Source organism: Odocoileus virginianus, chromosome 34 (genome assembly GCF_023699985.2).
Source record: "Odocoileus virginianus isolate 20LAN1187 ecotype Illinois chromosome 34, Ovbor_1.2, whole genome shotgun sequence".
Taxonomy (NCBI): domain Eukaryota; kingdom Metazoa; phylum Chordata; class Mammalia; order Artiodactyla; family Cervidae; genus Odocoileus; species Odocoileus virginianus.
This window is the reverse complement of record NC_069707.1, coordinates 8355737-8427825: the sequence shown is the minus strand read 5'-3', so window position 1 is coordinate 8427825 and position 72089 is coordinate 8355737. Positions and strand designations below refer to the sequence as shown.

At 42.7% G+C, this 72089-nt stretch overlaps 1 protein-coding gene across 4 annotated transcripts; it reads right to left on the bottom strand.

Annotated features, from left to right (window-relative positions):
* Nucleotides 1–25494: 25494 nt before the first annotated feature.
* RSPH3 (radial spoke head 3) lies at nt 25495–62205 on the bottom strand. 4 transcript variants are annotated; one of them, XR_011485585.1, is made up of 9 exons: nt 61330–62205; nt 59090–59177; nt 57127–57268; nt 54880–55025; nt 53627–53830; nt 51505–51667; nt 50725–50811; nt 49830–50201; nt 25495–33061 (listed from the first exon to the last, which is right to left on the bottom strand). XR_011485585.1 is itself a non-coding variant. In XM_070461342.1 (8 exons), the coding sequence occupies exons 1-8, from the start codon at nt 61824–61826 to the stop codon at nt 49888–49890; spliced, it is 1641 nt and encodes a 546-aa protein (XP_070317443.1). In that variant the 5' UTR covers nt 61827–62205; the 3' UTR covers nt 25544–49887. The 4 variants fall into 4 exon arrangements, 1 of the variants encoding a protein (XP_070317443.1); XR_011485587.1 differs by having other exon boundaries at nt 25495–27360; XR_011485586.1 differs by having other exon boundaries at nt 25495–25665.
* Nucleotides 62206–72089: the final 9884 nt, after the last annotated feature.

The window sequence follows — 72089 nt, the reverse complement described above, 5'->3', positions numbered from 1 at the left end:
CACACCGTGCTATTAACTAGACTGGAACCTCTGCTGATTCTATCACCCGGACAAACACAAACAACAACTGAGGGAAAACAGCCCAAATACAAAATAGCTAGAAATGCTGCTATTTCATTTGTATTTGTAGTCAAATGCTGGTATTATATTTCATTTCAAATGTAACAAAAATCTTTTAAAATACCTATGTGAGGTGAGAAGAAGATCAGGAAATTCCCAGGGGTCACAAATGGAAAGGGAGCTGGAAATGGGAGTTGTAGGCAGATGCTGAAGCTGCTACCATGTGGATGATATTTGCCAATCTGGTAACCTAAATGCTTGGATGGCCCCTTAAGCTCAGTAAACAATGTCCTGGTGGCTCCTGCAAGAAGGGAGAGGAGACAAAGAACTCCACTTACACAGTTCCAAGACCTTCAAAGGGCTCCCTCCTCCTGGAAGGGAATGGATAAAAGAAAAACATCTGACTTTCAGCAAAGAGAAATAACAAGGAAATTTGTCTTTGCCCATGCTCTGAGTGAGGGAGAAAAAAAATAGCTTCTAAGAATTTGTCGCCACACATTTCCACTTGTATGGGCTTGGAGTTTGAGGTATGAATCAACACTGAGTCTTTTACCGTGGGAAACTGAAAACAATGGAAATGTCTATCATCAGGAGAATGGATACAGAAATTGTTATCCATTGAAGAGCAATGAAAATGAGTGAGCTGGAGCTATGGTGGTTAACATGGAGAGATCTCACAGTGTTGAGTGGCAAACGTGAGTTGCAGAAGTGGGCATTCAGTAAACCAGTGCCAGTGTTAGACGGGGGCAACTGGGGCCTCTGTCCTGGGTCCTCCTGTCTAGGAGTCCCTGCACCCTGGAGGGACTGCCCCTTCCCCACTCTTCAGGAGCTGAAGCCAGCTCTCTGGGCAGGGCATTCTGAGCTTGGTTGGAGACCTGCCCTCCCTCCCAACCTCTAGTGCGGCATGTAAGGTTGACCAGAAGCCCTGAGGTGCCTAGACGGTGCCTTTCTGGGACTGTGGGCAGACTGCTTCTACTGGCTGTGAACTTCACAGAGCAAGACTGGGCTGCCAGCTGAGGGCCGATACACTATTTGGGGAAACTCAAGGGCCCCGCAAAGAATATTTGCCCAGGACCCCGCACATCTTGGGCAAGAATCTGCCTGCTAATGCAGGAGACATGAGTTCGATCCTTGGGTCAGGAAGATCCCCCAGATAAGGAAACCCACTCCAGTATTCTTGCCTGGGAAATCCCATGGACAGAGGAGCCTGGTGGGCTACAGCCCACGGGGTCACAAAGAGTTGGATACGACTTAGTGACTGAACAACAGGTGATTAATAATATATACATGATCTGTAGAAGAACATGGAAATGAAGACACTCAATTCCAAATAGGAGGTGCTTCTTGAAGAGAGAGAGGAAAATTAAGGTTATGCTGGAAACTGTTTGAAATGTTTTATTTCTTAAATTTGGTGGTGGGGAATAAAATGTATTGATTGTATGACTTTTTATGTCTTTCCATAGGTTTGAAATATTTCATTAAAAAAGGGGGACTTTCCTGGCAGCCCAGTGGTTAAGACTCCATCTTCCAAGGCAGTGGGTATGGGTTCTATCCCTGGTCAGGGAACTAAGATCCCACAAGACAAGTAGTGTGGCTAAGCAAAGAAAGAAAGAAATGGGAAGAAAGAAAAGAAACCATCTGCTTTCTTTGATAGGGGCTGGTGGACGGGTAGGTGGGCTTCAGCGACACTCTGGGAGAGGCTCTGCATCCTTTGCCTTTCCCCCTGAGAAGATTCTGGTCCTCAGCACTTTTCCTCTCCGGTTTAGTGGTTTAGGGTGTAAACGGATTCTTGTGTGACTCACTCATGCTTCTGCTAGTCCCTTCACCAACAAATACTTGTTAAACACTTAAATCTTGCAAATGGAAAGAAAATTCCACAGTCAAGTGTAAAAGTCATCCAGAATCCTGAATCTTGGATGGATAAGACCCCTGTGAAAAATAGTTCTGTATTGAAATTTTAATAGAGTAAATTTAATCATGTGTATGCTGAGTTGCTCAGTTGTGTCCTACTCTTTGCGACCTCATGGACCGTAGCCCACCAGGCTCCTTTGTTCATGGAATTTTCCAAGAAGATTACTGGGGCGGGTAGCCATTTCCTCCTCTAGGGGATCTTCCCGACCCAGGGATCGAATGCGCGTCTCCTGCATCTCCTGCATTGGCAGGCAGATTCTTTACCACTGAGCTACCTGGGAAGCCCAGATTTAATCATAGGAAATTTTTATTGCTTTGATTTGAATCTTAAATATTTGAACCTAGGAGTTTTCACTTGGTGATCGTTTCCAGTCTCCAGTGATACTGATATGTGGACAGGAAAGAAATCTCTAAAGATAAATAAACCGCACTGGGAAATGGGCCCCTCGCTAAGTTCCCTTCTGGAAGTGACGCCTCCCTGTACTGCAAACATTTTCTCCTCAGTGTGGTTTCAGTTCCAAGCCAAACCAGTTCTGCAGCATGTTCTGTACCTCTCTGGAGACTGATCTGAATCAGCCTGCCAGGGCTTTAAAACCCCATTTGCTTCTTTCATTTCTTAAAAGCCTCTTTTGAAAGCCTTTGAGTGAATCATCAAATTAACATCTAAAAAGACTTAGCAGCAATTGAGTCCAGGAAGGCTGGGGGCTTCTAAACAAACACACCATAGCTGACCTGAGCTGCTGGGCTTGGGAAAGGGCTTTGCAGGTGGATAAAGGGCGGCTGCGGGGAGGTGGAAGTACCCAGGCAGGGGGTAGCAGGACCCCGGGCTTGAGCCCCTGTCTACCGCCTTCGCGTCCCCCATCCCCTACTCTCCCCCACAGTCTCAGGACACCTGATTAGACAGCAGGCCTCCCTCCCTCTCTTTTGTATTTAAGCCTTTCTCTTGCTCTGCTCTAAGCAGATCTCAGCGAAGCTTTAACAAAAGAATGAACGGAGCCTGTTTTAGCTACTTTCACTTCTCTAAATTTTTGGTGGCATCACTTAGGTGTAAAATATTCTTGAATTTACATTTTCGACTCTGTTTCACATTTGTTCCATATACAGCGTTAGTCTTTTCTTTATGATGAAAGGGAAGAGATTGAGCTCAGAATTCACACTCAAAATGTTTAATTGATCAGAACTTAGTTTAGATTTAAAGAACACAGCTGTGAGGTTTGTGGCTTTTTTGCTTTTGCCCTAGATTTGTCTTTATCTCTTTGACCTCCTATATCTTCCCAGCTCTATGGGCCTCTTTGAGAAGAGGGCTATGAGAACGGAAGAAAGTCATTTATCATTATCCTGACCTCTGATTATTGAGTTTCTTGTGTATTTAACCCTCAGGAAAAAGCTGAGCATACTTCTACCCTTAGAAATTCAGGTGGGAGGGAAAAGAGTAAATCATGTTTCTCCTTCCCTGACCTTGTTACGTGTCTTGGTCTCTAATGATCACGCCAAAAATTACAGCTTGCAATTTAGAAGTGGAAGCGTTGGAGAGAGACGAGCCAGTTTCTCGTGGAAGCTCTAGCAGGTAGATGGCAATCTCTGTGCATTTGGTCAAGAATGGCTGCTTTCTAAAGACAAACACACTTCCGGTCAAGGGGCTTGGAGACTGGACTTGGAAATATGAAAGATGTTTCAAAGGCAAAATGTACTGCTTCCGTGGTGTGCTGAATGTCTTCAGTGGACAGATGGGAGTCTGAGAAGCAAAGCGGAGTCCTGGTTCCTGCGGTTCCTGGCACGCTTCTTCCACATTGTCTGGTAAAAGGAACAGCTCTGGTTCCGGGCATTCACTCTGAGTGACGTACAAAGGCACTGGGGTGAGCTCCCTTGCTGGGTGTATACCTGGTGGCCTGGGTACCCAGGAGAGCACGTCTGTTCCTTTCTCACGTTATCCTTAAGACTCAGCTAATTAGAAAACTCACTCCCTAGACTTTCCAGGGGAGCTTCCCTGGTGGCTCAGAGGTAAAGAATCTGCCTCCCAATGCAGAAGATGCAGGTTCGATCCCTGGATCAGGAAGATCCCCTGGAGGAGGGCATGGCAACACACCCCAGTATTCTTGCCTGGAGAATCCCATGAACAGAGGAGCCTGGCGGGCTACAGTCCATGGGGTCACCAAGAGTCAGACAAACAACAACAACAGACCTTCCAGGACTGTGTGGCTCTGGTTAAGGGAATGAGACGGATGTTTGGAGATTACCCAACAACAGTTTAAGTAAGTGTAGTTGGCCACTCAGCCGTGTCTGACTCTTTGCAGTCCTCTGAAATGCCTCTGTCCATGGGATTCTCCAGGCAAGAATGCCAGAGTGGGTTGCCATGCCCTCCTCCAGGGGATCTTCCCCACCCAGGGATGGGACTCGCATCTCTTATGTCTCCTGCACTGGCAGGCGGGTTCTTGACCACCAGTGCCACCTGGGGAGCCAACAGTCAACTTGAACGAATCCCGCTCTTTGCTGTAATGGGGGATGCAGCCCCCTATCTCCATGGGCACGTGGTGACACAGCACCTCTGAGGGACCTGCACTCAGCGGACAGCGGCGGGGCTGACTCCTGCCTGCTTAGAAGCTAGCTCTCTTTTCTCCACTGCTGGGAGAGAGGGTTAATGCTGATGATCATTTAGCATGCCCAGCTGTTTCGGGGATTCCCCCCACAGACATTTTAGTCATAGCTCCTTGAATTGCAGGAGGAAGGCCAACATTTTGTAGACACTGCCGGCCAGCGGCTGTCCTTCTGGGCTTTCAGGGAGCCAGCTGTCCTTGGGGAGGGGGAGGAGAGGTAGGATGAGGTCTCTCCCAGAGGAAACTCCGGTCAGGCTCTTCTGAGTGCATTTTCAATGAGGCCCAGTCTCTGGGGAGACTAATGTCAGCCTCGGGCTTCCCAGGTGGTGCTAGCGGTTAAGAACCTGCCTGCCAGTGCAGGAAACATAAGGGACTTGGCTTCGATCCCTGGGTTGGGAAGATCCCCTGGAGGAGGGAGGACATGGTAATCCACTCCAGTATTCTTGCCTGGAGAATCCCACGGACAGAGGATCCCAGTGGGCTACAGTCGCTAGGGTTGCAAAGAGTCAGACACAACTGAAGCGACTTCGCACACACATATGCAGGTCAGTCTCGCCAGAACCCCACCATCAATATTTCCTCGCCCTCGAAATCTGACCGAATTCCTTATCCCTCCAGCCCCCAGGGGACTGATATCTGATCAGCCTGACCTGTCTGCAGCAAGAATCAGGATGTTTCAGCCAGAAATTCTCTTGCACTCTTGATGTTTCCTCTTTGTAATTTTCCGTGTATTTCCACTCATCTTACTCCTTGGCTATGCTGCTGCTAAGTCGCTTCAGTCGTGTCCGACTCTGTGCGACCCCATAGACGGCAGCCCACCAGGCTCCTCCGTCCCTGGGATTCTCCAGGCAAGAACACTGGAGTGGGTTGCCATTTCCTTCTCCAATGCGTGAAAGTGAAGTCACTCAGTCGTGTCTGACTCTTCGCGACCCCATGGACTGCAGCCTACGAGGCTCCTCCATCCATGGGATTTACCAGGCGAGAGTACTGGAGTGGGGTGCCATTGCCTTCTCCACTCCTTGGCTATAAATGGCCACGTTTCTTTGTATCTGGAGTGGAGCCCACTGTCTCCCCTCCTACAAACCCCATTGCAGTGGGCCCTGAGCCAGTGACCACAGTCCTGAATAAAGTCTGCCTCACCACCCTAACAAGTAGCAGGATTGTTTCTTTAACTGTAGATGAATTAGTCACTGTGTGCCAAGTGAGATTGGAAAGTTGCTAGTGTTCATGGGGACTTGCCTGGAGGTCCAGTGGTCAAGACCTCACCTTCCTATGCAGAGGGTGAGGGTTCGATTCCTGGGTGGAGAGCTAAGATCCATACATACCTCGGGGCCCAAAAACCAAAACATAAATCAGAAGCAATATTGTAACAATTTCAATAAAGACCTTAAAAAAATGGTCCACATTAAAAAAAAAAATCATAAAAAATGTAAGTTGCTGATGGCTATCTTCTCCTGTGTTTTGCCATCAGAGAAGTTATTTTTGTATGTATATGATAGGATGTTTTGTCTTGTTCTTTGGGAAGTCTGAAAGAATTCCTCTTCTTATGCTTAGAAATATAGCCAAACATTTAATGTCCTGAGGTCTAGGTCAAGGAACGCCAGATTTGATTCTCACAAGTAGGTAACATAAGTTTGTGAAGCAGCCTGATGGCAGCAATAGGGAACAGTGAGACTGGGGCAAAGCAGAGAACACAAGTCTCATGAAAAGCCTCTTAGTCAGCTCCGATCGGTTATGGCATGTGGGCATGTAGGTCTGACACTCCAGGGCACTTGATTTTTCAATAAAAGAAAGGAAGCTGGGTTTTGACTTGAAAATTTCCCATTTGTGTGTGTGTGTTGGCAAGTAACAAAAGCAAACAGTGTGTGGGGCAAAACAACTCTGAGTTTTGCCTTCAGGCATCTGGTTGGTAATATCTGGGCTGGGGTCTGATTGCCCCTCTGGGTGGGGGAGCGCAGTTACGAGGCTGAAGTTAGGCCTGCACCTCCTCTGCCACCAGTGAAGGGGAGGAGGCTGCTCTGTAGACAGGAAGAGGGCAGTGTCTCACCCTGGACAGGGGGTGGATGGCTTGAGTTTAGGCCTCTGGGGGTTTCCACCCGGGCAGGGGGGCGGGGGTGAGGAGAACTGTGCCTTACGTACCCACAATGTCTTGGGTGGGTCACCTGACTTATGTGCTCCCAAGAGCAGCCTACCCGAGCTGGAAGTCTTGGCTTGGCTCTTCATGCTGATGCTCAGCCAGAGAGAAGTGGACATCTACCTTCATGAGGACCCTGAGGGTCAAGGGTGGGAGCCCCAGATCCCCAGGTCCTTCCTCGGGCCTCTGCTCCTGCTTGAGCCCAGGGCCACACAGAGAGCGGAATTCGCAAAGCACCTGCAGGCTGGACTTTTTGCAGGTTGGTGGCAAGACATATTTAATTGGTTTAGAAAACACAGATGCAAATACATGCTGGGTATCTACATTTGTTTGTTTTGTGGGTTTTTTTTTTTTTTACTTTCTTTTTAAACAATTGGATGTGTGGTTGATTTACAGTTTTCAGCTGTCCAGCAAAGTGATTCGGTTATACACATATGTTACTTTTTCAGATTCTTCTCCATGATAGGCTATTACACGATATTGAAGGTAGTCCCCTGTTCTGTAGAGTAGGTCCATGTTGTTTATTTATTTTATGTATAGTAGTGTGTATCTGCTAACCCCCTACTTCTGATTTATCTCTTCCTTGTTTTTTCCTTTGGGAAACATAAGTCTGTTTCCTACGTCTCTATTTCTATTTTGTAAATAAATTTAATTGTATCACTTTTTTATAGTCCACATATGAGTGACATCATTTGATATTTGTCTTTCTTGGTCTGATTTACTCCACTTAGTATGATCATCTCTAGGTCCATCCATGTTGCTACATGCTGGGTAACTTAAAAAAATTTTTTTTTAATTTATTTGTCTGGCTGCATCAGGTCTTAGTTGTGGCACTCAGGATCTTCATTGCATCCCGTAGGATCCTTCTTTCGTGGCAGCACTTGGAGTCTCTAGTTGTGGCGTGCAGGCTCAGTTGCTCCATGGCAAGTGGGACCTTAGTTCCCTAACCAGGTTTCAAACCTTGCATTGCAAGCTGGATGCCTTTTTTTAAAAGAATATATTTATTTCTATTGAAGGATAATTGCTTTACAATATGTGTGTTGGTTTCTGCCATACATCCACATGAATCAGCCATAGGTATACATATGTCCTCTCCCTCCTGTAGCTCCCTCCCACTTCCCAGCCCCATCCCACCTCTTCAGGTTGTCACAGAGCCGCAGTTTGAATTCCCTGAGTCATGCGGCAAATTCCCACTGGCTATCTGCTTTACATGTGCTTCCCTGCCCCTCTCCTTCCCCCACTGTGTCCACAAGTCTGATCTCTGTATGCATCTCCACTGCTGCCCTGCACATAGGTTCATCAGCACCATCTTTCTAGATTCCACATGTATGTGTTAATATATGATACGTGTTTTTCTCTTTCTGACTTACTTCACTCTGTATAATAGGCTCTAGGTTCATCCGCCCCGTTAGAACTGATTCAGATGTGTTCCTTTTTATGGCTGAGTAACATTCCATCAACACAAGAGAAGACTGTACACATGGCCATCACTAGACAGACAACACCCAAATCAGATTGATCATATTCTTTGCAGCCAAAGATGGAGAAGCTCTATACAGTCAGCAAAAACAAGACCGGGAGCTGACTGTGGCTCAGATCATGAACTCCTTAGTGCCAAATTCAGACTTAAATTGAAGAAAGTAGGGAAAACCATTAGACTATTCAGGTATGACCTAAATCAAATCCCGTACAATTATACAGTGGAAGTGAGAAATAGATATAAGGGGCTAGATCTGATAGACAGAGTGCCTGATGAACTATGGATGGAGGTTCGTGACATTGTACAGGAGACAGGGATCAAGACCATCCCCAAGGGAAAAAAAAATGTAAAAAAGCAAAATGGCTGTCTGAGGAAGCCTTACAAATAACTGTGAAAAGAAGAGAATCGAAAAGCAAAGGAGAAAAGGAAGGATATACCCATTTGAATGCAGAATTCCAAAGAATAGCAAGGAGACATAAGAAAGCCTTCCTCAGTGATCAATGCAAAGAAATAGAGGAAAACAACAGAATGGGAAAGACTAGAGATCTCTTCAAGAAAATTAGAGATACCAAGGGAACATTTCATGCAAAGATGGGCACACTAAAGGACAGAAATGGTATGGACCTAAGAGAAGCAGAAGATATTCAGAAGGGGTGACAAGAATACATAGAAGAACTGTACAAAAAAGATCTTCATGACCCAGATAATCACAATGGTGAGATCACTCACCTAGAGCCAGACATCCGGGAATGTGAAGTCAAGTGGGCCTTAGGAAGCATCACTATGAACAAAGCTAGTGGAGGTGATGGAATTCCAGTTGAGCTATTTCAAATCCTGAAAGATGATGCTGGGAAAGTGCTGCACTCAATATGCCAGCAAATTTGGAAAACTCAGCAGTGGCTACAGGACTGGAAAAGGTCAGTTTTCATTCCAATCCCTAAGAAAGGCAATGCCAAAGAATGCTCAAGCTACTGCACAATTGCACTCATTTCACACGTTAGTAAAGTAATGCTCAAAATTCTCCAAGCCAGGCTTCAGCAATACGTGAACCATGAACTTCCAGGTGTTCAAGCTGGTTTTAGAAAAGGCAGAGGAACCAGAGATCAAATTGCCAACATCCGCTGGATCATTGAAAAAGCAAGAGATTTCCAGAAAAAAACATCTATTTCTGCTTTACTGACTACGTCAAAGCCTTTGATTGTGTGGATCACAATAAACTGTGAAAAATTCTCAAAAAGATGGGAATACCAGACTACTTGACCTGCCTCCTGAGAAATCTGTAGGCAGGTTAGGAAGCAACAGTTAGAACTGGACATGGAGCAACAGACTGGTTCCAAATAGGGAAAGGAGTATGTCAGGTTGTATACTGTCAACCTGTTTATTTAACTTCTATGCAGAGTACATCATGAGAAATGCTGAGCTGGATGAAGCACAAGCTGGAATCAAGATTGCTGGGAGAAATACCAATAACCTCAGATATGCAGAGGACACCACTTTTATGGCAGAATGTGAAGAACTACAGAGCCTCTTGATCAAAGTGAAAGAGGAGCGTGAAGAAGGTGGCTTAAAGCTCAACATTCAGAAAACTAAGATCATGGCATCTGGTCCCATCACTTCATGGCAAACAGATGGGGAAAAAGTGGAAACAGCGACTGACTTTATTTTTGGGGGCTCCAAAATCACTGCAGATGGTGATTGCAGCCATGAAATTAAAAGACGCCTACTCCTTGGAAGGAAAGTTATGACCAACCTAGACAGCTTATTAAAAAGCTGAGACACTACTTTGCCAACAGAGGTCCGTCTGGTCAAGGCTATGGTTTTTCCAGTAGTCATGTATGGATGTGAGAGTTGGACTATAAAGAAAGCTGAGCACCAAAGAACTGATGCTTTTGAACCGTGATGCTGGAGAAGACTCTTGAGAGTCCCTTGGACTGCAAGGATATCCAATCAGTCTATCCTAAAGGAAATCAACCATGAATATTCATTGAAAGGACTGATGCTGAAGCTGAAGCTCCAACACTTTGGCCACCTGATGCAGAGCCAACTCATTGGAAAAGACCCTGATGCTGGGAAAGATTAAAGGCAGGAGGAGAAGGGGATGATAGAGGATGAGATGGCTGAGATCACCAACTCAATGGACATCAGTTTGAGCAAACTCCAGGAGATGGTGAAGGACAGGGAAGCCTGGCATGCTTCATTCCAGGGGGTGGCAAAGAGTTGGACACAAATGAATGACTGAACAACAACTGTCTTCCACAGTGGCTGTATCAATTTATATTCCCACCAATAGTACAAGAGGGTTCCCTTTTCTCCACATACTCTCCAGCATTTATTGTTTGTAGATTTTTTTGATGATGGCCATTCTGACCATTGTGAGGTGATTTCGTTGTTTTGATTGCAAGGTGGATTCTTAACTACTAGATGACCTCGGAAATCCCTACGCTGGGTAGCTTTATATGCCAGTGAAAGTGAAAGTCGCTCAGTTGTGTCTGACTCTTTGTGACCCCATGGACTATACAGTCCTTGGAATTCTCCAGGCAAGAATACTGGAGTGGGTAGCCTTTCACTTCTCCAGGGGATCTTCCCAATCCAGGGATTGAACCCAAGTCTCCTGCATTGCAGGCGAATTCTTTACCAACTGAACTATCAGGGAAGACCTTATAGGCCAATAAATGTGGGTTAATATCGCTTGTTTGGGACCCAGTTTGGAAGCCCAAAAATCTGGGTTTTATTATTCAGAGATTTTCTCCTCCTCCTAAACTACCTGTAGCTATAAATTCTAGGGATTTGAGTTCCATATCACTTTCTCACTTGAGGCAGAATTTAGAAAATTGCACCGGTGTTCAACTTGCCTGTACAAGCACGTTGCTCACTTGCTTGTGAGCCACTATATGAACCACTAGGTTTTTATTGCTCTGGTATTTATTTTAATACTTCCTCTTCCCTTGACTGAGTCCCTCCTTAGGAAATGGGATGTTTAAAATGGAATTAGGGATGTTTTCAAGCCACCTCTTTTTGTTATTTGGAATTGAGAACTTGGGGAGCAAAGGTTGTTTTGATCAAAGCTTTTTATTCTTCTTCTGCACGTTTGGAACCTTTCATGACAGAAATGAATTTGCTGTAACATGTGTTAAGTGGTGGTGTTATGTAGGAAAGGCCAAACACACGGTTCTCAAAAGAGGCTGTTTAAGTGAAGAATAAATGAGGCCCAGAACACTGTGTCCGTTGGTGAAATGAAACACACGTTTCCCATCAGTAGGCAAAGCCCTTGTTTTCAAAGGCTGAGTGGATGGTGCTTGAATGACAATTCCAGCTGTTTGAATTTTGGGTCCTGGAAAGATTTACTAGAAGGAAACTTGTGGGGCGTTACCTCTTAGCGGTTGGGATTGCTTTCCTTGGAGGTAGCAATTAACCCTGGAAGAGGGCATGGCAACCCACTCCAGTATTCTTGCCTGGAGAATCCCCAAGGACAGGGAAGCAAAGGGGTCGGACATGACTAAGCACAGCACAGAGTTAAATAAGGCCAAGAATGCCCTACTTTTCTGGAATTCTGTGTTTCAGGGGTTACCTTGATGTCTTTATGTTTGCACATGCATTTTAGCAATCAGAGGCACCAGGGATGTAATATTACATTAAACTGTGCCCTCGGCACTTCCGCTTGGCCTTCCTTTCTTGATCACCTCATCGCAGCCTTGACCTTTCAGCTCAATTTTTAACTTACTTGACATGAAATGTCGTCAGTAAGTCTAATGGAAAATTCCACCACAGCAGGAAGAGCCACATCCAGCGTGGGATGGGTAGCTATTAATTGAGGCTGGCACGTGCCCTCTGAGCACCTTTCTTCAATACCACTGATGACAGATCGAGGCTGGCACCGAATGTAGACCCGAGGAGGTTGCTGTTCTAGGCGTTCTCAGTCACCTTCAGGAACAAGCTGATCTCTTTCTCAAGGTCTGCACTGGGTGTCGTCCAAGTGAATCACTGCCTTCTCCTTCATGTTTATTTTTTACACGGTGTTACCTCTTAGCAGTCTGAGCGTCAGGCTGGCTGTTGAATGCAGAGATGATGGACTCCTATCCCAGCTCCCTTGTACAGATCCTGGGGGTGACCCAGGTACTCCAGGTAGGGACACGGCAGCCACATGCTTCAAAAAGATGCCATGTGGGGCTCGAACTCTGCGAATGGGGAGCAGGAGGGAGTCAGAGTAGACAGCCTTCTCCCTCTGTGGTTTTAAGTTTCCTCCATCAGAAACTGGCTCCTTTGGCTTAGCTTTCTCTCTTTGGCAGTTTTGTGGGTTGAAGAAAAAATTTTTTTTCTTTCTTCAGAAATGCTGATTATCCATTAACAACATTTTTTAAAAAATTCACCTAATTTTTAAGTCTAGGAAATAAAACATCATATATCTAAAGATGACTAAATTCAAACAAGCTGATAAGGTTTTTGTTACTACTTTTTCATTTGAAATGTTTTATGAACTGGCTTAATTCTGTTTAAATTTTAACTGTTGTGCTTATGGTTTATTTTGTATAATTTTTATAATAAAATAACTTAACTTTTCATAAAAAAAAAAAAATTCACCTAAAATAAGGGGCTTCCCTGTGTGGGTAAAGAATCTGCCTGCAATGTGGGTTTGATCCTTGGGTGGGAAAAATCCCCTGGAGAAGGAAATGGCTACCCACTCTGGTATTCTTGCCTGGAGAATTCCATGGACAGAGAAGCCTGGCGGGCTACAGTCCACGGGGTCGCCAAGAGTCAGACATGAGTGAGCAACTGACAGTTTCACTTTCATATATAAGGCTAAAATTTATACTTGAGGTAAAAAAAGCTATATTGAGAGAGTTTTATTTCAGTTTTTTAAAAACAGGTATTGCACTTCACACATTTCATTAAAATAAAAATACTGAGCATGCAGTCAACACTTCGAATTTCTTTTTTTAAACAGTTCTCCTTTTCAGTCAGTACCATCTATATTTTCATTACGTATGACTGTCAACATGTATTTAAATAAAGACTTAGTCTAGAGAGTTCCCAGCTCTCTGCATGAGTGCACATCTTTTCACAGTCTTACACAAGCTGTATAGAGTTTAGGATCTATGAATCTTTCTCCTGTCGCCTTACTTCTTTCTTTCAGAGTGTGCTGCGTATTCTTGGAGAGGCAGAACACCAAGCCCACCTACTCCAAGGTCTGGTGACGGCCACCGGGGCCGAAACCAGACTGGGACACCCCCTCCTTTGCGGGGTTAGTACCTGCTTCCTGCCTCCCAAGACTTGCCTGGTGGCTCGGACGGTAAAGCGTCTGCCTACAATGTGGGAGACCCGGGTTTGATCCCTGGGTGGGGAAGATCCGCTGGAGAAGGAAATGGCAACCCACTCCAGTACTCTGGTCTAGAAACCCCCATGGACGGAGGAGCCTGGTAGACTACAGTCCATGGGGTCGCAAAGAGTCGGACACGACTGAGCGACTTCACTTCACTTCACTTCCGGCCTCCCAGCGCTCCACTTCCTGGGAGGCCCCCTCCCTCCACCCCCTGCTTCTGTGCTCTGCTTTCCGTTTCCTTTCTAAGGCGGTCCTGGTTTTAAGCAGTTTCCTGTGTGAGAAGGTCGGCCGGGGCACGCGGCCCTGTGTGATCGTGGAGGGCCAGGTGGAGGGCTGGTGGGTTCCGGAGGACACGGTTCCTGCCTCACTGGTGTCATGATCTTAGACGTGGCCACAGAGCAAAAACGGAATTGAGGAAGACGCACGGAACTTTGGTTCCTCCGATACAGGCTGAATTTGTAAATGTATGGGAGCCGCAGCCAAGGGCAGTGACCCCGGAAAGGGGCCAGGAAACCTTTCCTCATGGAGATTGAACAGTTGATCCAGTTTAACTTTTTAGTGGGGGCTTTTTTCGGCAGCCTGTTGGGGGGGGGGGGGGGGGGCTTGGGTTCTTGGCCATATTGTAGCTTTAATAAAGACGATGCCTGGATTATAACTTGATGTATGAACTTGATTCGTCTCCACAGCGCTGGGCTTCTCAGAAAAGGTAGTAACTGTCAGCACTTTTCTCCAGTTACTAGAGCTGCAAGTCTGCGGCCCCTTGGGAACTCGAGGAGTGAGGCCTTGTGGACAGTCAACACTGCTAAAAGAATTCAACACTCTTCTCTCACCTAATGATTGCATACAATTTCAGCAAGTTCAAGGGAACCAAATTCATGGTTACTGTTTAAATAGGGCATATATAGTACTCGGTAGGATGCACCAGGTTCTTTTCTACTTGTGTTTTGCCTGATGACTTACTTAATCCACATTCCCTGGTGGCTCAGAAGGTAAGGAATTTGCCTGCAATGCAGAATCTGCCTGGATCGGGAAGATCCCCTGGAGAAGGGAGTGGCAAGCCACTGCAGGGTTCTTGCCTGGGAAATTCCATGGACCAGGGGAGCCTGGTGAACTACAGTCCATAGAGTTGTAAAAAGTTAGGCATGACTGAGCAACTATTTATGTTGCCATATTTTTTTTATCTGCTTATAGAGACATAAACACATATATATAGGTAAATTTATCTACCATTTTCTAAAGTATAGAATCATATTTACACATACCTTGGTGAATGACTGAGCAACTAATACTAACGTGGATCCTCAGAAAAACTCTGAGAGGAAGGTGCTGTCACGAAGCCCACACAGCTTTGGGAGACAGAGGCCCCTGGAGGCTCCTAGGGGGCAAAGCTGGGCCCGGAGCCCAGGCAGCTGGTCCACCGGCTCCATCCACTGCCTTTCTTTGTAGAGCCCGTTTGCATTCATTCCTTCTCCGGAACCTTATATTTTCAAAATCGGCAGCCACTCTGAACCACACAAAAATATTGGGTTGGTCAGAGAGTAATGGCTCTCACTTCAGACTCAAGAGTGAACTTTCTCATTCTGAATGGATCCATTCATTCATTAATATATAAGAAGTCCCTGTTAAGTGACAGGCACTGTTCTAGACATGTGAAACACATTGTGTTCACAGTAAATACATGGACAATACTTAGAAGCTGCTGAAAACGACAAAGATTCCTGCTCATGGAGGTTAGCTCCTGGGGGTAATTTACCTGACAGCTGAAAAGTGGAAGCACAGAGGAAATCCCTGAGACCAGCAGGTTCTAGGTCTGAGCGGTTGAGGGGCCCCACCCAGGGCAGACCCCTGAGTAACTGCCATGGAGAAGATGCACTTCCCTTCCCCTGCCAAACTCTAATTTTTCACTAGATTCTTTCCTGCTTCCCAAGGAGTCACAGCTGTCTTCCTGTTATCCCATCTCCTGGTCCTAGCACTGGATATTGTCCAACCCTACATACCCTCCATCCAGTGAAATCTGTCCATCACCCCCTAGTCACCTTTTGCTGAGTTCCTATTTGATGCCAGGTGCTGCACTGATTCTAGAGACATACAGGAGAATGAGACAGCCCCTGGCCCTCAGTGGGTGGGGAGCAGGACCCCCAGAGGGTAACATGGTACGTACGCATTTGAAGCAGTGAAGAAAGAGTGATGACATATTCTGTTTGTGGATTTAAAGATAGAAACGGAACAAATGTTGAGAAACACTTTTTAAAAGAAATGTCCTTGCAGAATTGTTTCCAGTTCTCCAAGTCTCTTACCATCTGATTGCAGAATGTCAGACCAGGAAGGGAATTTGCAAGGTCATCCAGCTCACCCCTGGTTGTTTCACAGAAACTTGAAGATGGTCTCAGATTGATAACCTCTCCTTAGATGTCTGGAGGCACAATCTACATACCTAGACAGAAGGCTTGTTGTGGTCCAAACTGGCTTTCAGAATCGGTGGGCTGTATGTACCATTATCTCTGACCTGGCTCTTCTCCACCCCACCCCAGTCACTTTAATGTGGGTAAAACAGTAGGAGCTCTGACACATATTCTTAGTCAGCCTTAAAATTCTTTCCCAATTAAATTCTTGGTCCAAAGAAACAGGGGCAGACATGGTTCACTGCCTTGACGGTCATTTGAAGTTCCTCCTCCTTCCTCTCTTCTCTCTGCCTGCTTCTCTCCCCCTCCCCCAGGGCAGAGCATGGCCAGCAGGGCTGGGCTGTGAGAAGGGACATCACTAAGAAGCTGTATTACTGCCCAGGGAAAGGAGACCTGTGGTCTGTTCGCCAGACTTCTGATAAGTAGACTCATAGATCAGAGAGGTTAAAACAGATGGGGAGCCTGCCCTCTTTGAACTTTACTTTTCCATAGGAAACATGTCGCTATGGTTGGCTGTGACTACTGGGGTAAGGATCAGTGCTGGAAATAGCTTTAGAGCTGTGAGGATTGCCCATTTATGGTGGTAGATCATTAAAGAGCTGGGTCAAAAAAATTTTTTTGATTGGCTCAATTGTGTCTGACTTTGCGACTCCATGGACTTATATAGTCCATGGGATTTTCCAGGCCAGAATACTGGAGTGGGTAGCCATTCCCTTCTCCAGGGGATCTTCCCAACCCAGGGATTGAACCTAGGTCTCCTGCATTGCAGGTGGATTCTTTACCAGCTAAGCCACCAGGGAAGCCCTCCATTAAAGAGCTGGGTCAAATTTCCTGTTTGAATTATGAACTGATCCTGGGTTCATTATGTACGGCCCAGTGGTTACTGCATGATAGATCATGTGAAACCAAGTAAGGGCATTTTCATGAGAACTGCACCAGCTATTTCTTGGTAAGAAACTCATAAAGCAAGTTCTCCCATTTTTGTGACACACACACACACACACACACACACACACACACACACACACACACACATTCTTTTCTCTTCAGGATATAAAGATGTTTTAGAAGAAGCAACAGCTCGAATTCACGGAGGACCAGAAAATTGCACACCTGAGCTTGGGGATCAGTGATGAACACAAAGATGGCTCATCTCTTGCCAGAGAATGTTCTTCACTCAGGCAGCTCCAGGCTGCTTAGGCCTGCTCCTGTGGAAGTGGAGAGTTTGTAGGATTATGCCGCACTTGACATCAGGCCTAAGTATTGGCTCAGCTCCTGCCCCACATCCCAGATGTGAGCATTCCCCTCACACCTTAGAGAAAATAAGCTCAATTCCAATCCCGACTGACCCGTTTAACAGGAATAATAAGCTCACATCTCAAGTAAGGCCCGGACAACGAGGCCACGTTCCCTCAGCTGGTGAATTCAGATACAATGGAACATACTCACTAATGAAAGAGTGAGTACAATAGTTGTACTATTATACATGCAATAACACGGTGAATCTCCAGATAATAACGTAATAATGTTGTGTAAAGGAAAGTTAGACCCCCCAAAATATACATACTATATGATTCAACTTTTAGAAAATTTTAGACAGTGCAAACACATCTATAGTGATAGCAGATCAGTGGTTGCCTGAGGATGGGGGTATTGTATTCCCAAGGCCAGGAGAAAACTTTTGGATGATGAATGTGTTCATTATCTCAACAGTGGTGATGATCACACGGGAATGTACATGGGTCCAGACTCATTCAATTGTACACTTTAAATATGTGCTGTGTATCGTATGTCAATATACTTCAATGCCTGGAGAAGGAAATAGCAACCCATTCCAGTATCTTGCCTAGAGAATTCCATGGACAGAGATGCCTGGTGGGCTACAGTCCATGGGGTCGCAAAGAGTTGGACACGACTAAGCAACTAAACTACCACCACCAATACACTTCAATAAAGATATATAAGCAAAAAAAAATCTATAATTTATAGTGATTTTTAATAATAGGAAATGAATATGAAAATCTTCTGTAACACATGTGTGCTTGCTAGTTCTCAGAGAAAAGTCTTTAAAAAGAGTTATGGAAATTAAAGATGAGACATACTATTTTCTTATGTAAAAAGACTGTTCCAAATTTGCAAATGCTTTCTGACATGGCAAGTTCCTGGTGGCTACTTTTGAAAATGAAAAAAAAATGGATAAGGATCAATGAATCAAAGCATACCTAAGAATTGTAAATGGGTATATGCCTAGTGAAAAAGTTTCAAAATACATGAAGCAAAAACATACAAAACCAAAGAAACAAATAAAAAATTGAGTTATAATTGGCAATGTCTAATACCCTTCTCTCAGTAATTGACAGAACAAATGGACAATCAGTATATTATAGATTTGACCAACACTATCAACCAGTTTGGATTCCCAGGTGTCTCAGTGGTAAAGAATCTGCCTGCTAATGCAGGAGATACAGGAGACACAGGTTTGATTCCTGGGTCAGGAAGATCCCCTAGAAAAGGAAATGGCAACCCCCTCCAGCATTCTTGCTGGGAAAATCCCATGGACAGAGAAGCCTGGTGGGTTACAGTCCATGGGGTCACAGAGAGTTGGACACAACTTGGAACTCGCATGCAGCAAGATCAACCAGCTCGACCTGATACCTATGGAAACCTTCACTGCTGCAGAATCAAAGTTGTCAACATTAGTAACTGCCGAGCCAACAGAGAAGGAACGCAACAATTGTCAAATCCAGCTTTTCTGATACTAACTAGCCAAGGTGAAGTTTAGGCTTCACGCTAGACCCATCAACTAGGATCACCATGGGGGTCATGCTATTAACAAGCAATCAGATAATTCTCACTATGGGGAAGTCTGGAGAGTGCCAGAGTCCCTTTACTGAGGAGGGGATCATCAGTGGTTATTTTGGAAAATAACAGAGGCAGTGTTTTCTCGATGTGACAAATTTTAAAACATTACCTTAAAACAAATAGCATAGGCTCTATGTTTTAATGTTTTAGAACTTGATGTGGCTGAATCAGGCAGAATACTCGATCTGGCACAAGTCTTATTTAGTAGGTAGAGATACAGTTAAGTGGTAATCATTTAGCCATGATTTATAAAAATCCAATATACTGAAATTAATATGCTTTTGACAGAGTGTTCTAATTCATGTTTCTTATCCAGTAAAGGTAGCCAGGCATTTTAATAGAGTGTAAACTCTTTCTTTTGTTGGGAAATGGAGAGATGCCCATGCATTCTGTCAAAAGTGGTGAAAATGTGGAGAAAAGGGAACCAACCCCTGTGCACTGTTGGTGAGAATATAAATTCGTGAAGTCACTACGGAAAACAGTGTGGACATTCCTCAAAAAATTTTAAAAAACTACCAGAAGATCCAACACTTCCACTTCTGGTAATTCATCTGAAGAAAACAAAAACATTGACTTGAGAGGATACATGTTTATTGCAGCATTATTCACAACAGGCAAGGTGTGGAACAATCTAAGTGTCCATCACTGTTGCTGTTGTTCAGTCGCTGAGTCTTGTTTGACTCTCTGTGATCCCATGGACTGCAGCACGCCAGGCTCCTCTGTCCGTCACTATCTTCCAGAATTTGCTCAAATTCATGTCCATCAAGTCGGTGGTGCTATCCAATCATCTCATTCTCTGTCATCCCCTTCTCCTCCTGCCTTCAATCTTTCCCAGCCTCAGGGGCTTTTCCAGTGAGTCCGGCTCTTCACATCAGGTGGCCAAAGTACTGGAGCTTCAGCTTCAGCATCAGTCCTTCCAATGAATATTCAGGGTGGATTTCCTTTAGGATTGACTGGTTTGACCTCCTTGCAGTCCAAAGGACTCTCAAGTCTTCTCCAGCATCATAAGATGAATAGATAAAATGTGATACACACACAGGCATATATACCATGAAATATTATTAATATTTAGTCATAAAAATAAAATTTTGCCCTTTGCAACAACATGGATGGACCTTAGAATAATGCTAAGTGAAGTAATTTAGGCAAAGACAAATACCTTATGAGTTATATATGGAGTCTAAAACAAAACAAAAATAAAAACCAAGCTCATAGATACAGACAAAAGGTTAGTGGTTTCTAGTGCAGGTGGGAGGGAGGTGTTGGACAAAATGGATGAAGGGCATCAAAAGTTACAAACTTTAGTTATGAAATAATTAATGGGGATGTAATAAAGAATCTGGCCACTATAGTGAACTATATTATGTAATTGAAGGTTGCAAAGAGTATGCTGTGTGCTCAGTTGTGTCCGACTCTTTGCAACCTCATGGACTGTAGCCCGCCAGGTTCCTCTGTCCATGGAATCCTCTAGACAAGAATACTAGAATGGGTTGCCATTTCCTCCTCCAGGGGACCTTCTCGACCCAGGGGTCAAACCCACATGTTTTGCATATCCTGCATTGGCAGGCAGATTCTTTACCACTCCACCACCTGAGAAGCCTGGTAGCAAAGAGAGTAGACCTTCAAAGTTGTCATTACAAGAAAAAAATTCTGTAAGTATGTACTGTTGGACATTGACTAGACTTAGTGTGATGATCATTTCTCAATATATATAATTATTGAATTATGTTGTGTAGGTGAAACAAATATAATGTCTTGTGTCAATTATACCTTAATAAAAAAAGAAATTTAGCACCGATACACTTTTGTCTAAAGTACAAAAATCTGTATTCAAATTGCCCTATTGATGTCCTTTGCTTGAATCTTTTATATTTTTCCCTTCTCTCAGATCCATCCAGGGTCACATCTTGCATTTCGTTGTTACATCTCTTTTCGTTTTCATTATTTTGAAATGTTGCCTCCACCTTCGTTTCATAACATTGACAAATTTTGACTAGTATGAGTCACTTGTTGTACAGGTTTCTCAATTTGGGTTTGACTGTTTGATTAGAATAAGGTTACACTCATTTGGCAGAAATACTAGAGAACTAACTGATGCCGTGTCCTTCTCAGGGCATCACTAAGGAGGCACAAAATTTCAAAGTCACACTTTCAGTGATGTTTGTTTTGGTCACGTGGTTAGAGCAGAACTGGCCAGATTTCTCCTATGCTCTGGTTATTTCTGAATGAGTGCCAGATGGTATGCATAAAAGTTTTGGTGACAATTGGAGCTGCTGCATTGATGTTATTTTCCAACAGAGAAGACTTGCTTTTGTTTTTGGCAGACAGCTGGGCTGGGAGTACATCACTGGATTCTTGCCAGAGATTGAGAAGGCTTCCGACTTCTTTCATATCTTAGCTCTAATGGAACCCACTGCCTTGGGAGAGCTCTGATGACTTAGAATCTATTTTTACGTTCTGTTCAGGTTTTCTAACTGTTCTTGATAGGAGTGCTAGTCCAAAAACAATCCAGTTTTGTTAAAAACGATTATCGATCTCACCTAAATTACATTGGCTGCCTGGAAATCCAAGGTAAGTTCACCTTATGTAAAGAATGCACTTAGAAAAGTAATAGTGCATCAAAACAAGTGGACATACGAAAACTGAGCTTCTGAAACTTAAAATTTAAGTGAAATATTCTACAGGGGAAGCAAACTCATTTTATTTGACCTTTTATATACCTTTATTAATTTATTTGACTGCCACTACCTAATTAATAAAGACATATAAATCAATGATTTTGTCTGCACTCTGGAATTGCATCTCATAAGTGTGGACTGTTCTTCTCCTTTTCTCATGAAGCAGAAAACCCACAACTACATTTTTTTATCCGATGAGAGTATTTCTTGTTCTAAGTTTTAGCAGCAGTAAGTTAACTGTGAATCGGGAGAGAAAAAAAAATAGCCCTAGTGTTTTTTGTGTCCTGTTAGGAGCTCAGTGCCTCTACAGTATAAAATTCATAAAAGTTTAGATTTCTCTGTATAGTAAAACGGTTGGATTTTCCAGGAAAATCCCACCTCCTTTTTTTTTTTTTGAAAATCCCCTTTAAAAATACTGTTGTATTGTCTGACCACCCAGTGGAGAATGCGATCATGGAAGGTATGTAATCTTTTTTTTTTTTTTTAGTTTTCCTCCATCTATTATAGCTGATTATAGCCAATAACATTTTGCATTAACAATTCAGAAGGACAAAATGTGATTTTCCATTAGTATTCAGAGTCCTCCGCTGACATCATTGCCCAAGAATGTGCTCTGCCACTAATGACAGGAGAAGGACAGGCAGTTGGGAGTGTTCAAACCTCAAGTCTAAAGAATGGACTGAAAACCTCATTTATATTTCTGCACTTCACTTTCGGTTTCAGTTACGAATACAAGAGCAGCAACCTCCTTTACCAAAAACCTATGGACTATTTTTATTCCGTATCAGAAACAGCAAGAACTCAAACTTTTTTCTTTGATGGTACATTTATAAAATTCCTGTAAAACCAAGTCGAGGATTAGACTGTCTTGTTGGTAGATCAGTAAAATGGATTCTATTATTTTTTAAATCTGGAGAGGCTCAAGTGTTTACCAGAGATTTATTACATCATTTCAGAACCTTCGGTCCCAAAGATTCAATGCTGGCAGCAGTAAGGCTCAGTTATCTGTGTTCCTTAAGTTGCCATGCCCTGGGACCCTTTGTCTAACATCCTAGGTCCTCTGTTTATGATCTCTTGATGAAGCGGGTAACTTATACTAGTTGTTTTATTAACCTTGCTCTGTACATGAAATTGAATTGGACTGAATAATCCATCTGAGGCTTCCTTCCCAATCTTGGAGGCTCTGCTGTTCAGGGTTGAACAGCTTATGGCGTCAGCCTAGCTACTCTGCTTCCAGGCACTGTCGGGTCCACCGGAGGCAGTCTCTTGGGTCTGAAAGAGCTAATGTGTCCATCTTAGCACCCTGTTCCCAGGGAGTGTTTGGTGGAGTCTTAAGTGACTATCGGAATATTTTAGCAGGCAGTTTATAGCATCTCTTAACACTGGTTCTTGAGTCAGCGAACCCACTGAAGCTGATGAAAGAACACGGGTGAAATACGATGTCTCCTCTCACTAGGCTCCAGGGAGGATCAGGTTGTGGGTAATGCCATCAACATCCACAATATTTCTAAACACCATAAAGAACGCTTTCCTACACCTGCTTATTTCCTAAACAGCACAGTGCCTCAAAGAACTAACCTCCTCTCCCTAAGTGCCAGTAGTTTCAGCTATTTAAACAGTATAGTTTGAATTTTACAAAGAGTCTTTCCATTTGTTTGACCCCAGATGGACAATACTGCCAAATTAAAACTCTCTCCACTGTTACTTCACTTCTTGGGGCTAGACATTGGCTAAATCCCTGTCTGGACCCTGCTTCTGGTGTTGCTGGGCACCCTGGCATACCCTCTTCTGCAGGAAAACAAAACTGAAGTAGTCTTAAGTTCGGGAACAGAAGGGAGGGACCCTATCTGTCTTGTTCATCCTTGTACCTCACAAACCCAAGAGGCTGATGTCTGCTGAAGGAATGAATGAATGAGGAAGACATATTAGTGTTCTCTGACAAATCCGAATAGATTCTAGAGGTTTTTATTGACTCATATTCTCCCCTTTGCTCACCCAGGCAGCAACTTAAAATGTAAACTCAGTTTTGCGTCATTTGGAAGCTCTTGGAGTGTAGAGACTATTTTTATTAAAAAAAATTTTTTTCCCCTGTTCTTTGGTTACATGAAGCATGTGTAATCCTAGTTCCTCAACCAGAGACCAAACACTTGTCCCTTGTGGTAGAAGCATGATGTCCCAACCACGGGACAGCCAGGGAAGTCCCAAGATTCTATTTTTAAAAGTACTGTATGGGCTTCCCTCATTGCTCAGTTGGTAAAGATTTCCCCTGCAATGCAGGAGACCCCGGTTCAATCCCTGGGTCGGGAAGATCCGCAAGAGAAGGGATAGGATACCCACTCCAATATTCTTGGGCTTCCCTTGTGGCTTAGCTGGTAATCTGCCTGCAATGCGGGAGACGTGGATTTGATCTCTGGGTTGGGAAGATCCCCTGGAGAAGGGAAGGGTACCCACTCCAGTACTCTGGCCTGGAGAATTCCACGGACTGTATAGTCCATGGGATCGCAAAGAGTTGGACACGACTTAGCGACTTTCACTTCACATGCTGCATGGAGTATGTCCTGGGACTTATGGACCAGCTTTAAGAGAACATAAGAGGTTTTCAGTCAATAAGTTACACGTCAGGATTTTGAGACCACACTACGCTTACTGTGAAGCTTTCCCATCCTGCGAGGTTTATCACAGTTTATGGTGTATCATCAACCTAAACTATAAGCCACCATTAATTAAATTGTATTGTCAACCAAAGCTAGTTACAGGACATGAAAGCACTGTAAGAATTATATATGTGTGTGTGTGTGTGTGTGTGTGTGTGTGCATGTGTAATCACACCAAGTAACTGATCAATTAAAACAGATAACTCCAATTTAAACTTGAAATGTTACTACTTCATTGATTTTTATTATGTAATGCTATTTTAATATTGTAGCATTCACTCTAGCCAATAGTCCCTAAAAATAAATCCCTATGTTCTTTAAACCTAGATACTAGATACCTAGATACTGCCTAAATTTCTGAGTAAAAGGGAATAGATGGTTTTTACATAATTTTTTAAGTTGTTTTTGCCACTCACCAAAGTAAGTAGGATACAATTTGGTTATGGTCATTTAATTATAAGACAGACAGATTTTTGGCATTTTCCCCCAGCGGGCCTGGACTCTCATCCACGCTTCTAACCAAACACTGTAGCAGGTAGCTAAGGAGGGTGGCTGGGATCAGTGAAAACCGTATGCCCTCAGCACTGTGTTTATGGCCCACACCCCTCGCCCCCTCAGCCACTGTTCCTTGGGGGCTGAGAGGTTGGTTGGCATGGTGAAGGTCTGGCAGCTGCTCGTAATTCACTGGCTCCAACTCTATTTTTTCTGGAACACTGGGAAGTATATTCTGGGTCAAATGAAACTAAAGAAACCACTGCTGAGGCAAGAACCCAGGGAAGAAGCAATGGTGAGAGGTTTTCAACTTTTCAGCAGGGCATGTGGCTGGACATCCCACTAACTTTGGGGAGCTTTAAAAAAAAAAAGATACCCAGGCCCCACCCAGACCAGCTGAATCACAATGTACATTTACTGAAGAAAGTGCTGTTTGAAAACGTGCTTTGAGGTGTATCTTGGAATGATCCTAGTGGGGCTGGTGGCATTGCTAATAGAGGTGGGAGGGGGGTGGGGGGGCAGAATTTCATTTGTTTCCAGGAGATGGGAGAGTCGGGGTAGCCACTTTCTCTGATTGCTCACCATCGTGTTCCTCATCACAGAGAAAGAGCCTGATACACAGTAAGGACTGGATAAATATTTGTTGAATAAATAAATGACACAGTAGAAAGATTAACTCTGTTTTCTCCCCATGGTATAGCCGTGCACTCTCAATTCTTCCTTCAAATGTGCAGCTGAATCCTCTCTGATCATTCTACAAACAAGCTGTCATCTGTCTGACAGGCCATACTTAAGTCTTTTCTTATTGAATGCTATTTTTTTGTGTTGGCTTTTTGTTTACAGGGGAAAGGAGTAGATAGTGGTTTCTGTTTTTTTCTGACTCACTAGAGAAAACAACAGTGCTAAGAAAAGGGTTTTATGAATAATTTATATTGAAGAGATGAGCCCACAACAAAATAGAAATGTTCATATTTTCATTTATCACTTCTTCCTCCATCCAAAAAATGAAAACAGGTTATTCAAAATGTTGTGGCCAAAATCTTCTTGATGAAAAGGATGATGAGTGATCTTGGATAAAGATCTGTGAAATTACATATACATATTACATACAAATACATAAAAATCACATTTAGATATAAGACAGTTCTCTCATTGAAAAAACCTAGAACCCTCGTCCAACAATATGATTTTCCATGGGGGTCCATTTTTCGGGAGCAGGAAGCATGTCCTTACTGACAGAGTCCAGTGGAGACTGTTAGCTGACACGGCCCCCGATAGAAGGCAATGCATGATGCTTTAGGAATTTACATGAATGTTATTAAAGGAATGACCAACACTTTATACATAAATAATGCTGAAGCATCTGTAACACTGTAATCTCTAGGTATACTGAAATTATCTTATAATTTATGTAGTTATACCACCTAAACATATTTCACTTACTTCAACTTTGTTAGGAATCATTTTAGCATGCATACTACACAAGAAATAAAAAGTATTAGAAAAGACCAAACTTGTGTATTTATGAGTCCTCTGTATAGTCTGTTCTTAAGGTGCCTTAGACAGCTTTTGTTTGCCATTAAACTTTAAAAAAATTTTCCTAAATAGAAGAAGTAAGATTTTTAAAAAATTGAATAGAAGATGAGTCATTTCATTTCAGGGATATTTTGTTGCCCGTAGTAACTGAAGAAGGGGAACCTGAACCTTAAAAAAAAAATTAAACAATAACTTTTCATTAGAACTGGAGACGCATTTGTTTGTTTACAAATATCTCTAGGGGAAAAAACCCCCATGCAGAGCAACTTATTGGACACTCAAAAAAAAAAAAAAAAAGCAGCAGCAGCACATATTAACCAAACTGTTCCCTCCTGACTTCTGGGAAGACCTGGCTATTTCAGTGTCATGTAAACCGTCACTCCATGGTCTTTGTTTACGTGGAACTAGCTCTGTCATTAAGTAAATCCTGTGTGCAACGTGAAGACAGTCACTTTTTTAAAGTGATGCAAACTTTTTGAGCTTCTATATGGCCAGAAAAGTAGCACTGGGTTAATTTGAAAATGCAGCTGCTAATATATATATATATATATATATATGTATGTATTTTAAAGCAACGTCAGGTCTCTCTGGAAAGTCAGCATGTTAACTGAGTTACTAGAGGTAGCCTCCTATTTGCTGATTCACTCACATGGTTAACTGTGGAGCTGGAACTGCCCAGTCTAGTGGAGGTGGGGTGGGGGAGGGGCCTTTGGAGCCAGCCGGCCGGGTGTGAGTCCCGGCCCTGCCTCTGAGTACTGATGTGACTTTGGGACAAATTCCTCAGCGTCAGTGGTCTTACTTCCCCCTGGATCAAGGGAACAATGACCGGGCTCACTGGGTCTGGGGCGGCTGGGGCTGGCTGGGGGCTGCAGCGTCACGCTCAGTGCAGGGAGCTCAGCGTGGCTCTGAGTCTTACCCACCAGCTCTTAGTCTCCATGCTGACGAAGCCTCACGTGCTCTCGGCTGTCTTTTTCTCGGAGCACTTGGTGCCCCCTTAAATGTCTGTTACACATGTCTGTGACTGCAGCAGCCAGGAGTCAACTGATCACATTTGATGCTGTGCCTGGAGCCCTGTTGCACAGGCTCATCCAAGCCCTGCAAAAAAAGGCTCCTTGGAGGATGTTCAGGAGGCTCCAGGGAGATGATATTTGTACTGACTTTAAGAGTGGGCGCTGGTGGGAGGATCGTGAATGAAAGTGGTGGAGAATTTTTGAGACAGTTGTTTTCCATCCACCACTGCCTATGAGGAGTAAACGAGATGTGATGTAAGTAAGTGAGCGTGATGCTGGCAATTCACAGTCATCAGCAATTCAGAAGAGGCTCTGATAGATCGTCCAGCCGAGGCCCTTGGTGGACAGATGAAGAGGGTGAAATGAGAGACCTGAAGGGCTTTCCCCTTCAATGGCCACCAAGCAGGCAAGAGCCAGTGTTCCTGACGGGGCCTCACACTGCTTGTTTATTCAACAGATACCCATTGAGCACCTACTCACTGCCTGCAAGGCTGTCTGGACAACTTGGGATGACCCAGGGAGCAACCACTGACCTGGTGCTTGCTGGCATCCAGCATTTTCTACATTATAATGGGTCAAGTTCTTCCACAGTGATTGAACGTGGAAAAAGAAAAGGCATCCTATGAATCTGACAAAACGTGAAAAATAAAACAAGTGTCTTATGTGTACAAAATTCTCCTGGAGAGGACTTGATGGTGGCCAGCATTATGCCATCAATAACAACATGACAGCAGGCATGCCAGTTATCACTGCACTCCGGAGCACAGGTTTATCTTGGCTTTTAGACAGTTTACACAAGCAATCTCTGCAGTGTGAGGAATTTTGAAAATTTACTCATCTGACTTCTCTTCCACTAATGACATTTATTGAGTGTATTTGCTTCCTATTGCTGCTGTTAACAGATGACCACTTAGCAAGTCCAGAACAGCACACATTTATTATTATCTCAGTTCTGAGGCATCAGCAGGGCTGGTTCCTACTGGAGGCTCCACAGAAGCAAATTTGTTTTGTTTTGTTTTTTCCAGCTTTTAGAGGCTGTCCACATTCCTTGGCTTGTGGCCACTCATCACTACTTCTATTGTCACATCACTTTTCTGACTTTGCTCAATACTGCTAATTACTAGAGAAATGCAAACCAAAACTACAATGATGTACCCCCTCATACCACTCAGAACGGCCATCACTAAAAAGTCTACAAACAACAAATGCTGGGGAGATTGTGGAAAAAAGGGAACCCTCCTATCCTATTGGCGGGAATGTCAATTGGTAGATAACAGTATGGAGATGTTTCAAAAAACTAAAAATAGAATTGTCATATGATCTAGCAATCCCATTCCTGGGCATATATTTGGACAAAAGTATAATTTGAAAAGATATATGCACCTCTATTTTTGCAGCAGCACTAATTATGATAGCCAAGACATGGAACAACCTAGATGTCCATCGACAGATGAGTGGATAGAGAAGAAGTGATACATATGTACAATGGACTATTACTCAGCCACAAAAACAATGAAATAATGCCATTTGTGGCTCCATGGATAGACCTAGAAATTATCATATAAGTGCAGTAAGTCAGAGAGAAAGACAAATATCACCTGATATCACTCATATAGATATCTAAAATGTGACACAAATGAACTTATTTACGAAACAGAAAAAGACTCATAGATAGAACAAACTTACGGTTGCCAAAGGAGATGGGGGAGAGGTAAATTAGGAGTTTGGGATTAAAATATACACACTACTATATATAAAACAGACAACCAACAAGGACCTACTGTATAGAACAGGGAACTATACTCAATACCTTGCAATTACCTATAATGGAAGAGAACATAATAAAAGAATACATGTATATATGCATAACAATCACTTTGTTGTACACCTGAAACTAACACAACATAGTAAATCAAGTATATTTCAAAAAAAATTTAAAAATTCCATCTCAATTTTCTGATAGACTTAAAAAAAAACACACAGGTAACTGGATATATCTCTTTGAAGATAAATATCAAGAGCTCTCTCAAGAAAGTTGATTCAGTTCAGCATTGTGCAACATAGTATGGATTCTGTCATTACAAAAAACTTTTAAAAGAACTCTTCCTAAAGGAATCAAAATAAAAGATGTGACGTCACCACCTGAAACCTTCTACTGATTACAGTGGCTTCCCTTACAATTCAGGCACCTGTTGAAACCCTGCCGGCAGGGCAAACCCTTGGTAAAGTACCCAATTTAATAAGGCAAGATGGCAACCTGGTTTATTTCTGCTTAGAAACGCAATCCTCTATAAACGTGTGTGTTTGCATTCCCTTTGTGTTACGTTTAGAGAAAGATAAATGATTGTGAAATAGAACAAAAGAATCTATACAGGGAGGCAGTGTCTGAGAAGCTGACCTTCATAGCAGGTAATGAATATCTTCTACTCCTACACAATGTAAGCGGATTATTGAGCAAGCCGGTCTCGAGGCGGGGCAGGCAGAACACAAGCTCATTCTCCTCCCTCTGGCTGGTTAAGCCCACTCTGTGGACTCTTGTGTGAAAAGCTTCTCGGATGAAATCTTGGGCAGATTTTAGACCTTTTCTGGTCACTCTTAATATACTTAAACCTCTAGAATAATTAACAACTGGGACTTCTCAAGGGCTTCCCTGATAGCTCAGTTCTGGTTCGATTCCTGGGTCAGGAAGATTCCCTGAAAAAGGGATAGGCTACCCACTCCAGTATTCTTGGGCTTCCCTTGTGGCTCAGCTGGTAAAGAATTCACCCGCAATGTGGGAGACCTGGGTTTGATCCCTGGGTTGAGAAGATCCCCTGGAGAAGGGAAAGGTTACCCACTCTAGTATCCTGGCCTGGAGAATTCCATGGACTGTATGGGCCATGGGTGGCAAACAGTCTGACGTGACTGAGTGACTTTCACTTTGGTGGTCCAGCGGTTAAGATTCCGAGCTCCCAATGCAGAGGGCCTGGGTTCAAACCCTGGTCAGGGAACTAAGATCCTACATGTCACAAGTAAGTCCTGGTGCAGCAAAAAAAAAAAATAAAAACAAAAAATCTAAGAAATAAAGTTTAAGAAAGTTTAATAATTAAGTCTTGCTGTTGTACAATCACTAAGTCGTGTCCAACTCTCACCTGGGAGGAAGCTCTTTCCCTTCCAAGACTCGGCCAGCTTCAGGTTTGGCGGTCTGTGGTGGAGTGGCAGAGGGCTGGGGCTGCTGTGACAGGCTCTTCCTCTCTTTCCCCAATTTCCCCAACTTGCCGTGAATGCCTGTTTCTGACCCCTCAGAGCTGGGTCAGGGCGAGGGCGGCCCTGCCAAGGCAGGCAGCTGTGGCCTGCCATGACGGGGGGGGCCCCCTGGACCGTGAGTGTAAGACCTTGGCTTTCTTTCTTTCAAAGAAAGCTTTTGGGAGTTCCTCAAAGACCCCGAGAGGGAGGTGGCTACGGTTCCTGTGACCTGCACACTGATGAAGAAGTGTGTGCGCTGACTTCAGCCACCAGGGAGGCTCTGAGGGATGGTGGGGAAGTGCCACCTGAGGCGCCAGCCATTACTTCCGCTTGCCGGATGCTTGGCGCCGGCTGGCACTTCCGCTTGCTGAAGGCTTGGCGTCCGAGGGCACTTCCGCCCGCCGGATGCTCAAGTCACCGGCCTCTTGGTCGGTAGGGCAGATGGGCACACGGGGCAGGTAGGTCCTGCCCGGAAATGTCCTGAAAGGGCTCTGAACGCACCTGTCACTTCTGACAGGCTGTGTAAATCCATTCTTTATTATTTGGTGACACTTCTTAAAGTTTGCTATAAACTCTTCAGCTCAGTTCAGTTCAGTCGCTCAGATGTGTCTGACCCTTTGCGACCCCATGGATGGATAGCACGCCAGGCTTCCCTGTCCATCACCAACTTCCGGAGCTTGCTGAAACTCATGTCCATCCAACCATCTCATCCGCTGTCATCCCCTTCTCCTCCCACCTTCAGTCTTTCCCAGCATCAGGGACTTTTCCAGTGAGTCAGTTCTTCCCATCAGGTGGCCAGAGTATTGGAGCTTCAGCTTCAGCATTAGTCCTTCCAATGAATAATCAGGTTTTATTTCCTTTAGGATGGACTGGTTGGATCTCCCTGCGGTCCAAGGGACTCTCAAGAGTCTTCTCCAACACCACAGTTCAAAAGCACCACAGTTCATAAATGCTTCAAAGGCAATTAACTCCAACTCTGGGGGGATCACACATCAAACTCCTACGTGCTTCCCTGGGAGTGTCTTTACTGCCTAGACACTGCACAGCGCACCCACTGCCCCCACAGGAGCTTCCCTCTGAGGTACTTGGCTCCCTGCAACCTTGAAGGGTGGCGGCAGCCCCTCTGAGCCCTGCACTAGGCGCCTCCCCTCTCCAGGCACCTCCTACCTCCTCCTCAGCTGAACCCCTGAGAACGGACCCTGTTCTCCATCCTGCGGGGTGACTGTATTACAGAGAACACAGACACCCAACCATGTGGATGATTCAGTTTACTTTTAAAGCACTGAACTCCATAGTTTTATCCAACAAGGTAATTAACAAAAATGAGGTGCTTAATTAACTTAATCGCCAAAACGACTTCTGAAATGAGTTTTTGAGGTGATGTTACTAACAGCAACTGAAATAGTACATCTTAATGATCCATCTTATTTTAAAAAGGGATCAGATATTAGAAATTTAGGGGAAAAACCCCAAAGTCATGGCAGGCATGAAAACTAGGTTGACACAGAAATATCACTAGCTATATGGAAAAGTGAACAAGGCATGGGTTATTCGGGCAAGCACTGTTTATACACTAAAAGCATGATGGCTGAGTGGAGGTGAACTGTAAACCAGGTGGACCTGGCAAACCAGGGGGGTCAGAAAAACACAGAAAACAATAAAAAGAACGGAGCTTGATGTAATAGCTTTGTTCAAGTTTAAGCCAGACGAATGCTGGCTTGGTTTTGTTCGCGTGGTGGACACTGGTTGATGCCCACAAGGTGGACAATGAAAATTCAAACACAGAGCACATCTCAGTCCTCGAGCAGCTCAGTTTGGTGGTAGAAACTGGCCGATGAACAGTGGTGATGCTGTGTAACTGGGGCGAGGTCTGAGGTAGGACGACTACCGGCAACAGACCTCAGTTCCTGGGGCTGAGCAGGCTAGGCTCCAGCTGCCAGGAAGACAGCGGTGCCACCGGGGGTGCTGGAGAGCAATGCTGCTGACCGTGGGGAGTCTGTCCTCACGGCATCGCTGTGACCGTCGCTGGGGAAAGTGGCCACTGACCGATCCATCCCTGGGACCACACGTGGCATCGTCCAGACCGTCAGTCTTCAGCCCCAGTCTGAGTGAGCTCTTTTCCTGGGATCCTGGGATGCTAGAATAGGCTGGTGGGAGCTCGGAGACACCACAATTTCTCAAGGGGCTTCATTCTTGGCTGGGGGTAACTGAACCGACAATGATACCGGTCTGTCAGCTGTGTTTGGTGAAAGAGCCAGTGAGATTTCCCAAGGCACAGAGATTCAGCAGACTGGCCTGCCTCCTTGGCCAAGGGGGCTCTAGATAAGAGGACCATGCCTTACTTTCTGCTGGCTCGCCAATACATTGTGTTGTATATGGATCAACATGGACAGTGAGTTAGAAGAGTCAGTCTCTCATATACAAGGATGAGAAGGATGGTTATTTACAATGATAGGCCTGGCTACATCAATTTGTGGGCTTGTGCAAAATAAAAATGTGGGGTCCTTGTTCAAAAATTATTAAAAATTTCAAGATAGTGAAAATAGAACTTTAAATCAAGCTTGAGCCCCATAAAAGCTGTGGGACACAGGTGCCACACCCATGATGCTGGCTCTGATCTTCTGATCTCTTCTCTTTCCTGGATCGGATCTGATGATCTGTTCTGCAATGCCTCTTCAGAGTCCATCAGGGACTGGCCTCTTGGTCCTCATGGGTGAAAAGTGAAAGTGAAGATCGCTCAGTTGTGTCCGACTCTTTGCGACCTAATGGACTATACAGTTTGTGGAATTCTTCAGGCCAGAATACTGGAGTGGGTAGCCTTTCCCTTCTCCAGGGGGATCTTCCTGACTCAGGGATCGAACCCAGGTCTCCCACATTGCAGGCAGATTCTTTCCCAGCTGAGCCACAAGGGAAGCCCAAGAATCCTGGAGTGGGTGGCCTATCCCTTCTCCAGCGGATCTTCCCGACCCAGGAATCAAACCAGGGTCTCCTACATCACAGGTGGATTCTTTACCAACTGAGCTATGAGAGAAGCCCCCATGGGTGAAAAGGTATGAGATATTGATGGAACAGGGCTTCCCAGGTGGCTTAGCGGTAAAGAATCTTCTGCCATTGCAGGAGATGTGGGTCCGATCCCTGGGTTGGGAGGATCCCCTGAAGCAGGAAATGACAACCCACTCCAGTATTCTTTCCGGGAAAAATCCCATGGACAGAGAAGCCTGGCGGGCTACAGTCCATGGAGTTGCAAAGAGTCAGACATGACTGAGCACACACACACTGCTTACTTACTGCCTACTGATGGAACAAGGAATAGGACAGCCTTTGAATGAAGGAAGGTGGGCTGTGAAGTAGGGGTCAACCTGTCCAGGACTCCTCCTCGGCAGCACTGGCCTTTCAGAGCTGGAGCTGCCTTTCCATGGAACAGGACCACTGGGGTCTTCCATCTGCTTTAAGGAAATGGACTATCGCCAAGTGCTTAAGGCTGTGTAGTCAGGCCTGATGGAATGCTGAGTGGCAGATCAGAGCTGGAAATCATGGGTCCCCCAAGTTACACAGCTGCCACTACCACACCTGGTTCCCAGACCCTGACCGTGCTAGAGGACGGCCTGGGACTCACCCTGTTCTGCAGCTGATCACTGGCACGTCATGACACAGGGCTGAGGGTTCTCTCCTGGAGTCAAATTCTAGCTCTGCTCAGCCTGGGTCAGCGCCCCCCCCCACCCCCACCCCCCGACTGTGACAGAGAATGGGGAAATGGCTCGTCATTGCTCCTGTTGCTAAGGTTTCCTCCCATGAGTACTATTCAGGCCTGGTACGTGCGCTACCCAAACACTAGCATTCTAAGGAAGGCCAAGTGGGAACACTTTAGCTGAGAACTGAAGGATGAGAAGTTTGCTAAACAGGCAAACACACATAGTATGTGTGTGTATGTGTGTTGCAGTGGTTGGAGGAGGTTCATAGGCAAGATGAACAACAGGTGCAAAAGCAAAGAAGCCAACCAGAGGAAATAAAAATCAGGAAACCGTTAGTAATTCGGTTTGGTGAGAACAAAGGGTATGTGTACGAGAGTCACAGGAAATGTGCCTGGACAGACAGTCGGGGGCCAGATCGCAGAGAGCCTTCACGTCTGTTAAGGAGTCTGGACTTTATACTTTGTACACAGTGGTAAGACAATGAGGGATTTTCAGGAGGAAAGTGATACAATCAGATCTAAAGTTCTGATGGACTGCCAGAGTAAAAGTGAGAGGACGCTAAGACTGGAGGCAGGCAGTTGCAATGGTTGAGAACAAAATGACAGGAGAGGGAACCTTGCTGAATTGAATGACTTCACATACGATTAAGCCAAAGAGACCCTGAAGCCACAGGATCAGGGGAGTCACAAGACAGGAACAGCCTGGATATTTATTTTTTTTGGCAGGGAGTTCCTCAGAAGAGTCACCATCCCAGGAACATCTGAACTGGGTTTACATGAGAGTAACATAAGGTTGTGTTGTGCTTAAGCCATAGAGATTTTTGCATTTCTTTTATAAGTATTTTTTCAGCTTTAAGCCCATATTGACTCACAGAAATCAGGAAATCAACGGTGAGTAGCACCATTAATTCAATATAGTGAAGACAGAAAGGAAACAGTTCAGAAAATGATGATGGATTTGTTTAACGATGTCTCGAATTTGAGACGCCAGTTTGGTAGCAAAATGAAACTTGAAACAACTCTCCAAGGGTTTCTGCCCATCTTGACAGCAAGGCATGGGCTGCCCTTTGTTTCATACTTTCTTTTCAGGGATGTTTGTATAGCAAACAACCTTTGAAGAAAACCTGAATAATCTCTGAAGAAAAAGACCCTGTCTCCCTCTGGAGCCAAGAGCAGGCATGCTTGCTGCCCACTATAAAAGACTGGTGCTCTCTGAGCTCAGGGGGTCCTCTCCCCTAAGGTCACTCACCGCATGGGCAAGTTCCGTCTGGCCTTCTTCACTTTGCCTTGAGGCAACGAGGGCTCCAGAACCAGCACAAAAATGCTGATATTCCGGGTACTGCTACCACTGTGAGTAACACATAACCCCATGTCTCTGACTCAGGAGTCTTACGTCAAAATTTACCAGCACTCATGAATCTCTGGAGGCTAACTTGATAACTTGGAAGTAGATAAAATCTGAGGCTCTTCATAGTTCTGGACAGAGCAGTCCAGAGATGGTTAGAGATAACAGATTCAGAGCCCAGGGCTGAGTCTCACCAGAGTGTGGGGGCGTTGAGTAGTGGGCAGTGATGAGATTACCTAGGGTTGGGGGTTGGTTTCTGAGCACTATGTGAGAGATGAGAAAGATGAGGAAGAGACTCTGCGAGAACTCTTAACTACTAACAGAGAAAGGAAGGACGAGCACATGGACAGACCAAGATACACACAGCTTCGGAGAAACAGCTTCGGCTTCACCCAGGAGGGGTGAGGAATGTTAAGTACTGTGAAAGTCAGTAAGATAAGCAAGTCTGGATCCGAAACTTGAGAAGTCACTGGAGACTTGCGAATGACCAGTTTCAGGGGAGTGATGAAGACAAAATCCAGACGACCAAGCAGGGTCTGAAAACAGTAGGAGGTTTAAGAATGGAAGGACAATGCAGTCCATGTTTCAAGAAGTAGGTGTGAAGGGGACTTCTCTGGTGGCTCAGAGAATCTGGCTCAGAATCTGTAAAGAATCTGACTGCCAATGCAGGAGACACGGGTTCAATCCCTGATCTGGGAAGATCCCATATGCTGAGGAGTGCCTTTAAGTCTGTTAGCAGCAGCAGCCACAACTACTGAGCCTGTGCTCTGGAGCCTGGGGGCTGAAACTACTGAAGCCCACGTGCCCTAGAGTCTGCGTTCCCCAAGAAAAGCCACAGCAATGAGAAGCCTGAGCACCTCCACTAGAGAGTAGGCCCCACTCACCGCAACTAGAGAAAAGCCTCTGTAGCCATGAAGACCCAGCACAGCCAAAAATAAATGCATAAATTTTTTTTTTTAAGTCATGCCCACCACCTAGATAGCCATATTCCATTAAAAAAAAAAAAGAGAGAGAAGTGTGAAGGACGGACAGAGGATTATAATAGTAAGGTGTCTAAGGTTTTAAAAAATGCCTCTGATATGATTTTATACATACATATAACACACACACACACACGTAGCTATACCTTAATCCTTGTATCTAAGCTTTTCGATCCTTTTAAAGTGTACAAATCAGTGCAACAGTGACCACTACTTAAATTTTAGAACATTTTCATTACTTAATACCTATTAGCAGGCATTTCGGTTACACCCTCTTCAGCCTCTGGCAACTGGACATTTCATATAAATAAACTGATATAATGTGATTTATGACTGGGTTCTTTCCATAGTATAATTTATTTTCAAGGTTCATCCATGCCATAGCACATAAGTAGCACTTGATTCTTTTTATTGTCAAATAATATTGCATTGTTAGGATAGACTAGTTTTTATTTATTCTTTGATGGGTATTTAGATTCTTCCTATTTTTTGGCTTTTATGAATAATGTTGCTATGAACATTCATGCACACATTTCTGTATGGCTGTGTTTTTATTTCTCCTAGGTGGAGAAACGGAATACCTAGGAGTGAAATTGCGGGATAAACATGTAATTGTATTCTTGCCGGGACAATCCCATAGACAGAGGAGCCTGGGGGGCTAGTCCATAGCGTCTCACAGAGTTGGACATAACTGAAGCGACTTATGTAATTGTACGTTTAACATTTTAAGAAACTGCCAAACTGTTTTCCAAAGTGGCTGTACCATCTTACAATCCCATCAGTAGTGGGTGAGATTTCTCTTTCCAACTTCTCTTTATCCTCATCATCTTTTGCTACTGTCTCACTTTGATTTTAACCATCTTAGTGGGTATGAAGTAGTGTAATAATGTGACTTTGATTTGTATTTCCTTGTTGACTAATGATGTGGAATACATTTCATGTGCTCATTGGCCATTGGTTTAAAAAAATGTCTATTCAAATCCTTTGCTGATTTTAAAATTGGGCTGTTGTTTTATTGTTGTTTGGGAAAAACCTGAATGAACTTTTTGGCCAAGTCAGTATTTAAGTCTTTTTTTGTTTTTTTTTAGTATTTAAGTCTTTAATTTCTTCCATCATTTTTGTTGTTTTCATTATGTAAGTTTTGCACCTCTTTGATTAAGTTAGTACTTAAGTATTTTATCCCTTTTGGTGCTATTATAAATAAAATTAATTTCCTTTCAGATTGTTCACTGTTAATTGTAGAAATATAATTGACTTTTGCATACTATTGATTTTATAGACTGAAAACTTGTTGAACTCTGTTAATTCTAGTATTATTTTTGTCAATTTTTAAAGTTTCTATACACAAGGCTTCCCAGGTAGCACCATGGTAAAGAATCTACCTGCAGGAATGGGGAGGGAAGTAGGAGGGGGGTTCAGGATGGGGAACACATGTAAACCCATGGCTGATTCATGGCAATGTATGGCAAAAACCGCTACAATATCATAAAGTAATTAGCCTCCAATTAAAAAAAAAAAAATCTACCTGCCAAGACACACAGGAGATGCAGGTTCAAGTCTTGGGTTGGGAAGATCCCCTGGAGGAGGAAATGGCAATCCACTCTGGTAGTCATGCCTGGGAAATCCCATGGACAGAGGAGCCTGGCAGGCTACAGTCTGTAGGGTCTCAAAGAGTCAGACATGACAGCATGCGTGAATGAATATACAAGGCATTGTCTCCTGCAGTTTAGAGTTTTACTTTTCCTTTCCAATCCGGATGTTAGACACATTTATTTTCCCTGCCAAACTGCCGTTGCCAGAACTTCCAGTACAATGTTGAACAGAAGTGGCAACAATAGGTATTTTTGTTTTGTTTCTGATCTTAGGGGGAAAAGCATTCAGTCATTCACATTATGTTATGATGTTAGCTGTGGGGTTTTCCTGGATGCCTTTATAGGGCTGAGGGGGGTCTCTGCTGTTCTCAGTAGGGTTGGCTTCTTGTTGTTGTTGTTCAGTTGCTCAGTCATGTCTGACTCTTTACGACCCCATGGACTGCAGCACGCCAGGCTTCCCTGTCCATCAACAACTCCCAGAGCTTACTCAAACTCATGTCCATCAAGTCAGTGATGCCATCCAACCATCTCATCCTCTGTCATCCCCTTCTCCTCCTGCCTTCAATCTCTCCCAGCATCAAGGTCTTTCCCAATGAGTCGGCTCTTCACATCAGGTGGCCAAAGTATTGGAGTTTCAGCTTCAGCATCAGTCCTTCCAATGAATATTCAGGACTGATCTCCTTTAGGATGGACTGGTTTGATCTCCTTGCAGTCCAAGGGACTCTCAAGAGTCTTCTCCAGCGTCACAGTTCAAAAGCATCAATTCTTTGGTGCTCAGTCTTCTTTATAGTCCAATCCTCACATAATGCCAACTTTGTTTTTACCCTTCAATACTGTGTTGGCTCTTCTGGGTCTTTTGCCTCTTCACATCATCAGTTTGTTGATATCTGTAAACTAATTAGCTTGGATTTTGATTGGGATTGCATTGAATCTATAGATCAAGTTGGGAAGAACTGACATTTTGACAATCTTGAGTTGCCCTATTCATCAACATGAAATGTTTCTCCACTTAGTAGTTTGATTTCATTCATCAGTTTTGTAGTTTTCCTCATATAAATATCACACACATTTTGTTAGATTTATAACTAAGTATTTCATTTTGGGGAGATTCTAATATGATTTTAATTTTAAATTCCATTTGTCAATTGCTGGTATATAGGGAAGTGATAAATTTTTTTTTAAATTTTTATATATTAATCTTCCATTTTGCCACCTTACTATTAGTTTCAGGAATCGTTTTGGTGATTCTTCGGGATTTTCTACCTTGACAATCATGTCATCTGCAAACAAATCATTTTATTTCTTCATTGTCAACCTATATACTTGTTATTTCCTTGTTTTATTGCATTACCTGGGACTCAGTATAGTGAAAAGGAATGGTCAGAGAGGACATCCTTGCTTTATAACTGATCCTAGTGTGAAAGCTTCTAGTTTGTCATCATGGTGTTAGCCCTAAGGTGGTTTTGTTTTTTTTTTTTTGGTAGCTATTCCTTATAAAATTGAGGAATTACCCTCATTTCTACTTACTGAGGGATTTTTCTTTTTCCAAATCATGAATGGGTGTTGAATTTTGTCAAATGCTATTCCTGCATCTATTGATATGATCATGTAGTATTTCTTTTAAAGCCTGTTTCTGTGATGGATTACATTAATTGAATTTGAAATGTTAAACCAACCTGGCATTCCTGGGATAAATCTACTAAGTCATGGTATAAAATTTCTATTATACATTGTTGAATTCAATATGCTAGTATTTTGCTGCAGATTTTTGCAACTAGGTTCATGAGAGATATGGGTTTGCAATTTTCTTGCAATGTCTAATTTTGGTATTTAATGTTGGTCTTATAGAGTAGGTTAGGAAGTATTCCTTTTATCATGTGAAAGAAACTGTAGAGAACGGGTATAATTTGTTAAATGGTGTTTGGTAGAATTCACCAGAGAACTCATGTGAGCCTGGTGTTTTCTGTTTTGTAAGGTTATTAATTCAATATATTTAATAGATATAGGCTTATTCAGATTGCCTACTACCTCCTGCATTTTTAAGGACAGTTTTGTTGGATATAAAATTCCTGAATGGCAGCTTTTTTCTTTTAGCACTTATGAGTATATCATTTCATTGCCTTCTGACCTCTATGGTGTCTGAATAAAAATAAGTTGTTAATTTTGAGGAGTCTTTGTATATGACGAGCTATTTTTGTCTTGCTGCTATTGAGGCCCAAGGCATGTTGCAGCCAAATATGCCTTAGTGGCATATTGATAATTTTGAATTAAAAGTTACTTGAGAAGCAGTCAGTGAAAAAAAAAAAAAAGCATATAAAAAAATCACTGTGCCCTCAACTCCTTACTCCTTAAGAGTGGGAAATAAATCTCCCATGTGAAGAAGGGGTCCTCCCTACACCAGGAGGGTAGAAGGCATCCTTAACAATAGAGTTAGAGCATTCTAGCTAAGAAAGCTGTGTAAACAAATACTGTTACTTCATTTCTTTGCTGCTCCAAGCACAAGCCCCTTTGTTTTGTTAACATTCACAAATAATTCTTTGTCTAAAAATGATATTCAAACATTTGTTTTGGTGACTTTGGGGGTCCTATTTCTACGAGACCTCTGTGCATACAAATTCAACTGATTTTTTTTTTCTCCTGTTAGTCTGTCCTATGGCAATTTAATGATTAGACCAGCCAGAAGAACTCAAGATGGGTGGGGCAGAATATCCCCGTCCCCAACACTGTCTCAGAACTGTCTTTGTCTCTCAGCAGTTGTGGATCTCTGAGTTTATTATACATGAAATTCACTGAACTTCTTGGATGTAAATATTAACTTTTTTTTTGCATCCCATTGATGTTTTCAACCATGGTTTCTTCAATTGTTCTTTTTGTTCCTTTCTTTCTCCTCCTTCTGGGATTTGTACTGTGTGTCTGTTGGTATTCTTATAGTGTCTCACAGGTCTCTGAAGCTCTTTGCATTTTTCTTCATTTCAGAGTGGATAATCTCAGTCTGATTGAACTTCATGGTTTCTTTCTTTTAACAATTCACAGCTGAGACCCTCTGGTTAATTGTTCATTTCAGTTATTACATTTTTCAACACCAGAATTTCTATTTGGTTCCTTTTTTATGATTTCTCTCTCTTGATATTCACTCTTTGGTGAGAATCGTTTTCATACTTTATTTACACCTGGTTTCCTTTAGTTCTTTGTACATATTTACAATTGCTGATCAATGTCTGTCAAGTAGGTTTAAAACTTGAACTTTCTTAGGGACAGTTTCTATCAACTGTTTTTCTTTCTTCTGCACAGGCCATACTTTATTTTTTGCATGTCTTGTATTTTTTTGGCTGAAATCTAGACATTTCAGAGAGTCAAAATGTGGTAACTTTGGCTATCAGATTCTTGCTCTGCCTCTTCACCTTGGGTTTTTTGTTGGTGTTTGTCTGCTTGATGGCCTTCATGAACAAATTCTGTAAAGCCTCTATTCTCTGTGCTGCCACTGAAGTCTGCTCAGCTAGCTTAGTGGTTAGCTAATGGTTAAAGAGATTTCTTAAATGTCCTGAATCAGTAGGTCTTACCCTTTGTGCTGAGGGGGTCTCTGTGTGTTGAGACATGCCTCCGATATTTCAGCAAGGTTACAACTCTGACTGCTCTCAGGTCTTGCTTGTGTAGATCCTCAGTGTCAGCCCGAGACGAGCGATGAGGGCCTTCCCAGGTCTTTCCTGGGCTGTGAACAGCCCTACAAAGTACCTTACACTTAACAGATTCCTGGGAATATGTTGAAACTTTTAAAAACCCGCTATGGATCTCTCATTCCTCAGATTTCCAAGTATTCTGGGCAGCCTCCTGTTTGCTCCAACCAGCATGTCCACCTCGGGTAGCTGTGATGTTAGACAATTGCTGTTGATTGCTGATTTTCTATTTTTAAACAAATGCCCTGCTGCTGGGACTTTCCTCACCATGCGCTGAGTCAGGTCAAATAAAGATAAGCCCTGTAAAAGAACTTGTCCCGGGAGCTCCCAGACAGGTCACATACTGACAGTTTTCTGGGGAAGTGGCTTTTCTGGGGAGCTCTAGGCATGTTTTGGTCCCTCCAGTGGCTGACAGGCTGCTGGTTTTCTCAGTTACCATGGTTTTGAGTCTGTTGGTTTTCAAGGTTATTGTGGAGCTGGGAAGAATGGGATGGGAATAGGGCAAATTAAAATGCCACAAAGCTGACTCTTGGAGATTCAGTCACTTTTCTTGAATAAATGCTCTTCACTGCTCCAAGTCTTTGGTTAATTTCCAGAATTTAAAAAACTTTATTTTTTTGACAAGTTGTTTTTTCTTTTTTGCCTGTGTTTTTGTTGCTTTTATGGAGGAGCTAATTTTCAGAGGTCCCTACTCTACCAATTCCAGAGTCCCTCTTCCATAAACACTAATTTCTGTCCTGTGTTGTAAAGTAACCATGTATTCAAGACCTGCTGAGGGATATTCAACTTTGGCTCCAGATTGCTATGTCTTTTGAGCTATCTATTTTCCTCTGCTTTTCCATGTACCTTTTTCCCCTAATAAGTTTTAGCCTACAGTCTTCACATAGTGGTCCCTATCTTTTTGTCAGTATGCTACTTCTAATACGCTGTGGGGCTAAAAAACAGCCAAATTGGGTAGCAATGTTGGAATAGCTTTGGATGGTCCATGGCAAAATGGCAACTCAGGAGTCACTTTGGCCTTCTCTCTCATATGTTCTAAAAATGAGGTTTCTAGACATCTGATCTCTGGTTCCTCTGCCTTTTCTAATGACTGTGTAGATCACAATAAACTGTGGAAAATTCTTCAAGAGATGGGAATACCAGACCACCTGACCTGCCTCTTGAGAAACCTATATGCAGGTCAGGAAGCAACAGTTAGAAATGGACATGGAACAACAGACTGGTTCCAAATAGGAAAAGAAGTACGTCAAGGCTGTATATTGTCACCCTGCTTACTTAACTTATATGCAGAGTACATCATGAGAAACGCTGGGCTGGAAGAAGCACCAGCTGGAGTCAAGATTGCCGGGAGAAACATCAATAACCTCAGATATGCAGATGACACCACCCTTATGGCAGAGAGTGAAGAGGAACTGAAAAGCCTCTTGATGAAAGTGAAAAGAGGAGAGTGAAAAAGTTGGCTTAAAGCTCAACATTCAGAAAACTAAGATCATGGCATCTGGTCCCATCACTTCATGGGAAATAGATGGGGAAACAGTGGAAACAGTGTCAGACTTCATTTTTTTGGGCTCCAAAATCACTGCAGATGGTGACTGCAGCCATGAAATTAAAAAACGCTTTACTCCTTGGAAGGAAAGTTATGACCAACCTAGATAGCATATTAAAAAGCAGAGACATTACTTTGCCAACAAAGGTCTGTCTACTCAAGGCTATGGTTTTTCCAGTGGTCATGTATGGATGTGAGAGTTGGACTGTGAATAAAGCTGAGCACTGAAGAATTCATGCTTTTGAACTGTGGTGTTGGAGAAGACTCTTGAGAGTCCCTTGGACTGCAAGGAGATCCAACCAGTCCATCCTAAAGGAGATAAGTCCTGGGTGTTCACTGGAAGGACTGATGCTGAAGCTGAAACTCCAATACTTTGGCTACCTCATGCAAAGAGCTGACTCATTGGAAAAGACCCTGATGCTGGGAGGGATTGGGGGCAGGAAGAGAAGGGGACGACAGAGGATGAGATGGCTGGATGGCATCACCGACTTGATGGACATGAGTTTCAGTAAACTCCAGAATTTGGTGATGGATAGGGAGGCCTGGCGTGCTGCGATTCATGGGGTCGCAGAGAGTCAGACACGACTGAGCGACTGACCTGAACTGAACTGAGACATCTAAATTAGAGGAAGTGAGTTGGTGATATCCAAATCAGGGGAGAAAACAGTTTCACAATACTCCTTGCTAAGTTTGATTATATCTATAGTAGTATACCTAATCCTGGGAAACATGTTTTAAGATGACTTTGACCAAACAGAAATTTCAACGTAATAGTAACCAGGATGGAGAGTGGGAAAGTTCTGAAACTATTCTCTATGAGGAATAATTGGGACGAGTGGTGGTACTTCACTGGGAGAAAGAAAAATCTGGAAAAAGAAAAAAGAAAAAAAAAACCCCAAAAGTATAGGATAGGGCTGGAGTGTAGGATAGGGCTGGTATGTAAAAAAATTATTCTCTCTCTCCACCATAATTATGCTAGTTGATTATAGCTTATAAACTAAAAGGCTATAGGTTATAATGGGACAGCGGCTTCCCAGGTGGCACTTCCCAGGTGGCAGGAGGTAAAGAACCCTCCTGCCAATGCAGGGGACATAAGCGACGTGAGTTTGATCCCAGGGCCTGGAAGATCTGGAGGAGGGAGGGCACGGTGATCCACTCTAGTATTCTTGCCTGGAGGATCCTATGGGCAGAGGAGCCTGGTGGGCTACAGTCTGTAAGGTTGCAAAGAGTTGGATGTGATTGAGGTGACTTAGCACACGTAACGGGACAGATTTTGACTCAGTATAAAAGAAATTTCTAATAATGGGAACTGTGCAACAGTGTACTTGAGTAAGTATTTACCATGTCTTGAGCCTGGGGAGACAAAACTATGTAAGAATTGCTCTTCCAGGCAGCTTATAAAGGGAAAGCCCCATCCTCAGTGACTAAACAAAGACCAAGTGACCACCTGTTTAAGGTTACTGCATTGGATAGGAGGCTGGATTATATGACAGCTAAAGGCTATTCTGACACTACCATTTTAAGGCTCTGAGATACAGGGTGCAGTCCACTGCCACCCCTATGGGGCTGGCAGCTAACCTGGGGGCAAGATAAATTTTTACTCAGTGTGAGTCTAGCTTCTCCAAGGAGTACAATATATTTTTGAACTCTTTTCTCTACCAAGGTCTCTTTACGGTCATTAAATTACGTTTGAAGTTGGAAGCAGGTTAACTTTGCTTTAGGGATTTACTGACACCTAGTGGTAAAAAATAGGTATCAATATAATCCAAAATGTTAGAAGACCATCATACACAATCATTATCAAAAATAAAAATAAATAACAATAAAATATATAATTTATGAGTTATAAATGCATGTGGTAATAAAAATGTATTAGTGTTTCAAATTTTATTTTCAAGAAGAATTTAAAATTCTTTAAATGTTATACTTTTGTATTGAAATTTCAAACTTCAATATCTTGACTGATTTTATTTATAAGCAAACCTATAACCATTACTGTATCTTTTGCGTGTGTGCCTGTGCGCTCAGTCGTATCTGACACTTTACAGCCTCATGGACTGAAGCCTGGCAGGTGGCCATTTCCTCCTCTAGGGGCTCTTCCAGACCCAGGGATTGAATCCACATCTCTGTGTCTCCTGATTGGCAGGTGGATTCTTTACCACTAGTTGCCACCTAGGAAGCTGGTAGTACTGTATCTTTTAAATCATATATTTCATTAATTCTATTTTCAAGATTTAAGAAAAACAAAGAGTATCATCTAAACTATCAATTTATTAAATTTTAATTTGTAAGTTGAAAGCACTAAAACAAAAAGGTAAATATGTTCCAATTCAAAGCGAGAATTATAGACATCAATCCAATAGCATTAACAGTAGTTTTTCATGATAGTGACACCTGATCTGTAACATTTTTGTTTGGGTCTCTGACTGAACAAACCTGGAAAAGATTGGTTCTGGTTAGATCTTGGAGCTATAGCAAAAAAAACAGTAGGTACTAATTGGTCTCTGGGGAAATTAAATGCATATTTGTGCTTTTTCAGAAAGCCTTTATTTTTTAAATTTTATTTTTTTGGCCACATTGTGTGGCATATGGGATCTTAGGTCCCCAACCATAGGGATGGAACCTATGGCCCTGCACTGGGAGCTTGGAGTCTTAACCACTGGACTGCAAGGGAAGTTCCCAGAATGCCTTTATGCTAAATAAATTGAGATAAATGATTACAGCTATTAAGCTCTAGAATACATTAAAAATTATAAAAATTTATAGCAATTTATAAAAATTGCTGTGATTCACCTACAAACAAAAGCAGAATGTATCAGATTTTGCCTAGTAAATAAAGCATATGAAAACTGCATCTAAAAGTTGTAGATTAAAAATTTAGCTGATATGATTGCTACATTTTAACAACATTGACAAGTAAATGAAAGTTTTTAGGTGAGAAGAAATGTGCACGATTAACCTGATGGTTATGGTTACCACAGCGTTTTGCTATGCTATGCAAGATGCCACTTCTCCCACGCCTGTTACGAGTTTTAGAGGAATTATCATCTGCAAATACGACTTCTTTCTGCAAGACCTCCGCTCTCCCATCTGCTTTCCAAATAAACCAGTTCTTTGCCCTAACTACAGGGGCAACCTCCTTGCGTGCGGTGAAGAACTCGAGACCAGCTGGTCTGGCTCTGGGGTCTGCTGTCAACCACGTGGAGTGACTTCCAGGCCACGCCAGCGTTCCTTGGCTCAGCCAAGTCAGAATGGCTTGCACACCATGCGGCCTGCACTGGAGAAGATGACTTCTGCCCCTCCCTCTCATCTAGTTCAGTGATCTGGGAATTGATGTTGGCGGAGGACAATCTCTAGAAATTTATTACATATTATCCATTTTATTACTATTTGGCTTCCCTTAGCTTAGTGTTAGCTGAAAAGAGAAGGGATCAGAACTCCTAAGAAGAGCACAAGCAAATGTGAGCACAGACAATTCAGTTTCCACTCAATATTTTTCTTTTTTATCACCAGCTTCTCCACGTTTTTTCATAGGGACAGTGTCCTAACCTCTTGATTATTTCTGTTCCTCTCTAGGATGGAATAGGCAGTTAAGCTTAACCAGCTTCAGTATGGGGTCTACAGATTTAGGTTTCTTTAATAAACTGAATTAATTTATGGAATTATGGAACTCAGAATGAGAAGTTTAGCAAAGCATCTGCAAAATGTTACAGTGAAGGAGGATTAGAATTGTAGAAGATAATCAACCTTCACTCCATTTTGAAAGCATTCTTAAAAAAAAAAAAAATTCCTGGTCTTGTCACCAAAATTAGTATCTTGTAAATTTTAGGATGATCACTGAGGTTTCCCTGGTGGCTCACTGGTAAAGAATCCACCTGCCAATGCAGGAGATGCGGATGGGATCTCTGGACTGGGAAGGTCCCCTGGAGGAGGGAATGGCAACTCACCCTAGTATTCTTGCCTGGGAAATCCCATGGACAGAGGAGCCTGGCGGGCTACAGTCCCACGAGTTGGACACGACTGAGCAACTAAACAGCTGTGACAGATTTTAGGATAATCACAGACTGTTTAAGAAGATGGACCTCACTCAGCAACGAAAGGACAGATTTCAATTTTTTAAATGCTGTTAATTCAGTAATGTATTTATTCTTTGTACCTCACAAAAGTACAAGGCTGTTGAGAAGAAAGGATAGCGGCTTGGAAGGAAGGGGATCTGGGCTCCAGCTTTCACCCCATTACTTACTAGGCAAGTCACTCGACTGAAAATCACTGAGAATCCCTGAGCTGCAGTTCCTTGCTTCACCCCTGCTTCATTCAGCTCCACCGTGAGGCTGCCGCTGCAGCCCCCTCACGGCCTCAGCACACAGCAGGCATTCAGTCAACACCTGCCGACTGGACAAACCCATGCCCGATTGAAAACGAAAATAAACACACTGTCACATCGACCTCAGAAGGGCTGCTCTGACGTTAAAATGATGTAGGGATATAAAATGTGGGAAATTGGTTTGAGATTCATGAAAAATGCTGCTGAGACATATAGCTCAGTTCTTTTTATAAATGGAGAAAGATGTTCTTCTGTATTTTTAATGCCGCGTTTAAAAAGAAACTAAGGTAAATGCATTAATAACTGCAAGCTATTTCAAATCACTACAGCTTATATATTTATAAACATTCTGAGAAAAGTAGACTATATCTATCTGAAGCCTCAGAAGATGTCACTGGTTAGAGATTGATATAGCTTTCAGTTCAGTTCAGTCACTCAGTTGTGTCTGACTCTGAGACCCCATGGACTGCAGCACACCAGGCTTCCCGTCCATCATCGACTTCCAGAGTTTGCTGAAACACATGTCCATTGAGTTAGTGATGCCATCCCATCCTCTGTTGTTCCCCTTCTCCTCCTGTCTTCAATCTTTCCCAGCATCAGGGTCTTTTCCAATGAGGCAGTTCTTTGCATCTGGAGAAGGCAATGGCATTCCACTCAAGGACTCCTGCCTGGAAAATCCCATGGAAGGAGGAGGCTGATGGCTGCAGTCCATGGGGTCTCGAAGAGTTGGACATGACTGAGCAACTTCACTTTCACTTTTCACTTTCATGCATTGGAGAAGAAAATGGCAACCCACTCCAGTGTTCTTGCCTGGAGAGTCCCAGGGATGGAGGAGCCTGGTGGGCTGCCGTCTATGGGGTCACACAGAGTTGGACACGACTGAAGTGAAAACTTAGTAGCAGCAGTAGTTCTTTGTATCAGGTGGCCAAGTATTGGAGCTTCAGCTTCAGCATCAGTTCTTTCAATGAATATTCAGGACTAACTTCCTTTAGGATGGACTGGTTGGACCTCCTTGCAGTCCAAGGAACTCTCAAGAGTCTTCTCCAGCACCACAGTTCAAAAGTATCAATTCTTCGGCTCTCAGCTTTCTTTATGGTCTAACTCTCACATCCATATGTGACTAATGGAAAAACCAGAGCTTTGACTAGATGGACCTTTGTCGGCAAAGTAATATCTCTGCTTTTTAACACACTATCTAGGTTGGTCACGGCTTTTTTTCCAAGGAGCAACTGTCTTTTAATTTCATGGCTGCAGTAACCATCTGTAGTGATTTTGGAGCCCAAGAAAATAAAGTCTGTCACTGTTTCCATTGTTTCTCCATATATTTGCCATGAAGTGATGGGACTGAATGCCATGATCTTAGTTTTTTGAACGTTAAGTTTTAAGCCAGAGTTTTATATCTCTAATATAACTTTAGAGGTAAAAAATATCTATGATTTTCAATGGTGCAGGTAAATTCACCAAACAAATTCAGATTAAAAAGCCAAATGGCAATTACCTATAATACAGTTGTATCTGACCACATTAAAAAAAAAAATTTATATGTACTGATGTTGAAAAGTCTCAGATAAAATGTTAGGTGAAAATGCAAGTACTATAACCCATATATTGCCAGATGTTCAAATCTTTATCTCCAGAAATAGCTTAAAAAAGGCCTGGATGGTACATAGAATGGATGGATGGATGACATACGCTGTCTGAGGAGGGACTTTTAGCTTCATTGGTATTGTCTGAAATTTTTTAATAGCAGGAATGTGAACAAATAGATGAGAGTTTTACTTGAATATTGAAGATGGAAAGAGTAATTGTTTATCTTTATATAGACAAGGGTATATTTCTTGGTATTTGCAAGGAGAGAGCACCATGGCTTTCAGGAACCCAACCTTGAGGGATTCCTGCTTGGAGTAAGTTTTTCTACAGAGAAGAAAAGCTCAGTGGCTAACAGAACTGGTATCTAACATTAAATACCATACTTACTAAAAAAAGAGAATGCAACTACAAAACTGAAGAAAAATATTAGCGATATATAGTGGTCATGGGATAAATAAGGAAAAACATATTGGTTATATAGTGGTGATGGAAGAAGGTAGGAAAAATATATTAGTTATATATACTGGTAATAGGAAGCTTGAAATTAGACATAATTCTCATTAGAGTTACAGTATAGCTCCTAAAGAGTCTACTATTAGATAAATAAGGTTTCATTTTAAAAATTAGTTTTTATTATTTCAACATATTTGATTTGCCCAGTCCATGAGACAAAGACACGCTGACTAAACACAACATAATTTCCACGAGCTGAGGGGACTCACGCATCATTACCTGACTGATTGCAGTGCTGACTGGCTTCTGACTGGCTCCACGGCGCTGAGGCTCCCCTCTATTGCGACAGCTCTTCCCTCTCAAAGGATCTCCTCATTTCTGTCAGTTCGTCATCTTCTTCCACGAGCCTCCTTTCCCGGGACGAAACTCTATCCATGTACCTTGCGTCGTATGCCGTTCTCTGTAGGGAGTCTCTGTCTGGAAGGGGTCTCTGGGCCTGGGCTACACCCTGATCCCGGGATTCGAAACCCACCAGGGGCTCTCTCGTTCCTCCGGGACCGCTGAGCCCATACTCAGGCCTCACAGGGGCGTGCCTGCCCTCCTTCTGCTCATAGAGATTCAGTCTCCTCTCAACCACCTCACGAATCAACACTGAAAATTGCATGTACAGAAATCACTATGACTTTTCATATTTTAGTAGTTGTAACGCTCGCTTATAGATGAGCATAAAATATTCACCAGGCCTTGTCCCTTTCTTGTATCATGACTTTTTATACAAAGTCAGCAATACGTACCTTCTGTGCCACTTAATGTGAATTCTATTCAATGCCTGTTTTAACAGAATATGATTTATAAAGTAATGACAGAAGATGTTAATTCTGATCAAATTATAAAAGAACCAAAAATAATACTGAAGGTAAAAACAAGTACCTTTGTTAAATGGCAACCCACTCCAGTACCCTTGCCTGGAAAATCCCATGGATGGAGGAGCCTGGTATGCTACAGTCCATGGGGTCGCAGAGTCGGACACGACTGAGCGACTTCACTTCACTTTGTTAACAGAATTGATATAAAATTTAAGAACCAAAACTGTAAAATTAACATCCTTTTTCTCTATGTTCTTTTTACTGAAAAATTTCAGAGATGACTTTTAAAATAACATAAAAGAACTTACTGTCAAGCACTGTTCTTCCCACCATGCTGTACTCCATGCTTTTGTCAACTTCATTCATTAGCCATGGGAGGAATCCTATCTCAATATCTGCAATTTAAAAAGTTAATTTCATTAAGTGATTTTTATGAAGCATTACAAACTGGGAGAATCTGTGCTTTTCCCCTAATGTTATAGATATATCAGCCTTGTCTTCTTATTATAAAATGTCAAACAGACTCGTATAGTATCACTTTTGCCATATAGTATTCTCTCTATATGGTTTGGTCCATTACCTTTCTATTCAAGTGTAAATGGTATTTGCAAAATTATGAGGCTTTCCCTGGAGTCAAGGCCTTTAGAACTGACTTTATAGGCACTATGCGAGATGAAACAAGGGGCTGGCGTTATGGGGGACATCCAGTCCATATTGCTTTCTACTCTCCAGTGTTGTTTCTCAGTAAATATTCTAAAATCTTTGTAACACACCTCTTATTAGTAACGGTACTTTCTTAAAACAACTGTAATTGATTTTAAAATTTGGTCCAGAGATAGAAAGATTCCTTGATAGCTCAGTTGGGAAAGAATCTGCCTGAGAAGTAGGAGATCCTGGTTCAATTCCTGGGTAGGGAAGTTCCACTGGAGACGGGATAAGCTACCCACTCCAGTATTCTTGGGCTTCCTGTGTGGCTCAGCTGGTAAAGAAAGATTCCAATTCAAAATAAAAATGGGCACAACATGAACTCAAACCATTAGCAGGATGCTTATTGTAACAGTTAATCTAACAAAAGACCTCCAACAAACCTCTTTCAATGGGATCATAGAAGTAGCCACCATCCCGAAGGCTGTCAAAAACTGACGGGAGGAGGTCGGCCAGGTAACGCTGTGCAAACGCTCGAGCCGCGATCTTCTGCGAGGTCTCATTATGCTTGTGAACCACCTGCCATTGCTGCTGCTTCCGACGTTCCTGTCCAGGGAGAACACCATCACAGGTGGCTATTCAGCCTCCCCAGACACCGACTCTCATGAGTGGGAGAAATCTGTACTTATATTTGTATCCAAAAATGGACAGCAAGGTGTCTATGATCAGTTTGTATTTTTCACTAAGATTTTAATGAATTTCAACAGATAGATAGGTACTGAATTCAGAGGAGTCCCATTTTGAAGTAAAATAATTCCAGGATATACATGTTTGACTGAAATAAAATAATAGTTATCTGTATTTTTAATTAGTATTATAAAGTATTGCTGATATGAAAATTACACTTAGACATCTTTGATTAAAAAACTTGGGCCAATAAATTGTCTCATTTATAATGATTCTTTGAATTTGTAAAGTTCTGAAAATTATAAAATATTTTTGCTGCTGTTGCTATTTATAGATCATATGAAATCTGTGAAGCTAATGAACTACCTTCTCTATTCCCATGCAGAAGTGGGAACATTAATATATTTTCTAATTAGTCTATTTTCAAAGTTAAAGCAAATATAAATCTGGATGACTTGTATTCTTTGTTTTTTCATAGTTCCTAATAGTAAATAATATATATTATAAAAAATGAAGAATACAAGTCATCCAGATTTATATTTGCTTAAACTTTGAAAACATTTCCTAATAGTAAACAAGGGCTTCCCAGGTGGCTCAGTGGTAAAGAATCTGCCTGCTCGGCAGGAGATGTGGGTTCGATTCCTGGGTCAGGAAGATCCCCTGGAAGAGGAAATGGCAACCCACCCCACACTCCTGCCTGAGATATTCCACGGACAGAGGACCCTGACAGGCTACAGTCCAAGTCAAGACATGACTGAGCATGCACACACCACCAAACAGTAAAGAAACAAATTTAACTCTTCTTTGATAAAAACTTCACCAATTATTTCAACAAAGCTCATTTTGTCAGGATTCATCTTATACTTGCGAACAAATAATCATGCATTTGCACAATCTTTATCAACAGACCCGTGCTCTTTACACAGTTACCCATTTTGGAGGAAAACTGAACGTCCATTTGACTAGGTTTGGAGTAGAATGTTCCCACAACTCAGCTATTCGTGTGGGAAGCGAGACTCTGAGCCCTTTCAAGCGTGTGAAAACTCCTTTATCATTTATCCATCCAGTGTTTAACACAGGGTGAGCTCCTGCCATACCCAGACAGACTCTTATTAAACTGTACTGAGCCGAGTGCTTCCTAACTAAAGGTTTGTGGCGTATTTAATGATTGAATTCTACAACTTTTCTTATTAAAGGTTCTAAAAACCTTATAATCTGAAGAAATTCTCTATGAAGACTCAGATAGTAGGTGTATCTGTAAGGGTGTAGAGCAGGGCTGGCCACTGAGAAAAAGACCCAGAATTCTTTCCAGATCCCCTTTCTATCCAAATACACTCCCCCTTTTCCTGCCACCTTTTCTGCCACTGATTTTTGGCAAACTGATGTTATTTCTTCTCCAGGACTCTTATTTAAGAGTGCCTTTCCTTGGGACATATGTAATTTAAATTGTGACCTGCCAGAATTTTGGGGGAACTCTATTTAGGTTGTTGGTGGTGTTCAGTCCGACTCTTGGTGACCCCAGACTGTAGCCTGCCAGGCCTCCTCTCTCCATGGGATTTCCCAGGGAAGAGTCTCGGAGCAGGCTGCATTTCCTTCTCCAGGAATCGAACCTGGGCTGCCTGCAGTGGCAGGCAGGTTCTGTACTGCCGAGCCACCTGGGAAGTCTGTCTCCATTTAGGTACATCTATGTAAACTGGGATTTTAAAAATGTAATTGTTCATGAAAGATCAGTGATCTACAGGAGAGACCTGGACAACAAATACTTCTACAGGTCTTTTCTAACATGTTTGCCAAGACTTGTTAGCTCTACATGTGATTCTGAACATAATCTGTTAAGTAACCGAAATCGGTCTGAGACAGAAAACGAAAATCCTCTACTTTTTCCTCTCGGTGTCGTCTCTCCTGCTCTTCAAGTCGCTGGACTTCAGCAAGCTCGACGTTGCGGAGCTCTTCATATGCGTACTGACTGGCCCGCAGGTTTGCCAGCTCCTCTTCTTCCATCACTTCCAGAAGAGACTGCTCGATGGTCTTCCCCACCAAAACTTCTAACATTGGTTTAACTTCAAGATCAAAGTCAAACAGCTTAAACACACAAAACAGATTTAAAATTTTAATCATGGACCGAAGGCTCAGTGAAAATATATCCACAAGAGCAGCAATAAATAACAGGATACTACTTATTGAGGGTCTTCTGTATGCCAGACACTGAGCTGGTAATTTATCATTTCTAATCTTCAAAACAGCCCAAAAGGCACAGAGGCTCTTTACAGGCAAAAACTGATAAGAGTCAAAGTTATAAAAAGATCTATTCAATCATCAGAATGAACCTTCATTCTCAATAATTTTTCAATAAACCTCTAAAACCCAAGGGAAATATCTTTGTCTGTCTAATTCTCCATCTTTTCTGCTTGATTTTTATTGGTTGTTTTGATAACAGTTTGAAGAACAAAGGAACAAGAATAATGGATACTTCGGTGATTCATCTCTAGGATTTAGAGGCAATTATAGTCTTCCATATAGATTATGAAGACTTAGTTTATTTCCTAATTCAATGACAATACTTTCAAATTCCTTCGAGTTTTAAATCTCACTTAAGTCATTACGAACACCGCCTTCTCTTCTTCAGTTTCATAAACTGGCCTATATTTATGTATTCCACATTGATATAAAAATTATTTTAGGACTTTTTTCCTAACACAGAGAATTATCTTCATAAAAGTTATGTAATCAACAAGCAACTAGCAGTGGAACCTTTTATACCAGAGATATTATTTTCCCTCATTTGGTACAAATCTACCTTATGTTCATCCATTAAGCAAGTATGCAAACACACAAAAATTAAATATATAAATATTCTAAATACATTCCTAAAATTTTTTATTTCTGATCAGCAAAGAGGGAAAATCAGATCATGGCATTTAAAATTTTTTTAAAAAACTAAAAAATAAAAGATCACGATATTTAAAGACATTTCTGGGTAGCTCAGGATAAAACCATATTCCATTTGGAAGGAAATGCAGTAAGTATTTAGAATTTTCCTGATTGTAAAGTGGTTTGCATTTATGTTAAGGTTTTAATTAAACCTAACTCTTTATAAAGAAGACAGAGGGAAGTCTAATAATGTACTATACCTCTCCTTCTAGAATTTCAGTGGCCACATCTTTGCCAGTTTTGGCAGGAATAAAGAGTGGTGTTGGTGGTCTGTCCAAAAACGCATCTGTTTGGCACTCCATATCAACTTCTATTATGCGGTCAGCAATTTCTTCAAGGTATAATTCTAAAAGAACACCATATACATTAAGTTTGAAATTCTGGTCTTTTTCAAGAATTTGAAACTACAGCCCCTTCAAAACAGAAATGAATGGATCAGAATATAAGTCTTGAAATAAAGGTGCTCAAATGTGGGATTCAATCCACATAATGTACTAAGCATTTTTATATATTTGGAGGAGTCAGTCAGGCTAGAACATTTACTAAATGTTGAGAGATCACTGAGCTTTGTATTTGAAATGGGCTTCCTTTGTGGCTCAGCTGGTAGAGAATCTGCCTGCAATGTGGGAGACCTGGGTTCGATCCCTGGGTTGGGAAGATCCCCTGGAGAAGGGAAAGGCTACTCACTCCAGTATTCTGGCCTGGAAAATTCCATGGACAGTCCATGGGGTCACAAAGAGTCAGACATGACTGAGCGACTTTAACTTTGTATTTGAAAACAGAACTAAAGAACATGAACCTATAGATGTATATAAGACACAAAATATAATATGGGATGGAAAGTTAAGGATCCATCCATGTAACAAGTCTTAAGATAGTTGATGTTTAAAGGTTTGAAAATTCCTAGACGTGTAAAAAAAACTATGCATCACATCATTGTGTTACATATCATAAACAGATATATGAAAACAAATTTCACCTTAGGAATAATTTACATGAGGCAAGGGCAGTATGGCATCATGCAAAAAACTTTAAGAACTGGAGTCATGTGTTGAATACAGGACCCAGCGATTACATTCTCTTTGGGTCTTGGTTTCTTTATCTGCAGAAGGGATCATGGTTATCAGTCACCTGCAGTCTTCATAACAATAAAGGAGACACAGGTAAAGTATCTGGTATAGTCTCTGAGACACAAGAAGTACTCAACAAAAAGTGGCTGCTATTCTATTGCTTCATATTCTGATGGTATAGATAAAGACTAAAATATAGCTCTTACAGAATTACAACTATATTGGCTAATCACAGACATATACTTATTCTAGACTTGGGCTCAAGGTAGGAAAAAGCTTGGAATGGTCCTCAACCTTTTGTCCTTACTATCCAGAAGTATCTCTGGTGAATCCACTCACCATATCTGCAAGGTGAATCTTAGGTAGTTACATTTTATGTCCAAGGAAAACATCAAGTATTGCTTGACTATCAAGATTCTGTCAACAATACAGCTGGACCCTTATGGGTCCAGGTAAACCCCCACATCTGACAACAGTCAGACAAGTAGGAAAAGCCTGGCACTAGCCTAGGAGAGCCTGTGTGGCCCTGGGGAGGATGCAAGGGAAAGGAGAACAAAAGGAGCCGGAAGAAGAGGCCATGGTGAGAGGTGGGGGACTCAGATCTAAACAGGTTTGTGCTGTGCTGTGCTGAGTCACTCAGTCGTGTCCGACTCTTTGCGACCCATGGACTGTAGCCCGCCAGGCTCCTCTCTCCATGGGGATTCTCCAGGCAAGAATACTGGAGTGGGTTGCTATGCCCTCCTCCAGGGGATCTTCCCAACCCAGGGATCAAACTCAGGTCTCCCGCCTTGCAGTGGATTCTTTACCATCTGAGCCACCAGTGAAGCCCAAGAATACTGGAGTGGGTAGCCTATCCCTTCTCCAGGGGAACTTTTGGATCCAGGAATTGAACTGGAGTCTCCTGCATTGCAAGCGGATTCTTTACCAGCTGAGCTACCCTGGAAGCCCCGGGACTAGTAAAGCTTGGACTAATAACCCACATTTTCAGATATTCAGTAAAAGGGTTTACTTCTCTCAAAAGACAAAATACCAAAATAAAACTATACTGCTCTCCACTTCCAGGAATCCAAGAGTGAGTCATCTTGGGCTACGAAAAGCAGGACTCTCAGTTCGAGAACAGCATATGTGAAAAGGGATGAGAGAATTAATTTGATCCTTATATTCTTTTTTAAAAAATCACCATGTCACATTTTCAGCCATACCCAATATATTAACAATATTCAGTCTATCAGTTTGTTTACAGAACGGACTTTTTCTACCACGAGACAGGGAAATACTAGATGGCATAACAGATACGTTAACATGAAAGTCAAACAAAATGAACTGACTCAGAAAACCACACACACCCAGGAGCCACCAAGCCATGGGCCCACATACCTGTCTGCACATCCACATGTTTTCTGCCTTCCACGGGTTCAGGCGTATGTGGTCTGAGCTGTTCTTGGGCTCGTTTTCTGGCAAAAGCCCTCCTCCTAGCCTGCTGCTGTCTCTGAATCTCTATAGGATCAGGCTGCCCAGGCTGAATGACAAAAACGGCTTATGAAATTTAGAAAATATTTCTCAAAGAGTATAGGAGTGCTGCTCTAAAGTAATTCCCGGGTGGCATAAAAGCATCTGTCACAGTATGCTTCCTGCTTATCAGTGACTTGGTGACTAAAAATTTATCTGAAATTTGTCAGGCAATTACAAAGGTATCTGGTAAAACACATAAAAGTAACTTCAAAGTATGACTGTTAACCAGAATAAAATGGGTGCAGAATCCCAAATAATAAACTGTTTTTCCTCATTTAAGGATTTTTTACCATGAACTCCTCTGATGCCTAGTAAACTGAGGTAACCATTCAGTCACGATAGATTTTAATGTGTAGTTAACAAATTGAAAACCACTTCGATTTTTTTTAGCCTAATTTCATGACAGAGTTTCCATAAAAAATACACTAGCTCACAAAGAAAACAACTTCAGTCCAAACAAAGCCTGTTCAAGTATACAAACAAAAGCTGACTAAGGGATTAAAGGAGGCAAAAGGCAAGGGAGAAAAGGAAAGATACACCCATCTGAATGCAGAGTTCCAAAGAACAGCCAGGAGAGATAAGAAAGCCTTCCTCAGGGATCAATGCAAAGAAATAGAGGAAAACAATAGGCTAATTTAACTTATATGCAAAGTACATCATGCGAAATGCTGGGCTGGATGAAGCACAAGCTGGAATCAAGACTGCCGGGAGAAATATCAATAACCTCAGATATGCAGTGGACACCACCCTTATGGCAGAAAGTGAAGGTGAACTAAAGAGCCTTTTGATGAAAGTGAAAGAGGAGAGTGAAAAAGTTTGCTTAAAACTCAGCACTTAGAAAAACTAAGATCATGGCATCCAGTCCCATCACTTCATGGTAAACAGATGGGGAAACAATGGAAACAGTGACAGACTTTACCTTTTTGGGCTCCAAAATCACTGCAGATGGTGACTGCAGCCATGAAATTAAAAGACATTAGCTCCTTGGAAGAAAAGCTATGGCCAACCTAGGCAGTATATTAAAAAGCAGAGACATTACTTTGCCAACAAAGGTCCATCTAGTCAAAGCTATGGTTTTTCCAGTAGTCATGTGTATGGATGTGAGAGTTGGATTATAAAGAAAGCTGAGTGAAAAGAATTGATGCTTTTGAACTGTGGTGCTGGAGAAGATTCTTGAGAGTCCCAAGCAGATCCAACCAGTCAATCCTAAAGGAAATCACTCCTGAATATTCACTGGAAGGGCTGATGCTGAAGCTCCAATACTTTGGCCACCTGATGCAAAGAACTGACTTACTGGAAAAGCCCCTGATGCTGGGAAAGATTGAAGGCAGGAGAAGAAGGGGACAACGGAGGATGAGATGGTTGGATGGCATCACCAACTCCATGGACATGAGTTTGAGCAAGCTCCGGGATTTGGTGATGGACAGGGAAGCCCGGCGTGGTACAGTCCATGGGTTTGCAATGAGTTGGACATGACTGAGTGACTGAACCGAACTGAACCATTTTTCAGTGCACAGCTCAGGGGCATTAAGTACATTCACATTGTGCAACCACCACCACCGTTTATCTCCAGGACTTTTTTCATTCTGTGAAACTCCGTACTCACTAATAACACTTCCCTATTCCCCCATTCCCTGCCAACCACTATCCAGTTTGTATTTTGCATGCATTTTTTTCCCCTTTCATTTTTCTAGCAATCTATCCTTATTTTATTTCATAAACATTTTAGTCTGTTAACAGATTAGAAATTTAAAGAAAGAAACAAAAATTGGCCCTTCACCTCAGGTAGTCTGAGTACTCTGTGTCAGACAATTCAAACCGTACTCACCAGTGGTACCGACTGCAGAGCATAAGTGTTGCCTCGGATTACCCTTCTGTCATACATTATGTTTCCGTAATGCACAGGTTCTTCAGCTCTATAAAAAAGTAAATTCTAAATCATGACTGTAATAGAGCATTGGTATCTAAAAGTCAACTTTTCATTTTCAAAAATTAAAGTATATTTGATTTACAATATTGAGTTAGTTTCAGGAGTACAGCAAAGTGTATCAATTATACACATATATGGTTTTCCCAGTGGTCATGTATGGATGTGAGAGTTGGACTGTGAAGAAAGCTGAGCGTCGAAGAATGGATGCTTTTGAACTGTGGTGTTGGAGAGTCCCGTGGACTGCAAGGAGATCCAACCAGTCCATCCTCAAGGAGATCAGTCCTGAGTGTTCATTGGAAGGACTGATGCTGAAGCTGAAACTCCAGTACTTTTGGCCACCTGATGCGAAGAACTGACTCACTGGAAAAGACCCTGATGCTGGGAGGGATTGGGGGCAGAAGGAGAAGGGCACGACAGAGGATGAGGTGGCTGGATGGCATCACCGACTGGATGGACATGAGTTTGGGTAAACTCCAGGAGTTTGTGATGGACAGGGAGGCCTGGCGTGCTGCGATTCATGGGGTCACAAAGAGTCGGACATGACTGAGCGACTGAACTGAACTGACTGAAGAATACCCACAGGCATGAATGAGTACATTTATTAAAAAATTAGATCTGTGTGTGCATGTATACAGAAAGAAATTAGGGGAAAAAAGGAATTAGAGTTTATAAAAAAGTGGAGAAGAGAAAAAGTAGAGGGAGCCAAGTGCAGATTAATATGTGTAGTGTGATTCCATTTCGGAAATAAAACCTTCCATATACACGTACATGTGCTCCTCTTTGTGTGCACCAGCAAGGTGTGGAATAAGATTGTTAAGTTTGGTTACAACAGGGAAGTGGGAGTAGAGATGGGTGAGAGATAATTAACTTTGCCTTTATTCCTCCTTATTTGTAATTTCCATTTGCTTCACAAGAATGTATTACTTTTATAAATTTGTAAACTGAAAAATTAAATATACCTCTAAAAGAACTCTTCTCAAAGGCTTGATTCAGATTGCTTCAATATAACAATCAAATAATTCTATAAAAAGAGAAATTGTTTCTAAGGACCCACCAATGATTCTGATTTCATCTGTTGCTGTGATTTAATAGGAAGGATTTGTAAGCAACCACTTCAAGGCACTAGGAAATATTTCTCCAAGGAGTCCCTTTTAAAATTGAATCCTTTTATAATTTAAATGTTCTTATTTTGGTTTTCTTAAAGTGATAGACCTTTCTTATTAAAAAATGTCTTTATTGTTAGAATAAGATAATTATGATTTTAGACTCTGCTTTAAATAAGCATCAAGAACTCATGTTCAGTCTTTAATTCAACAATCTGTGTTGATTGCTAACTATGTGTCAGGTAGCTCTTTAGTGAACAAAAGACATAAAGGGTCTTGCTTCCATGGAGCCTGCAGTCTTGGAAAGTTCTGCTGATTCCAAAATTTGAAGTGTACACAAAGAACTTTAAGAGAACCATAATATTTAACGCCCTTTCCAAATATGGATACCTGAATATTTGCAATACTGATGAAGTAAAAGTACAATTTGCGGTCCAGCATGGAAGGAGAATCAGATTCCTGTGAGAGATTTACGTGGCTCCCATCACAGACACGCTATTGTGAGGTACACCTTTGTATCCGTTTCTTTATATGCATAATACATAATATAAAACCAACTTCACAGCACTGGAGACTAGGTAAGAAAATGTATGTTGGTGCCCCTAGAGGGTGCCTGCTTGGCACACAGTTGGCCAATAAACATCTGTAGACTCAATAAGTCGTTTCCGTGCACATGTTACCAATCATGCCAGCATCATGATCACTAAAAAGTTAACTAATTCCCTTTGTTGCTTCAGTCCTCCACAACACAGGAGAGTTTCTTGCTGCTGCTGCTAAGTCGCTTCAGTTGTGTCCGACTCTGCGACCCCCTAGACGGCAGCCCAGCAGGCTCCTGTGTCCCTGGGATCCTCCAGGCAAGAACACTGGAGTGGGTTGCCATTTCCTTCTCCAGGAGAGTTCCTTAGGGAAGGAATTTATTTCTCAGAGAGCAGGGAAGGGAAAGCAGCATAGGCAGTTTCTGCCAGGGCTCAAGGGCCAAGATCCCGCGGCCCCAGGATGGGGAGAGACCCCACAGGGGCCGCTTTGCTCACTCACTGCTGCATCAGGTCGTCCCGGTAACGGCGGCGCTGGGAGGGCAAGGCCCGGGGCCGGCTGGTGTAGGTGTAGGTGGCCATGGCCGGGGAGGCGCGCTCAGCCAACGTGGAGGTCGCGCCCGGGGTCGGCCCGCTTCCCTTTCGGTGAAGCTTGGCCTCGAAGCAGGTGGGCACTAGAGTATCGTGGGAGCCGGAGAGATGCACGTAGTGCCAAGGGCAGGGATTCCGTGATGCGAGGAGGGGCGGCAAGAAGGGAGGCGGGCGGGCCGGGAGGTTGCCAGGGCAGGATGTAGGAGCTACACAGGGACGGCTCTGGGCACCACCGAACCCTCCCGCGGCGCCCGCCCCGGTTGCCCAGCAACCCAGCGTTCCGTCGAGGGGCGGGGCCTCAGGGCTGTTCCGGCTGGCGGGCTTCTGGGGAAGGTTTCCGGTGCGCCCGGGCACTTCCGGTTCTCGACTCCGCCTACCCGCGTCTTCCTGGTCAACGAGCTTGCGCATGAAGGAGGCGGGCCCGGCGGTCCCAGCTGAGGCCTCAGGAAGGCCCCGACAGTCCCCGGCCACACTCTAGAGGGGCGCTCGGCGTGGCCTGGGTTGGCGCCGTTCACTCAGAGCCCGCTCCTCGGGTACCGCCCTTGGCCGTTTCTCCCGCGCCTGCCGCCCCGCCTCTGATCCGGACCTACGACCGCACACGCATGGCGCCCAGCCTCCTATCTCTTGTTACGTGCCAGGGCCGGGCCGAGGGGCTTCCCCGTTGTCTCCCAGCACCGCCACCTCTTCCGCCCCAGGGTCTGCGTGCGTAGCTGGTCTGCCCTTTTCTGCTTTCCTTCCCTGCTTACTGCTCTGTTGCTAGTCCTCAGGGGGCGGTCCTTGGGCGTGGAGGGCCGCCCCCACAGACATCTCATTTTTGATAAAGGATGGGCGTCTTCTTGCGTCTTTTAGGCCCTCCTCCTCTTGCCCTAAAAAATGAAGCGTCAAGGGACGGGTCTGTTCTTAGAAACAGCAAATGTACTGGTTTTAGTGTTGGCGATGTGAAAGGACTGGGTTTGTGTAAGTGAAGCTTATGCTTCCCTGAGTGAACTGTGGTGTTGGAGAAGACTCTTGAGAGTCCCTTGGACAGCAAGGAGATCCAACCAGTCCACCCTAAAGGAAATCAGTCCTGAATATTCATTGGAAGGACTGATGCTGAAGCTGAAACTCCAGTCCTTTGGCCACCTGATACAAAGAACTGACTTATTTGAAAATACCCTGATGCTGGGAAAGATTGAAGGCAGGAGGAAAAGGGGAATGACAGAGAATGGGATGGTTGGAGGCATCACCGATGCAATGGACATGAATTTGAGTAAACTTAGGGAGTTGGCAATGGACAGGGAGACCTGGCTACTACAGTCCATGGGGTTGCAAAGAGTCGGATACGACTGAGCGACTCAACTGAACTGAGTGGTAACAGTTATTTGCCTTTGCTTTTGTATTCAGTTAAGTGCTGTGTGGATTTAAATCTGGGTTCTGCACTGTACTAGCCCCATAGCTTCTGGCGAAGTAATGTATTTGTGTTTCATATTGCAAATCTGCAAAATGGGGTTAACAATCATTTAATGTCATTTACTGAGATGCAGCCGTCTGGGTGGAAGTTCTTGTGGGCATTTTTCATTCTGAAACACTTGGGGTATCAAATGGACGAGTCATGCTGGTTGTTTAGACGTGTGTCTGGAGTTGGGTGGAAAGGTTGGAGATAAGATAAGAATCTGGTACTGATGAGAGTTCAGAGGGCTTTAGAGACATTAAAACTAAAAAGGAAAGAGTGTGGTCTTGGTGAAACCAAAAGTTTCAGGAGCACTGGAGTCAGCCGGTTATTACAAGAAGTTGTGTAAGATGAGAACTGAGAAGTAACCATTGGGTTTGCCAGCATGGAAGTTGTCTGTGAACTTCACAAAAATAGCAGTTTCTGTGAAGTGGTGGGAACTGAGCCCAAGTGGAACAAAGGGAGGACAGTTTTAGTTGTGAGATGCAGAGTCTGTAGCCACAGATTATCTTTTCCAGATGTTTTGCTATTGTCTTAACTACTTAGTGAAGTGCATGAGGGCTTTGGATGGTGATAGCTCATGAATTAATAAGTTTTTGCCACAAGCTGTCAGTAATTCTTCATTAGCTTCTTCTGGCAAATAGAATAGTTGGAGCACAAGCATATCTGTATTAAGGAAATACTATTTTTTTTAAAATCACATTTTAAAAATAGACTGACTAGAAGGTAATTGTTTACATTGTGGAAAGTTTTCTGTTTAATTTCTCTCTAGAATATTTGAATAACTGACTCATTGGAAAAGACCCTAATGCTGGGAAAGATTAAAGGCAGGAGGAGAAGGGGATGACAGAGGATGAGATGGCTGGATGGCATCACGGATTGGATGAACATGAGTTTGAGCAAGCTCTGGGAGTTGGTGATAGACAGGGAAGCCTGGCGTGCTGCAGTCCATGGAGTCACAAAGAGTTGGACATGACTGAGCAACTAACTGAACCAAGAGTATTTGACATTTGTGCACAGGCCTAAAAGAACATATTGAACGCAAGGCTGGGAATCATCTGGCTAGGGTTCTGGATTTAGAGCTCTGGATTGGGAGTTAGAAGACTGGGGTTCAACTCCAGTTTTATACTCACTAGCTGTGTGACCTCAGGCAAAATTTAAATGATTCTTCATCTTACTGATTTTTAAAAATCTTTCATTATTATTTTAAAGTAACAGTAAATGCCACTTTACTTATCTCACTCAATTATTTTTGCATGTCAAAACAGATGTGTATAACAGAGATGTTTAGAAAATGACGAAGGGTGATGTAAATACAAGATTTAAAACAACTTTGATAAAAATCACTTATGCCCAAGTTTGTAGCAGTATAGGTATAATATTAAGCAGTTGTATTAGTGAAGATTATCATTTGCAGTGGTAGGAATCCAGTTTCTTGCTTGGCTAGAAGGGCATGTTTTGAAGTTTATAAGGGGAGTTCAGGTGACTTCAGGAATGGCAGTGCTATAGGATGGAAGGGCTATGATTCATATTTGATTCAAATCCCTGGGGATTTGAATGACAGCAGAGTGTGCACCCCTACTTCCCTCTGTTCTTCCAGCTGATGTCTTTATCTCTTTGGTTCCAACTTGCTACCTCCACCTAATAGGGAGCATTGTGATATTATAAAGGTTGTAGGACATCCACAGTACAGCATCCTGTAGCTTGAGAAGGTGAGAAGATGGAGCTGAAGAAGTAGATGCTATGAATTACCTTGATTTTGGTGAGGAGAATATGAATTTCAAATTGATGAAAGCCATTGTCAACTAATACTGACTTTCAAATTAAAGAAAAAATAAAAAGCAAACGTTCCACGACAGTCTAATCTTTGGATCTACATGTCTTTATTAAAAAAAATTAGTCTTGCATTGTTATTTTATCTTCAATAATTTCACATTTTAAAGAGTTAAGATAGTGGGATCAATGTACCTAATTTAAAGAAATTGAAAAAAAATTTTGTTTCAATTACCAAAAAAAGAGATAGGAATAATTTTTAAAAAGAAATCTTCATTTTAAACATTTCAGAATGGTATTCTTTAAAAAGGCGTTCTGATCTGGAATATATATTAATGAAAACCTAGTTTTACTTAACTCTTCAGGAACATATGTATCAATATTATGAGGTGCATTTGCTGGTCATATAATATTTAATTTCTTTTAACCCCCCCAAATAAGTGAATTGTTTTTAACCAAAAAATCTTGAACAATTAATGAATTTTTCCTTGCACACGTATTCATTATCAGATATCTTTTTAATTATCTATGAAATTTGATCTGAAAAAATTATCCTGACCTGAGTTTTCTTAGAATCAGAAGCAAGTTTTATAAACTTTCCTATATAAAATGAATTGAATTTTATATATAATCTGTTTAGAAGAACACAGTAGATGTCAGTGAGGGGAGTGCGGTGAAAGTTGTGCAAAACACAGTCTGTTTCAGCTTGAGAAGGGGATTTAAAATGCACCCAGGAATTAGCCTCCAACTAATAAAAATAAATGGAAAAAAACAAAACAAAAAAAAAAATAAATAAAATGCACCCAGGAGTGAGGCTGGGGGCAGTTATGATGTCATTGGTTGGCAGACACCCAGTCTTAATTCCCTTATTGGAAGAGGAGCAGGAGGAAGAGGAGAAAGCTAAAGCCTCTGGAAGAAGTGCTGTCAAACAAGGGAAAGAAAATATGCCTTAGTTTTTTCTTTTTTAAAATGTTTCTCTTTTATTTTTTAAATTATGAAAGTATGATAAGATGTTTACAGGAGACTTAGAAAATACAGAACAAGGTTACATATAGTTCTACTATATATCACAATTATTTTTTAAGTAGATAAATTAAAATTTTAGTTGGGAGTTTTAATATCAAACTCTCAAAAATTAATAGAATGACCATATGGAGAAGTAGAAGGATATAGTAGGCCTGAAAAGCACTATGAACCAACTCAGCATACTTAAGATTTATACAGTTTTCACACAATAGTAGGATACAAATTCTATTCAAGTTCCCATAGACTATAAACTGAGAGACGCTGGACCATATCCAGGGTCATAAGGTGCAAGAATTTCATGGTCTAAAGGGCATAAACTGTTAACTTGGGACAGATTGCTAACTTGGAGGAAGTCCAGTTCGTACAGTAACTGTGGAGACTTGGGGTTTTCCACGCCGCATTGGAACTGTGAGAACTCAGTGGGCGAGAAAACGTGTGTCTGAGGCGGGAGGAGGCCACCAGTGTCCACGCAGCTCAACAAACGGGGAACTTGGAGAGGGAGCCCCCAACCTGGTCTTTAATGTCAGAATCACTAGTACCACCTCGTACCTTCTGGGCCCGAGAACAAGGTCATCCTGGAGGATCGCTGTAAATTCCATGACTGGACAAGCCTTTCCTGGTCTGACTGTATCCTTTATGAGAGAAATCACACTAAAGAGAAAAATCCATGAAATAAGGACCACGGGGAGTCCAGTAATAGGTTGGCAAGCTATAGCCAGCTGTCTCAGAGAAGGCAATGGCACCCCACTCCAGTTCTCTTGCCTGGAAAATCCCATGGACGGAGGAGCCTGGTAGGCTGCCATCCATGGGGTCATGAAGAGTCAGACATGACTGAGCGACTTCACTTTGACTTTTCACTTTCATGCATTGGAGGAGGAAATGGCAACCCACTCCTGTGTTCTTGCCTGGAGAATCCCAGGGACGGGGGAGCCTGGTGGGCTGCCGTCTATGGGGTCCCACAGAGTCAGACACAATTGAAGCGATTTAGCAGCAGCAGCAAAGGTATTGGAATCATAGAGTCTGTTCTCTTATCACTGTGGAATTATGTTAGAAATCAATATCAAAAGATATTTGAAAATAGCGCACATATTTTCAAGTACAATGTGACATTTACTAAGATCTTTGACATAACCATTGAAAGTCTCAATAAAGTTAGGAGACTGAAAAAATCCAGAGGGCGATTGCCAAGAAGAAAGCATTTAAATGAGAAATTACTATCAAAATAAGAAAAAAAATGAAAGATACTTTTAAACATCCCATGTATTGGAAATTAAATGTCCATTTTTAAATGATGGGTGTATCTAAGGAGCCATAACAGGAAATATTAGAAAATGTAATAGAATAAAAATGGAAAGAGAATTTACCAGAATTTGTTGCACACAGCTGAAGCTGCTCAATGCAATTAAATACAATGTGGAGTCTTGAATAAGACATGAAATCAAATAATGGACACTAGCATAAAATTTTGTGAAATTTAAAGTCTGTACTTAATAATACTGCCCCATGTTAATTTCCTGTCTTTTTTTTTTTTAGACAGCATAGTATTTCTTTATATTCTCAGAATTGGATTATATATGCCTTTGAACTATGCCTTTGAATAGTCAGAGGAAGCTGAATCTCTAGAAGTGAGACTGTTTGGCATCCTTAAAAATACTGGCACCACCTATGAATAAGACAGGAAACCACAAGAAAAAGAATACTTGAAAGACAGCTAGATGCGATTGAAAGGGAGTGATACTATAGGCAAAGACTTTCTGAGTGCCAGTGATTGTGCTAGGGTGCTGAGAATAAGATGATGAATAGAACTGTCCTCACGGGTCTAGTGGAGGTAATCAGGGGAATAGAAACTTAAACTCTTGTGTGAGATGTGTGATAACAGGGTGGGACAGGGTGCAATAGGAGCACAAGGACCCCTCACCCATGCTGGGGGTCATGGCAAGCTTCCTCCATGAAAGGACACTGGAGATCAGGTCATATGAACTTGCAGGAGTTTGCCGGATGAAATAAGGGGGGAAAGAATACCATGTGTGAAGCCCAAGAGGTGAGAGAAGCCTAGAACTTTGAGGGTCTGAGAGCTCGCTGTCTGAATCAACATGAAGTAGGGGTTATTAGGAAATATGTGATTCAAAGGAGAATGATGATGCAATAACAATTCAAATCCACTTTATAGAGAAGGTCGTTGAGTATCACATCAGTGATTTAGAGAACCATCCTGAAAAATGTTCCCAGAACTAGAGGAAAGGATTAAAAATATTGACCCTATTGGGCTTTCCCAGATGGTTCAGATGGTAAAGAATGAACCTGCAATGCAGGAGACCTGGGTTTGATCCTGGGTCGGGAGGATCCCCTGGAGAAGGGAGTGGCTAGCCACTCCAGTATTCTTACCTGGGGAAATCCCATGGACAGAAGAGCCTGGTAGGCTGTGGTCCGTGGAGTCACAACTGAGTGACTACCACACACACATGAGATAGTTGATTGGTATGTAGCAGAGCAGATAATGCAACCGTAGACTCCTATCCCTATGGTGCAGTAGAAATAGCAACTGGGCTTAATTTAACAACTGTTTCCTGAGTTAAGCATTGGTACTTAAATACACAGATCAAGAGGGTTCTCCACAATCCAAGAAAAACTAATGGCAACGTTTTTACATTACAGGAGTACAGAAGACAGATCTCGTGAAAATTCAGGCAAAAAGAAGCAAATCCCCTTGTGAGAATGAAAATCCCACTGACCTTAGGCTTTTCTGCAACACTCAAGATCAGAAGACAGTTAAAGAAGTTTTCAGGGAAAATGTTGGGAACAACCTCACACTCCAAAAGTCCATTATTTTTCAAGGCAATGGTATTTACTTTCAGATTTGCAGCCTTGCACCAGACATTCCTGAAAGAACAGAAAGTGAAAGTTGCTCAGTCGTGTCCGACTCTTTGCCACCCCATGGACTATACAGTCCATGGAATGCTCCAGGCCAGAATACTGGAGTGGGTGGCCTTTCCCTTCCCCAGGGGTTCTTCCCAACCCGGGGATCAAACCCAGGTCTCCCGCATTGCAGGCAGATTCTTTACCAACTGAGCCATCAGGTAAGCCCATGACCATCCTGTCCCTCATTTAAAAAAAAAAAAAAAAAACTTACAAAAATGCTAACAAAAGAGAAGTCAAAATGAAAGCTCAGTAATGAGGGAATCACAATTCAGAAGGACTCATGAGACCAGCCTTACTTTGGACCACAATGTAGCTACTCGGTTGACTTCCCTGTGGTCTGGTCAGTTCTGGGGGCTGAGGGTGAAACTTGGCCTGCGAAGCTTCCCTGAACTGTTCCTCCTGAGGTAACTCCCATTTCCCAGAAAATGTATTTCTCTTCCCACATGCTTTACTCCTTGTTTCAGAAGGAATGTCAGGTTTGATGACTGCTTGAAACTGATTTGGTTTCCAACAGCTGGTAATATTGTCTTAGCTACTTACCTGGTTGAGATACAGTGTCGAGAGGAACTGAACATTCCTTTTCTCAGGACAGACCTGAATGCAGCGTACTGATCAGTTTCATGTCCAAGAGCCTCTCGTGCTTTCTGTGTCTTTCAAACTTGGATGCTCGTCTGGCTTGTGATACTCTGAATTGGGCAAGACTAGCAAACAGTGTGTTAGCAGCCATCACAGCCTGAAGCTTTGCTTTATCTCATCTGGGACTTGTGAATGTCCCCTTGTTACCTATGCTTGGAACCAGCACGTTCATCATATTCATATGATGCTGATGTTTAGAAATGTAGCTTATCTCTTTTTCTATTTCTTAAAGAAAATCTCAGAAGCAGATACACAATTTATCATTTCCTTTTCATCAAGGAAGTTAGTGACTCAGTTCAGCAGGAGCCATATTCATAAACGAACAGGAAAAAGGCTGAGAATCATAACATTTCTAGTTACTATTTCTGTGTAACCAGTTCCCCCAGAAACAAGTGGCTTCAGTAATAACCATTTTCTCAGGCTCCCACATCCTGTGGGCTAGGAATTGGAACAGGGTGCATTGGGGGTGGTTTGTTGCCTTCATCCCGTGAAGCCTGGAACCCCTGTTGGTAAGACTCATATTGGGGATGATTTGATAGTAGAGGCTGGAAACTTCTGGAAGTTCTTCCACTCTTCTGTCTGGTGCCTGGGTTGTGATGACTTGGGCACTAGGGCCATTGCTCAAAGCAGTTGCTAACTTGCCCACACTCAAGGAAAGGGGCCATACATACCACTTTCAGTGGGAGGAGTGTCAAAAAAATTTGTGGTTGTATTTTAGAAACTGCTAAACTGCTTCCCTGGTGGCTCAGATGTCTGCCTGCAATGCGGGAGACCCAGGTTCATTCCCTGGGTCAAGAAGATCCCCTGGAGAAGGAAATGGCAACCCACTCCAGTACTCTTGCCTGGAAAATTCCATGGATGGAGGAGCCTGGTAGGCTATAGTCCATGGGGTCGCAAAGAGTTGGACATGACTGAGAGACTTCACTTCAAACTGCTAACATTGGTTTTCTTTGGCTCATGGAATGGTGTTCTGGATTGAATTTTGTCCCCCCCAAATTCATGTTAAAGTCCTAACCTTCAGAACCTTGGAGATAGGGTCTTTGCAGGTATAGTTAGTTGAATTAGAACTATGTCATATAGGAATATAGTGGACTCCTAGTCCAATATGATTGGTGTCATTTTAAGAAGGGGAATTTAGGCACAGACCCTCACAAGCAGGAAATCCCATGAAGATAAAGACAGTGGTATGGTGTTTTTGCAAGCCAAGAGAGCTACCAGAAGCTAGGGGAGAAGCCGGAAGAGACTTCCTTACTGCCTCAGAAGGACCCAGCCTGAGTCACACCGTGATCTTGGACTTCTAGATCCCACAGCTAGGAGACCATCAATTCCTTGTGTATAAGCCACCCGCTTTGTTATAGCAGTCCTAGAAAACTAATACAGATGTGGTTTAGTTTGTTTATAATTTTTAATATTTTTCATATTTTTGACAAGCAACATGTTTCTTTAAAAATGGGGGAAATACATTTATTTAATATAATTTCAATTTCTAGTTTCCATAAAACATGGAAATATATAAAAATCTTAACTATGGTTGTATCTGTGTAATACAAATATTGTTGTTGTTCAGTTGCCCAGTCGTGTCCAACTCTTTGCAACCACAGGGACTGCAGCCCGCCAGCCTTCCCTGTCCTTCACGGTCTCCCAAAGTTTGCTCAAACTCATGTCTATTGAGTCAGTGATGCTATCTAACCATCTCATCCTCTGCCACCCTCTTCTCCTTTTGCCTTCAATCTTTCCCAGCATCAGGGTCTTTTCCAATGAGTTGGGTCTTCATATCATGTGGCCAAAGTACTGGAGCTTCAGCTTCATCATTAATCCTTCCAATGAATATTCCGAGTTGATTTCCTTTAGGATTGATGAGTTCGATCTCTCTGAAGTCCAAGGGACTCTCAAGAGTCTCCTCTAGCACCACTGTTCAAAAGCATCAATTCTTCAGCACTCAGCCTTCTTTATGGCCCAGCTCTCACATCCATACCTGACTACTGGAAAAATCATAGCTTTGACTACATGGACCTTTGTCAGCAAAATGATGTCTCTGCTTTTTAATACACTGACTAGGTTTGTCACAGCTTTTCTTCCAAGGAGCAAGCGTCTTTTAATTTCATGGCTTCAGTCACTGTAATTACAGTATAGGTATTTACAATTATAAACCATTACAAGTATAGGTAATTTAAAAAAATTCCTTCTGTTTCTCTGTGCTGACAATGTCTTCTGTTATAAGTGTGTGTCACTTTATTGTGGGAGGCAAAAGAGACCTCGGGAAATGGCCATTACAGTAGAAGGAGTAAGAGCTTCAGGGAGCTGGCCCTGGGTACTGCTCTGCAACTTAGTAATTCTGAGCCTGCTTCCTAATCTGAACGTGCGAGGAGTATTTCTCAGTGTTGCTGTGATGTGTCAATGAATGAACATACCTGAAGCACCTAACCTGGTGCCTTATGAGCTCAGCCTTCACTCTCTATAACTTAACTGATGACTTCTGTGACTGTGATTATGGGGTGGGTGCATGATTTTCCCTGATAGTGAAAGTCTAAGGGTGTGAAAAGCTAGGACACAGAAGGGTGGCCCTTACTGAGAAGCAAAGGCCGTTTGAGCTAAGAGTGTCTACTCACCCAGGTTCCCCCTAAGGTTTTTAGGAAGGGTCAGGGGCAAAAATGGATCAAATGGTCATGTGGCTTTGAAAAAATTTGCAAAAGATATTTTAAAAAGCAATCAGTTAAGACTGCTGTCTCCTTCCACTCTGACCCCCATACTCTCCCTGCCCTTGGATGGCCGTGGAGTGGCCACGGGGCTTTGGGGGTTGGGATATGGGAAGGTTGACTATGGATACATTTACTTCGGGTTCAGTGAGATGTATTTATGCAGTGTGCCGTCACCTTCTTGAAGAGATC

Bases quoted from the DNA above. Each gene is read 5' to 3' on its own strand.
- RSPH3 (XM_070461342.1), bottom strand. From the start codon at position 61,826: ATGCGCAAGCTCGTTGACCAGGAAGACGCGGGTAGGCGGAGTCGAGAA. The intron at 53,831-54,879 runs GTATAGTACATT...TGTGTGTTTAAG, and splicing joins CTGAAATTCTAGAAGGAGAG to CTGTTTGACTTTGATCTTGA. The intron at 50,202-50,724 runs GTAAGTTCTTTT...TGCAATTTTCAG, and splicing joins GGGAAGAACAGTGCTTGACA to TGTTGATTCGTGAGGTGGTT.